The 72089-nt window shown below is 43.8% G+C and overlaps 1 protein-coding gene across 4 annotated transcripts; it reads right to left on the bottom strand.

Annotated features, from left to right (window-relative positions):
* Nucleotides 1-1332: 1332 nt before the first annotated feature.
* LOC106583567 (citron Rho-interacting kinase) lies at nt 1333-49849 on the bottom strand. 4 transcript variants are annotated; one of them, XM_014167911.2, is made up of 40 exons: nt 49467-49849; nt 46893-46984; nt 46301-46444; nt 45949-46068; nt 39443-39613; nt 39233-39286; nt 38903-38956; nt 38157-38297; nt 37905-38030; nt 37257-37352; nt 36880-36996; nt 35573-35682; nt 34151-34325; nt 33511-33708; nt 33215-33268; nt 32882-33079; nt 31293-31486; nt 30864-30999; nt 30577-30681; nt 30208-30348; nt 29770-29877; nt 29185-29383; nt 28319-28483; nt 28159-28182; nt 22051-22188; nt 20717-20897; nt 12739-12830; nt 12457-12561; nt 11971-12140; nt 11561-11605; nt 10929-11009; nt 10582-10717; nt 10163-10302; nt 9720-9921; nt 9436-9564; nt 9175-9255; nt 8965-9043; nt 8697-8867; nt 3610-4000; nt 1333-3256 (listed from the first exon to the last, which is right to left on the bottom strand). In XM_014167911.2, the coding sequence occupies exons 3-40, from the start codon at nt 46442-46444 to the stop codon at nt 3233-3235; spliced, it is 4995 nt and encodes a 1664-aa protein (XP_014023386.1). In that variant the 5' UTR covers nt 46893-46984; nt 49467-49849; the 3' UTR covers nt 1333-3232. The 4 variants fall into 4 exon arrangements, with proteins under 4 accessions (XP_014023386.1, XP_045561637.1, XP_014023389.1 ...); XM_045705681.1 differs by lacking the exon at nt 28159-28182; XM_014167914.2 differs by lacking the exon at nt 11561-11605.
* Between the last annotated feature and the right edge of the window lie 22240 nt (nt 49850-72089).

Here is a 72089-nt window from a genome sequence, read left to right on the forward strand (position 1 = left end):
GACGGAGTCTACAACCCACACAAGTGGCTCAGGTAGTGCAGCTCATCCAGGATGGCACATCAATGCGAGCTGTGGCAAGAAGGTTTGCTGTGTCTGTCAGCGTAGTGTCCAGAGCATGGTAGCGCTACCAGGAGACAGGCCAGTACATCAGGAGATGTGGAGGAGGCCGTAGGAGGGCAACAACCCAGCAGCAGGACCACTACCTCCGCCTTTGTGCAAGGAGGAGCAGGAGAAGCATTGCCAGAGCCCTGCAAAATGACCTCCAGCAGGCCACAAATGTGCATGTGTCTGCTAAAAACGGTAAGAAACAGACTCCATGAGGGTGGTATGAGGGCCCGACGTCCACAGGTGGGGGTTGTGCTTACAGCCCAACACCGTGCAGGACGTTTGGCATTTGCCAGAGAACACCAAAATTGGCAAATTCGCCACTGGCGCCCTGTGCTCTTCACAGATGAAAGCAGGTTCACACTGAGCACGTGACAGACGTGACAGAGTCTGGAGATGCCGTGGAGAATGTTCTGCTGCCTGCAACATCCTCCAGCATGACCGGTTTGGCGGTGGGTCAGTCATGGTGTGGGGTGGCATTTCTTTGGGGGGCCGCACAGCCCTCCATGTGCTCGCCAGAGGTAGCCTGACTGCCATTAGGTACCGAGATGAGATCCTCAGACCCCTTGTGAGACCATATGCTGGTACGGTTGGCCCTGGGTTCCTCCTAATGCAAGACAATGCTAGACCTCATGTGGCTGGAGTGTGTCAGCAGTTCCTGCAAGAGGAAGGTATTGATGCTATGGACTGGCCCGCCCGTTCCCCAGACCTGAATCCATTTGAGCACATCTGGGACATCATGTCTCGCTCCATCCACCAACGCCACGTTGCACCACAGACTGTCCATGAGTTGGCGGATGCTTTAGTCCAGGTCTGGGAGGAGATCCCTCAGGAGACCATCCGCCACCTCATCAGGAGCATGCCCAGGCGTTGTAGGGAGGTCATACAGAAGCTTCTAAAACTGTTTAAAGGCACAGTCTACTTAGTGTATGTAAACTTCTGTCCCACTGGAATTGTGATACAGTGAATTATAAGTGAAATAATCTCTCTGTAAACAATTGTTGGAAATATGACTTGTGTCATGCACAAAGTAGATGTCCTAACCGACTTGCCAAAACTATAGTTTGTTAACAAGAAATTTGTGAAGTGGTTGAAAAACGAGTTTTAATGACTCTGACCTAAGTGTATGTAAACTTCCAACTTCAAATGTAAGTTGATCGGAACTCCAATTTCCTCTTTAAAAAAATTGTAAAAAGAAACATCAAAACAACAGGATACGACAGTAAATAAAGACTTTGGTTATGTTTAATATTGTGTGACAAAATCTACAGGGAAAGCTAGTAAATCATTTGTAAGACATCAACATTATCATATCTAGAACAGGGCCACATGTTTCTCGTCTAAACTGAGTCCGCAAAATGCACCGATCTCACATTGGTATTCTGCCGCTCGCAAAGTTTCCAAAAAGTGAAAAAGTAGAGGGATGGACTTAGGTAGCAGATGGTAAATTGATAGGCACGTATGAAATGAAGTCAATTTACGACCTTGTACACTCCCGCCCAGATGCTGAGTAAAAGATGCATATAGAGGATGTGAGCAAAATGTTTATTATTGCACATGTAGGCTAACCTGTTCTACAAGAATTTGCTACGTGACCTTTCACTGCTACACTGAATTTTGGTCGTCATGGTTGAATATAAATCATTTGTTTGTGTGTGTGTGGGGGGGGGCTGATGTTAAGCAAATATAAAGAATAAGTACATCAAAAGTAAGTTGATATATTAAAGTATAAAGAGTAGGCTTATGTGACTAAAAATATCATATGTTCTTGCTGCGTGAGGTGTTCAGAAGTAGGAAAATGTCACCCATAAAATTTAAATTTAACGCAAACTAAAACATGTATAAATATACTTTTTTTCTATCGCTCACATGCTCCAGTGTCGATTCACCGTCATTGTTCACTGAAATGAATATGATGCTGAAGAGCATAGGATATTTCTTTTTGATTTTCATTTAAGTACATCCATGCCTTTGACAAATCAGTCAAACTAAAAATGTTTCTTCATCAATCAATCAATCATAAACAACAATTTGGGGGGTATATACAAGAGGGTAAGGGAGATTGCGGTAAAAAAATGAATATTGAAGTAGTATGTTGTAAGCGTAATGATCTCTCAAGCCGCATGTTTGTTTTTGCGTGTTTAAGTGCATTACACAAGATGGGTCCAAGGCAAAATGCTCACTTGATAAAGGACGTTTTAAAACAATAATATTCATTTGACATTTAAGAAGACACATACATGTAACAATCACTTTTCTCTTTAACAAAAATAGATGTGGCTTTTCCAGCCTTGAGGTTCCCTTTCAGTATCTATAAAAAGCATGGCTCTGTCTGAAATGGTACCCTACTCCCTATATAGAGTACTACTTTTGACCAGATCCCTGTTGGTCCTGGTCAAAAGTAGTGCAGTGTATAGGGAGTAGGGTGCCATTTTGGAAGAAACCTAAGTCTGCCTATTTACAGTGTCAATTAGCATTATGGTTATTTATAAAGGTCCTGTTGCAAGAGCCAGCTGTTGCTGGGGATTGTGGGTAGTGCGGTTTTAGTGCGTTTTAGTGTAGTCATCTAGCTCAGGGATGGACTAATCCTAGAAGGTTGCAGTGTGTGTGTGTGTGTGTGTGTGTGTAGACTTTATTCCAGATAAGCTCTAACAAAAACGTAATTACACTTGATCTAAATCAAAGACTTTGATTAGTTGATTATTTGAATGAGGCATATTAGTGCTGAGCTGTAACAAAAGCCTGCACACAGCGTGTCCCTCTGGGACTGGAGATGCCCACCACTGATCTAGCTGATATGCACAGGGGAGAGAGAAAATCCAGGAGAACGTTTAGTTGTGTTTCTAAACTCAGATTTATCTGTAACTTTCCAGGATTTAATTGAGCAGATATTCCAAGCGTTTATCTCAGTGTTTGTGACAAATGTTGTTTTTGGTCCTTGCAGACGTCAAATGTTGGATATAAAAAATTATTTGTTACTGTATATCAACATTGCATTAACCATTATTTATTCCAGTAAAATCCCATAGTTCTGACATTCAGCATTGACAGTGGGTCTTCAACCTCCTATTCCCTAACCCGGGTAAGGGGGATGTCACTCTTCTGACTGGTGTGACATTGCTGTTCCTCAAACAGATGATTGATCCCACACCTGTACAGAAAGATCAGAGACAGATCGGGTCAGGTGTTAGGGCACTAACACAGAAGTTAGGCAGAGGAATTTACATTACTTGGTATCATTAAGGCTTGATCAAAGAAGATTGATCACTGAAATAGTAAAGTCTTATAGAAAAATACATTTTCAAGTAATTCAGCATATCCAAAGAAGCTATCAAAATTTTGCCATATTGAAAAAGAGCTCTGGTCCAAAGTAGTGCACTAAATAGGGAAAAGGGTTCACAAGTCACTCAATACCACTCATGTTATGTCCTGTAAATCGGCAAGGGAAATCAGTGAATAGGGTGTTGGGGCTATTTGGGAGGCATACATGGTCTACTCTCTAACCTTGTTGACTGTGGTGAGGGGCGTGCGTCCGGAGCTGGTGTGGAGTCTCTGGCGAACTCCATGCTGCTGCTCCTCGAACCCCAGTCCCGGCGACCTCTCCCTCCTCACGTCCCGGTCCATCAACCTCCCTGGGGAGCGACCGAGGCGTAGGTCCCCCCCCAAGGCTCTCCCTGGAGACCTGGCCAGACGCGGGTCCATCATCTTCCTGCCATTGGGAGACTTTTCCCTCTCCACCGAGTGTGGCCGGCGGCCGGGTGACTTGTCGCGGCGGAACTCGGTGCGGGCCTCGCGGTAGCGGTGTGGCGTGCCCGGGTCACCGTGCAATGCGGGGCTGGCCGCCAGGCGCTTGGTGATGTGCTCGTTGTAGGAGGGCGGCCCACGCTTGTTGGGGCTGTGGATGAAGAGGAGGCATTGGAGAGACCCATTGTGGAGATGGAAAGGGCAGGGCAGGGTGCCACAGGACAAAGATCACAGGGTAAACAGCATTGCATAGTGTACTGCTGCCGTGATGTGAGGGGGAGTATCTGGATGAAGTTACTGAACAGAACCATGAAACAGCAACTAATGCATCCAGCTTAAAGAAGTGATCTTGGTACAAAGTGGTCCATTAAATATATATATTTCTATTAATGTCAATCATAACTATGGCTAGTGTAATACTCTCAATAGCTATGTAAAATTACATCAAGACAGTGGCAAGCAATGGCTTTGGATGTCGAGAAAGCAATTCTCATTGAAATCCATGAAGATTATGCAAACAGCTAATGGGTTAGCCACTGTCACAGTAGGAGACAAAACATGAGCAAGTGTACAGGACAAAAATTTGATATGGTTGATTCTGTCACTGCACATTTGTATCCATCGATGGATTGGAGAGCCAAAGACATTTTGTCATATCGTCACCATGTTCGCTCCAGAAGTAAAATGTCCCATTTTATATTACACGGAGGATAATGGAATCAATGATATGACAACTCCAGCTGGTCATTTTCCTAGCACTTTAACAAACATACATTTTTCTGTCCTAAATTGCACAGAAAGAGTACGATGTATGGATAATGGCTGAATGATGGTTGACAAATTACATTTTGGATGGCCTTCTCAAATTCTGTCTTTGTACTCTTATGTATTTATAGTAAAACATATTTTTGGTGAAGATGAGAAAAATTGCAATGAACCCTATGCTACTCTTCAACCCTCTCTTCTGGTCTGTTCTTTAAACATCATGAAACCCACAAGGTCAAAAGCACTGTATGGGAGGGTGGTTAAAAAAGCTAACTCTAAGCAAACTGTCACTGCAATATTACATTAATGCAGCTGTTTGATTGGTAGATACAGGGAGTCTTAGAAAATACAACTAGTAACCATACTTTATTTAGCATTATTTATTTTACTTATTAAATAGACAATGTCTAAGTAATGCCATGTTTAAGTAAAAGGCACAGATCCTCCTGCAAAGAAAGATATAGATGTACTATTGTAAAGTGGTTGTTCCACTGGTTGTTGTAAGGTGAATGCACCAATTTGTAAGTCGCTCTGGATAAGAGCATCTGCTAAATGACGTAAATGTAAATGTAATAAACACCAGCATTAATCCAGGTCTCAGATGTGCATGGTGTATCAGATGGAAGAATACCATTACCAGAAAGCTCACAAGTTATGTATGCCAACCTATGTCACGCGTATTCAGACAGGTGCCACCTAGTATGCCAGACTATGCCACATGTATGGCAACTTATGCTATGGAGCAATTTCAGTGGCACATTTTCTTTTATTAGGATATTGAACTTAATATTTTTGCATTTGTAATGCACAAATAAAATAATTGAATTCATAAACTGAATTTGTATTTCATGATTTGAAACTGAATTGAAATAATATTGCATTCAGTTTTCAAATTCAGATCTCTAAATCCAGATTTAAAACCAGAGACAACATCCTGGCACTTTTCCAGCTTCTGCCGGTTTCTGAAGCCAATGTGACTTGTTGACTTTATTTTCTTCCTATGAATTTATTTTCTTCCTATGAATTTGGCTTTAGCGTTTGAACCGTTTTGGCTAACCGCTATTATAACCCCATTCCTGAAAGCTACGACTATCTGGAACATGGATGTGTTCTGTTCCCCTCAATTCAGTTTTAACTCATGAAACACAAGTTCAATTTATGAATTCAATTTGTGCATTACAAATGAGAAAACATCACATTCAAATTGAATATCCTAATACAAATTCAAAATAATGGAATTCAATTTCTGTTGGCACTGAAATCGCTCCATACTATGCCACCTGAATGCCAACCAGTGCCACCAGTGAGAGGCTCCAGTCCACACCACCATCGTGCACACAGTGATTACTGGTGGAAATTAAACAATAGCTAAATGAAACCTAGAGTTAGGAGAAATCATAATGAAGTCATACTGTAACCACGACTGGCCCAATTCTGCCTCAACTAACCAGTTTAACCACTAACTAGCCCAGCCAACAGAAGGCTGAGTGACCAAGAATCCCATTGTTCCTCCAATTCCCAATTGTTCGATTGTACCACCACCAAACAAGCAATGATAGAGTGTATCTCTATGCATGCAAACCCAAGTGGTGTGTATGCGTGTGTTTCTGTGTGTGTTAGGGAGGAAGTGAGTGAGTGAGTGAGTGAGTGAGTAGTACTTTTTGTGGTTGGTTCGGTTTGATTATAAAAAAAATAATCACGGTTTTCTATTTCAATATTTTTTTTATGCACTATGCATTATGTGGGTTGAATGCTGTAACACAGAATAAAACAATGAATGAAAGCCCCATGATGGTAGTGACTGCTCATTACTCACTAATTAACCATCATTAATTCACATTACTTTAATAAAATATTTCCGTTGTGTATATTACATTTAATTCTATTTGATGACTTCATTTCATGTCATCATCTCATCTCTATAGAGCTGCTGTCTATGCTGTCTGACAAAATCACAATTTTAGTAGTTCTTCAAAGTAAATAAGGCATACTTTTATGACTGCTGAATACAAACTATCAATCATGTATTGTCAGGTACAGATACTGTACCTCGTCAAGCAACTGCTTTCTATCCCTCTTGATCACTTAGTCTTCTCTCTTGTGTCTGCCCGACACTAACCTTATGTAGCAGGTGTAAAATACACATACCGGCACACAATGGATTTAGTTAATTACCACGTTTTCTGAGCTAAACAATGTAGAATTTTGTCCTGTTGGAAACTACAACTCCTTACTACAGTGGGGAGAACAAGTATTTGATACACTGCCGATTTTGCAAGTTTTCCTACTTACAAACCATGTAGAGGTCTGTCATTTTTATCATAGGTACACTTCAACTGTGAGAGACGGAATCTAAAACAAAAATCCAGAAAAATCACATTGTATGATTTTTAAGTAATTAATTTGCATTTTATTGCATGACATAAGTATTTGATACATCAGAAAAGCAGAACTTAATATTTGGTACAGAAACCTTTGTTTGCAATTACAGAGATCATACGTTTCCTGTAGTTCTTGACCAGGATTGCACACACTGCAGCAGGGATTTTGGCCCACTCCTCCATACAGACCTTCTCCAGATCCTTCAGGTTTCGGGGCTGTTGCTGGGCAATACGGACTTTCAGCTCCCTCCAAAGATTTTCTATTGGGTTCAGGTCTGGAGACTGGCTAGGCCACTCCAGGACCTTGAGATGCTTCTTATGGAGCCACTCCTTAGTTGCCCTGGCTGTGTGTTTCGGGTCGTTGTCATGCTGGAAGACCCAGCCACGACCCATCTTCAATGCTCTTACTGAGGGAAGGAGGTTGTTGGCCAAGATCTCGCGATACATGGCCCCATCCATCCTCCCCTCAATACGGTGCAGTCGTCCTGTCCCCTTTGCAGAAAAACATCCCCAAAGAATGATGTTTCCACCTCCATGCTTCACGGTTGGGATGGTGTTCTTGGGGTTGTACTCATCCTTCTTCTGCCTCCAAACACGGCGAGTGGAGTTTAGACCAAAAAGCTCTATTTTTGTCTCATCAGACCACATTACCTTCTCCCATTCCTCCTCTGGATCATCCAGATGGTCATTGGCAAACTTCAGATGGGCCTGGACATGCGCTGGCTTGAGCAGGGGGACCTTGCGTGCGCTGCAGGATTTTAATCCATGACGGCGTAGTGTTACTAATGGTTTTCTTTGAGACTGTGGTCCCAGCTCTCTTCAGGTCATTGACCAGGTCCTGCCGTGTAGTTCTGGGCTGATCCCACACCTTCCTCATGATCATTGATTCCCCACGAGGTGAGATCTTGCATGGAGCCCCAGACCGAGGGTGATTGACCGTCATCTTGAACTTCTTCCATTTTCTAATAATTGCGCCAACAGTTGTTGCCTTCTCACCAAGCTGCTTGCTTATTGTCCTGTTGCCCATCCCAGCCTTGTGCAGGTCTACAATTTTATCCCTGATGTCCTTACACAGCTCTCTGGTCTTGGCCATTGTGGAGAGGTTGGAGTCTGTTTGATTGAGTGTGTGGACAGGTGTCTTTTATACAGGTAACGAGTTCAAACAGGTGCAGTTAATACAGGTACTGAGTGGAGAACAGGTAGGCTTCTTAAAGAAAAACGAACAGGTCTGTGAGAGCCAGAATTCTTACTGGTTGGTAGGTGATCAAATACTTATGTCATGCAATAAAATGCAAATTAATTACTTAAAAATCATACAATGTGATTTTCTGGATTTTTGTTTTAGATTCCGTCTCTCACAGTTGAAGTGTACCTATGATAAAAATTACAGACCTCTACATGCTTTGTAAGTCGGAAAACCTGCGAAAATCGGCAGTGTATCAAATACTTGTTCTCCCCACTGTACATTGCATAGTTCGGGCTTTATCTGATTTATCTCTAGAGAAACTATGCAATGTGCGCATTGAGCTCACAGAAAAAAAACAAAGGAGATGGAATTCAAATAATTTAACAAAGGTCTGTCAATTAGTTGTTTAAAAAAACAAAACATTTTTACCAACATTTCAGTTAATCGCTCAGCATTGGTGAGGAATGAGTGTAGGGTGAGTGAGTGAAAGAGAGAAATAAATACGAGCCATGTACCTGCGTCCAGAGCCATTCCTCTGCAGCTCCCCCTCCTGTCCCAGGTTCCCCTTACAGCAGATGACCCGGAGCTTGTTCTGGTAGGATGAAGCCACGTAAATGGCCCCGGAGGAGATGGCTGGGCCCAGGTAGCGCGGGTTGGGGATGTCTAGGTGAGCGTACGAGTGGGCCCTGAACAAGACACAATACCCCCATTGAAAAATCTTACAATGTTATGCCAACTCATTCAGGGTTTCAGTAAACTAAAGGATCAGGGAGGTGGTATTACCCTAGAGCAGAGTGGCCCTGGACCTCGATCACATCCAACGAGTTGAAATAGGTCACAAACAGGTAGGGTTCTCTGTAGGCTGAAATGGAGAGGAGCACTGTGTTATAAGCAGGTATGAGCCCTTATAATGTCTTATAAAACTTTTCTAAATGGCAATGCTTCAATCCTTCTGAGATGATCCTTATAGTGGTAAAACATTATTTGACTTACCAAATGAGAGAGGCAAACGGCTCCATTGGATGTCCTCACTTCGACTCCTGCGGCCGTGCTCGTCCACAAACACCCCAAACTCTGGACAGGGAATCACCACAAGCAGAAATTAGCAATCATTCTTGCAGGTAAACTGTGTGGAAATTGATAGTAGCACTTTCACTAATCATAATGACAGCAGACACTCTCCCTCTCTCACAACCAGCCGCGCACACACACACAGAAACACGGCCTATAGAATGTGAATGAAACGTGCCTGACCGTGGAAGCAGAGCAGGTACTCGTCTTTCTGCGGTGCCTGGGTGACCTGGATGATGGAGATGGGGAAACTGTGGGAGGAGGCCGCAAAGATGGCCGAGGCCAACGTCACATCATTCTTATCCAGGAACTCTGCAAGAGAGAGGTCCCCACACCAATCAATCAACCAACGATACAAAAATGTATTTTTGGACAAGTCCAGGTAGTCCCTCCCTGTTTCAGTCCGTTTAACCCGAGCTAAGGGTCTACCATTAACTTGCATCCTGTGTGAGGAGTCATTGACCTACCTTCCAGCACGTACTGCTTCATCTCGATCTCATAGAACTTGTTGGTGCCGATGATGATGCTGTAGCCTGTGAAGTGGATACAGCTGCAGGGCTCTGACGTCTCAATCTCCTTCTTGATACAGAACTTATTGAGGCTGTCGTTGTAGCGCAGTATGGTGATCTTGTTGGGCATGGCTGCACATATACACGTGCCATTCTCAATCTACACAAGGGACAAAAGCAGTCAGACAACAATCACTCCAGAGATATGGCGTAATCAGTTGTGTCTACAGTGTCAAGGAATTTAACAGACAACTTGATGCATCATCAAAAGGTTTGTGAATAATTTGCTATGCGCTATGACTATGACTGAGACTCATTATTATAACAGAAAACAATGTTTCATTCTATTTCGATAAGGTGAAAAAAATCCATGAAGAGAAACGTAAATTGGTGGCTCACACCTTGCCAGAGGAGAAGAGGTGGCATCCCTTGACCGTCTCAAAGATGTATGGGCTGAGATCTGGCTGGGCTGGCAGGTGGGACTGAGACAGAGACTGCTTCACCTTCTTAATCTCCACCAGACACAGGGCCCGCTCCTCTCCTGGACCAGACATGGTATAGACATAATCAATCATTTATTTATAAAGCCGTTTTTACATCAGCAGTTGTCACAAAGTACTTTTACAGTAAGCACAAACACCTACAGTACAAACTGCATACTCCATCCCACACACAATAACAGAGATGGGATAATAAACAGGTATTACACTGTATTAACGTTCTCTATAATCGTGGTACTAATATACTGTAACTGGTTCGGTGAACTACGCTCGCATGCTACAGCAACCTTGCCTGGACACAGTTTGTCCCCAACACTGACCAGTAATTATGAGCAGCTTGTCGTGCTCCTTGAGGATTCGGATCTGGAAAACGGAGGCCAGGCCGGGGATGTGAGTCAGGCTGTTCTTAATGACGTTCAGGGCATACAGGCCCTCCTCAGAGCCCACCAACACTATCTATGGAGAGGGAGAGAGAAGGCCACACAGTTAGAATGGGGAAATAGCAACATAACCCATCACATACATATTTTGCTGTTGAGAATTGAGCAAATAAAGCCATGTTTCTTTCACGTTCTTGTGAATGATCTATCTCGATAGCCAAGTATTATTCCATCCATGATAAAAGGTATACCTCAAGTCCGTAGCATGGTTTAGTTGCAGGTCCTACCTGGTCGGTGAGGGGCAGGGTGCAATTAATATCCAGCCGGTCGTCTCCCTCCAGCTTCAGCAGAGAATTCCCTAGAAGTTTCTGTCATCATAGGAGAGGGAAAGCAACAGGTCAGCAGGTTATCTGCACAACGGCTGTGACAAGAGGCAAGAGTGTGCCAGGACAGAGCAGGTGACAACACAGACATGACTGTGAGCTGCTGGATATGGACACTTGGGGGGGAAAAAATAAAACATCTAAATTAACAACAGACACTTGAAACAACTATAAAGACATAGCAATGGATGGTGCAACTATCAATCCCTTAACAATAGACCAAACCAATTGATCAATCAATCATTGGGCTGCATTGGTGGGGCGTAGAGTACATGACCATTAACATGGAAGTGCATGCATGAAGCCAGGGGACAAAGCTGCACAACAGTGCCATCTCACATACAGGCGCTGCATGAGAGCTGCATGTGTGGGCATGTGGCTGCCTTTCAGGGCGTGAGTGTGTGTTTGCATTTACTGTTTGCGTGATAGTGATGTGTAGTTTGTGTGCTTGGATATGTCTGTACATGTATACAGTAAGTGTGTGTACTGCATGCTCTGTCGGCCCAAGCATAAGGCAGGCTCATGCAGATCTTTACCTGGACCAATGGGGAGAGGTTCTTCTGTTTTTTAGGAACAGCTATCTACAGTGTGGTCAACAACACCCCCACATAAAGTGTAAAATATGTGTAAAATATGCATTCAAACATAAAAATCATTGACAACAAACAGACAGTAGAGGGACAACATGCAGACAAAAAGAGAGGGAAAGGGGTGGGAAGGGGAGAGAAAGAGAGACTATTGAGTGTGAATACACCTGACCCTACTCTCCAGCAAACACCAAGCAAGTCTTGCTCTTTCATGTTTGAGTGTGTTTCATTTATAAACTCTAAGGCACTAGCAGGAGAACTCAGATGGAGACATTAAAAGTTACAACAATACTTCAAATATCAACTGACTAGAGATTGAAGATGGCTCTCGAGATATGCACAGACACACACACACTCACCGCATCAGCCTCAACCTTGTCCTTGGAGCCCCTGCTGCCAGCTACAACTGACTCCAGGACAGCCACCCAGCGTTGCTTGTCTGGGAAGCTGGGAGCCATGAAGTATAGGGACTGGCCAGGCCAACAGGTGGTGTGGGGGTGAGACTCCAGCTTTAAGATGTATGGGATGTCTGCACAAAGAGTACCAACACAACAAGATTACAGATTGAAGAAACATGACTTGATCACACACCGACACCTGATTAAGCTACTTAAATGAGTAATATCTAGAGGAGTCATCTATAACTTTTGTTAGGTTTAATGTAGGGACCATTAACTTTGTTTGTTCCAGGTGGTGGATTTTTTGCAGAAAAACAAGTTGAGACAGGTGGACCTGTATCAACACAACCTGTACCAGCACTTTGAGAATTTCTTGTAAAGCCCTATTTAAACTAAACTTATTTTTCCTTCCCTACTCCTCCTTAGACAGGCGCACTGTAACTGTACCTGACTTAGCCGTGTTGATGAGCTCCGAGGCTCCCACAGCTCCATGGATAGTCACCTCTCCGTCAGGGAGACACAGTTCAAACTCCTCCTCTGGCTTCAGAGAGTCTGGAAACACACCAGGGTCATATTCATTAAACAAAACCGCAGCAAAACTTTTTGCAATGCTAAACAAATAATTAGCATTTCCTATTGGACAAGTCCCAGGAGACCATGGTCATGAAAACACTGCCAAAACAGTCTGTTGAATAAACACAAAAGGAGAGTCAAGTCAAGGAGCAGTACCTTCTCTGGGTTCAGAGTCATAGATGGACACCTTGGTCCCATCCAGCACCACATACTTCCTCTCCCAGCCTTGCTGGCCCCGCCTGGAGTTCCTGCAGACACACACACACACACTATGAACCAGAATATTCACAGGTGTTACATTTTCCCTGTAAAGCGCCATACCCAGAGCTCATGCCCAAGAAGGAGGAAGAGAAGGAGTAGGGAAGGAAAAATACGTTTAGTTTAAAAAGGGCTTTACAAGAAATTCTCAAAGTGCTCTACATAAAGCAAGGTAAGGCAGGTAAATAGAAGAATGTCCATAATAAAGTGGTTACTATTGTGACCTGGTAAGGTTGGACCCAGGTGCAGAGGAGACCAGACGAGGAATCAGTGGTTAAGGATAAACAGTACACTTGAAAAAAACAAACACTAAGTCTTGAAAACTCACTCAGGAAATAAATGCACACAGTAAACAATTTAAGCTTCTGCAAAGAGAAACAGAAAACACACCTCTTGTAAAGGGGAAATCGTAATGAGTAATAGAACACACCTGACTGTCATAATTGTCTCTAGGATGGTCTCTGCCGCCCTCTGGTGACAGGTGGAATCATGACAGTACCCCCCCCCCCCCCCCTTCTAGGAGTGGCTCCAGCTGCGGAGCCAGGGTGACCACCACGTAGTTGGTTGAAATCCCGGATCCAGGATGTCCCGGGCTGGCACCAACGCCCACTCCTCGGGGCCGTAGCCCTCCCAGTCCACCAAATACTGCAGGGTACCTCGGACCCGACGAGCCTCCAACAGGTGCCGGACAGTGTAGGCCGGATGACCATCAACAAGTCGAGGGGGCGGAGGTGCAGGGGTGGGGGGTGAGAAGGGACTGGTCCTTACCAGCTTGAGACGGGAGACATGGAAGGATTGACAGATCCTCATTGACCTGGGAAGCTGGAGACAATAGGTGACCGGGTTGATGCGACTCAGGATCTTGAATGGTCCTATGTAGAGCGGAGCGAGCTTCCATGAGTCCACCTTTAAGGGAAGATCACAGGTAGACAGCCACACCGGTTGACCCGGTCGGAGGAGCCGAAGAGGCCTTTCGTGTCGGTTTGCCTGGTGTTGGTGTCGGGTAGAGGAGCGGAGCAAGGAGGATTGCGCTCTGATCCAGGTGCGGCGACATTGTCGAATGAACGCTTCGGCTGATGGCACCCCCACTTCGGCCTCTTGTTCAGGAAAAAGGGGGGGGACGAGTGGACGAGTTCGGCAGTGTGTTGTGAGCATACTCCGCCTTGCTCCAGTTGCTGTCCTGGGTCGACACGAATCAGTGGAGGAACTTCTCCAGTTCTTGGTTGGCCCACTCCGTTTGCCCATTCGACTATGGGTGGGACTCTGAGGAGAGTCTCACCGATGCACCCAACAGGGAGAAGGCTTTTCAATACCGTGCGATGAACTGGGGCCCACGATCCGAGACAATGTCCTGGGGAAGTCCGTGTAGTCGAAGAACATGGTTAATCATGAGATCAGCGCTCTCCTTTGCTGAAGCCAACTTGGGTAAGGCAATGAAATGGGCTGCCTTGGAGAACCGATCAACAACCACCAAGATAGTGGTAACCCCTTGGGATGGAGGTAACCCTGTGACAGTGTGGTGAAGAAGGGACATCACTGGGGGTAAACTACCTGCCCTCCATGACACCTACAACAACAGATGTCACTGGAAGGCCAAAAAGATCATCAAGGACAACAACCACCCGAGGTACTGCCTGTTCACACCACTATCATCCAGAAGGCGAGGTCGATACAGGTGCATCAAAGCTGGGACCGAGAGACTGAAAAACAGCTTCTATCTCAAGGCCATCAGACTGCTAAACAGCAATCACTAACTCAGAGAGGCTGCTGCCTACATTGAGACCCAATCACTAGTCACTTCAAACAATGCCACTGTAATGTTTACATATCTTACATTACTTATATCACATGTATATACTGTATTTTATACCATTTATTGCACCTTGCCTATGCCGCTCGGCCATCGCTCATCCATATACTTATGTACATATTCTCATTCACCCCTTTAGATTTGTCTGTATTGGGTCGTTGTTGGAGAATTGTTAGATTACTTATTAGATATTACTGCACTATCAGAACTAGAGGCACAAGCATTTCACTACACTCGCATTAACATCTGCTAACCATGTGCATGTGATCAATAAAATTTGTGTTGGATGGCAGAGGTTGGAGCAACACAGCCGGTCGTTGTCGTGAGGACTTGCTTTGGGCACAGGTGGAACAGGTCGCAACAAAGGATCTCACTTCCTCAATCATGTTGGGCCACCAGAATTTCAGCCTCAGGAACTCCATTGTCCGATTAACCCCTGAATGCCCAGTTAATTTAGAGGAGTGTCCCCATTGTAATACACGGGGAACGGGCTGATCGCGGAACGTAAAGTTTGTTAGTGGGTTCCCCGCCGGGGTCAGGTTCTCGGGTCTGGGCTTGTCGGCGCGTGGTCTCAATACTCCATATCACAGAGGTTGGCTCGGAGTTCCCCCCTTGTTAGAGACATTGTGTTGGCGGGACAAGGCGTCTTCTTTCTGATTCTTGGATCCCGGGCGATAGGCGAGCGTGAAATCGAACCTGTTAACCTGTTGGGGCTAGGGGGCAGTATTTTCACGGCTGGATAAAAAAACGTACCCGATTTAATCTGGTTACTAATCCTACCCAGTAACTAGAATATGCATATACTTATTATATATGGATAGAAAACACCCTAAAGTTTCTAAAACTGTTTGAATGGTGTCTGTGAGTATAACAGAACTCATTTGGCAGGCAAAACCCTGAGACATTTTCTGACAGGAAGTGGATACCTGATGTGTTGAATTACCTTTAAGCCTATGCCATTGAAACACAGAGGGGTTGATTAATGTTTTGGCACTTCCGATTGCTTCCACTAGATGTCACCAGCCTTTACAAAGTGTTTTGAGTCTTTTACTGTGAGATCTGACCGAACAAGAGCCATGGAACGGTGATGGCCGATTAGACTCTGGCACGCGAGTTCATGTTGGGTACCCTCGTTCCAATACGTTATAAAAGAGAATGCATTCGTCCACCTTGAATATTATTCATGTTCTGGTTAAAAAAGGCACTAATGATTTATGCTATACAACGTTTGACATGTTTGAACGAACGTAAATATATTTTTTCCCCTCGTTCATGACGAAAGTCCGGCTGGCTTAGATCATGTGCTAACAACACGGAGCTTTTTGGATATAAATGATGAGCTTTTTTGAACAAAACTACATTCGTTATGGACCTGGGATTCCTGGAAGTGACATCTGATGAAGAGAATCAAAGGTAATGGATTATTTACATAGTATTTTCGATTTTAGATCTCTCCAACATGGCCGTTTGTCTGTATAGCAAAGCATATTTTTCTGGGCGCAGTGCTCAGATTATTGCAAAGTGTGATTTCCCAGTAAGGTTATTTTTAAATCTGGCAAGTTGATTGCGTTCAAGAGATGTAAATCTATAATTCTTTAAATGACAATATAATATTTTACCAATGTTTTCTAATTTTAATTATTTAATTTGTGGTGCTGACTTGACTGCCGGTTATTGGAGGGAAACGATTTCCTCAACATCAATGCCATAGTAAAACGCTGTTTTTGGATATAAATATGAACTTGATAGAACTAAAAATGCATGCATTGTCTAACATAATGTCCTAGGAGTGTCATCTGATGGAGATTGTAAAAGGTTAGTGCATCATTTTAGCTGGTTTTATGGTTTTGGTGACCCCGTCTTTGAATTGACAAAACATTACACACAGCTATTGTCAATGTACTCTCCTAACATAATCTAACTTTATGCTTTCGCCGTAAAACCTTTTTGAAATCGGACAACGTGGTTAGATTAAGGAGATGTTTATCTTTCAAAGGGTGTAAGATAGTTGTATGTTTGAAAAATTTGAATTTTGACATTTATTTGGTTTCAAATTTGCCGCTCTTGAAATGCACCTGCTGTTGATAGGGTGCACCACGGGTGGCACGCTAGCGTCCCACATAGCCCCAAGAAGTTAAGAAAACAGAGCCCACCTAACCTGGAGAGCGTTCAACCTCTTGGCTTCTTGAATGGAGACCAAGTTCTTATGGTCCATCCAGAACACGAAAGGATGAGGTGCCCCCTCCGATCAGTGTCTCCACCCCTCAAGGACCCACTTAACTGCCAAGAGCTCCCGGTTGCCTACATTGTAGTTGTGTTCCTTTGGCAAGAATTGCTTGAAGACTGCCGGTGAGTTCGATCATCCGAAGGGCATGACTAAATACTCATAGTGACCATTAGGGGTGTTAAAGGCATTTTTCCACTCTTCTCCCTCCCTGATTCTCACCAGATTGTAAGCGTAGCAGAGGTCCAGTTTGGTGAAGAATTGGGCCCCTTGGGCCAACTCCAAGGCAGCTGACATCAGGGGTAGGGGGTAACGATTCTTGAGCGTAATCTGGTTCAGCCCTCTGAAATCGATGCAAGGACGCAGGCCTCCATCCTTCTTACTCACAAAGAAGAAGCCTGTACCAGCTGGGGATGTATTGGTGTGAATGAAACATTCCTCCAGCTACTCCCGGATGTAATTGTCCCTGACTGCTGCTTCAGGGGTCGAGAGGGAGTACAAACGGCCCCGGGAGGTGTGGAGTCGGGTAGGAGTTCTATGGCACAGTCGTATGAGTCTTGGTCCCCTTGGTCCCCTTGGTCCCGTGTGGCTCAGTTGGTAGAGCATGGTGTTTGCAACGCCAGGGTTGTGGGTTCGATTCCCACGGGGGACCAGTACCGGGAAAAAAATGTATGAAATGTATGCATTCACTACTGTAAGTCGTTCTGGATAAGAGCGTCTGCTAAATGACTAAAATGTAAAAAAAAAATGTAAAATGTATGAACAAATGGGGGAGACGGGTGGTGGCTTGCATCTTACTGAAGGCCTCCCGGAGGTCGAGGTATTCGGGAGGGAGAGCAGAGAAGTCTTGGTCTTCAATGGATGCAGGAGGACATGGCGAGGCTCTTGGTGGGGGTCTTAGACATTTAGTCTGGCAGTCCTTACCCCATTCCAATAGGTGTCCCATGGACCAGGAGAATAGTGGGTTATGTAGCGCTAGCTAGGGGTACCCTAAGATAAGGGGGTTCTCGGGAACAGTGATCAAAAGAAAACTAAGAGTCTCACCCCAAATTGCAGTAGAATGGGCTTGGTCTGATATTCCACCTGACCGGAGCCAATGGGTTTCCATCGAGGCGTTGAATCTGCAGAGGGATGGGACATTTCACGCAGGGGTTTTGTAATTCTCTGGCAAAGTCCTGATCAAAGAAATTATCTGTGGCCCTGGAGTCCACGAAGGCTTGAATCTGGTGCTGACGGTTGTCCCAGTGGAGGATGCGGGTAGTGACAGACAGTGATTGGGTAGCCGGAGGTAACTGCCCAGATCAAATCAAATTTTATTGGTCACATACACATGGTTAGCAGATGTTAATGTGAGTGTAGCGAAATGCTTGTGCTTCTAGTTCCAACCATGCAGTAATATCTAACAAGTAATCTAATAATTTCACAAAAACTACCTTATTATACACACAAGGGTAAGGAATGAATAAGAATATGTACATATAAACATATGGATGAGCGATAGCCGAACGGCATAGGCAAGATGCAGTAGATGGTATGGAGTACAATATATACATATGAGAAGAGTAATATAGGGTATGTAAACATATAAAGTGGCATTGTTTAAAGTGACTAGTGATACATTTATTACATCCAATTTTTAATTATTAAAGTGGCTAGAGATTTGAGTCAGTATGTTGGCAGCAGCCACTCAATGTTAGCGATGGCTGTTTAACAGTCTGACGGCCTTGAGATAGAAGCTGTTTTTCAGTCTCTCGGTCCCAGCTTTGATGCACCTGTACTGACCCCGCCTTCTGGATGATTGCGGGGTGAACAGGCAGTGGCTCGAGTGGTTGTTGTCCTTGATGATCTTTGCCCCCGGTGAAGTGTTGTGCAGACCTCACTACCCTCTGGAGAGCCTTACGGTTGTGGCCGGAGCAGTTGCCGTACCAGGCGGTGATACAGCCCGACAGGATGCTCGCGATTGTGCATCTGTAAAAGTGTTTTTGGTGACAAGCCAAATTTCTTCAGCCTCCTGAGATTGAAGAGGCGCTGTTGCGCCTTCTTCACCACGCTGTCTGTGTGGGTGGACAATTTCAGTTTGTCCGTGATGTGTACGCCGAGGAACTGTTTTGTTGACATTGAGTGTGAGGTTATTTTCCTGGCACCACACTCCGAGGGCCCTCACGTCGTTGATGGTAATCAAGCCTACCACTGTAGTGTTGTCTGCAAACTTGATGATTGAGTTGGAGGCGTGCATGGCCACGCAGTCATGGGTGAACAGGGAGTACAGGAGAGGACTGAGAACGCACCCTTGTGGGGCCCCAGTGTTGAGGATCAACAGGGTGGAGATGTTGTTTCCTACCCTCGCACCTGGGGGCGTCCTATCAGAAAGTCCAGGACCCCGTTGCACAGGGCGGAGTCGAGACCCAGGGTCTCGAGCTTAATGACGAGTTTGGAGGGTACTCTGGTGTTAAATGCTGAGCTGTAGTCGATGAACAGCATTGGGTTGGGTTAGGGCAGTGTGCAGTGTGATTGCGATTGCGTCGTCTGTGGACCTATAAGGGTCTCCCCTTATCCTGGCGAGCCCTGGTGTTCCCGTCAGCTCTGGGCATGTAGCACGGATATGGCCGAGACCTCCGCAGTAGAGGCAGCAGCCTTCGTGCATGCACCTGTCACGCTCCTGTGGGCTCAGACTTGTGCGTCCCATCTGCATGGGTTCCTCAATGATTTGTTCGGGGGGCTTGGGGTGCTCAGGAAACCGGGATACTGGGGTGGTATCAAAAAGGCACTGTCTCACGCGTTCTCGGAGGCTGTTGTCAACCCTGATTGCCAGAGTGATCAGGGACTTGAGGTCCTCTCCCAGTTCCCGAGAGGCCAATTCATCCTTGATGGAGTTGACAAACCCTGGTGGAAAGCGGTGACCAGGGCTTCCGTATTCCACCCACTGTCGGCGGCGAGAAACTCAATGGCCAAGTCAGCCACTGGTCTGTCCCCTTGGCGGATGTTGAACAGTCGGCTGGCCGCTTCTCGTCCGCCGACTGGGTGGTCGAAGACTCGTCGCAGCTTGGCAGTGAAGGCTAATATGGAGCTGCAGGATGGTGGCTTCTGTTCCCACACCGCCGTTGCCCACGCCAGGGCCTTGCCCGAGAGTAGAGAGATGATGTAGGCGATCATGGCCCGATCGGTGTGGAATGAGGAGGATCGGTGTGGAACGAGGAGGACTGTAGCACACACAGAGAACACTGAGTGAGGAACCCCTTGCATCCTCCCGGGTGGCCGCCATACCGCTTGGCGGCTTGGATCTTGTGTTCCCGGTGCAGGTTCCCTGGAGGAACTACGGCAAAGCCTGTAGCACTGGGCAATGAGACTTGGGCATTGGCTCCTCCTGGGTTAAGGTTCGACTCTTTTTGGAAGGAGTCGGTAAGTGGGAGAGTTGTTCATGCTGCCGCCCCAGCAGTACTCCTTGGTGGGTTACAACATTCTTGATCTGGGGGATCTCTGTTGTGTCCATTTTTAGGCAGAAGCTTGCAGTGACGTGGTAAGGTTGGACCCAGGTGCAGAGAAGAGACCAGACGAGGAATCAGTGGTTAAGGATAAACATAATACTTTACTGAGAAACGGTATCCGCAGGATCACAGTACACTTGAAAAAACAACAAACACTAAGTCTCGAAAACTCACTCAGGAAACGACCGCACACGGTAAACAATTCTAGCTTCTGCAAAGAGAAACAGAAAACACCTCTTTTGAAAGGGGAAATCATAATGAGTAATAGAACACACCTGACTGTCATAATTGGCTCTAGGATGGTCTCTGCCGCCCTCTAGTGACAGGTGGAACCATCACAAATATAAGTACACAGACCTGGGTTGTTTCATCCAGCCCTCCAGGCGTACATGGCCAGCGGCCTCTTTGAGCTGCAGGGGAGGGGAGTTGGCCTTCTCCCGACAAAACACCTCTGAGAAGTGGGTAGCATACTCCGCCGGCTGGCCGCACGTGGCAGGGAGGCAGGGCGAGCACTTGGGGTGGCACAGGGTGTGGCACTCTACAGTAGACCAGGAAGAGAGAGAAGGAAAGGCATTCATTCTGTAGAATTTATTTTAGAGTTATGGTGGCTGAAAACAAGTACTCTGAGAAGTTGTGTTGTCAATCCATTTTATCTTCATACCTGTATACGAGTGTCAGGAATAATGTACAATTTTCTTTATAGAAAATAATGACCACAAGCTACAAAAGTTTGATTTCAAGAAAAAGTTGAAATAGAGTATGGGCTCGACTAACATTTTCCCCTGGTGGCACTGGTTGGTGGCACCAGCCCATAATTTGGTCCCACCAATTTTTTTGCGCAGCGTCAAACAATATGATTTTTTTTAAATATAATCTTAGAAAATCATTCACAGTGCTTTATTAAAAAGTGTTATAGAGTACTGAGGTTGTATTCAAGAAATAGGTTGTTTCATCATCTTTTCATGTTGTGATTCTAAATACTTAAATTTGGTTCCTAATCCAGTGATTGTCATCTTGGGTTGACAATTAGGCTTTTGTTATATTTTAGTGTTGCCTTTTTGATTTTGTTCAATAAAGAAGAATTTGCCTGCATGAATATCATAGGCTAATTTATTTGGGGCCAATTCATCACTCGAGTAAGTGTAAACTCAAAACACATTAGCTCGATCACTAACTCCAAATATAATACCCACTGTTAGTAGCCATGTATTAATCTAAAAGTAAATGTAATGTCCCAAAAAATGTTGCAGTTGTAGCCTACCGCCCAATGAGACCTATGCAATTGCAATGGCCAATGCACATAATAATTTTGCGCGCTCTGTATCTCGAAGCTTTATCAAATATTTCAGTTGTAAAATAGTTGCTAATCAGCACAGAAAGCTGAGAACCTCCTCTCTTCAGCTGTGAAAATATGATAGCGGTGTTTTGCCAGCAATTGGATTTCAAAATGTTATACCATCAGAACACATTTCTTTCTCCGGGAGCATTTTTGTTCCCCAAGAAAGGAGAGCGTGGCTCGGTCAAAACAGCAGCAGGCCAAAGCGAAAGAGGTATCCGGGTAGGTAGACAGTCTGGAGCCCTGGTAATGAACATAATGCAGTGGTCTGGGACATTGCTCATGAGCTCAACAGCAGTGCTACCACAACAGTGATGAGGAAGAAAGGCAGTGCAGTACAGTAGGACCTACTAACCTAGGCAGGTGGCGGCCTGGCGTCCAAAGTGCACGGTGTCCAAGCAGACGGCACACTTGGTGGCCCTCATGTTGAGTCCGAAGTTGAAACGATGGGGTATGTTGTGGTGCATCCTCTCCTTCACACGACGCCCATACTCTACAACAAGATGGAGGGAGAAAAATAGAGTGAAAATTTGTGAAAACTAGAATGAATGAGTTTGCAGTGGTCTTGCACATACAGTGCATTTGGAAAGTATTCAGGCCCCTTGACTCTTTCCACATTTTGTTACGTTGCAGCCTTATTCTAAAATGGATTCAATAGTTTTTTCCCCCCTCATCAATCTAGACAAAATACCCCATAATGTCAAACCAAAAACAGGTTTTCATGAAAAAAAATGTTTTATTCAAAAGTCAAAAACTGAAATATCACATAAGTATTCAGACCCTTTACTCAGTACAGTCTTCTTGGGTATGACGCTACTAGCTTGGCACACCTGCACTTGTGGAGTTTCTCCCATTCTTCTCTGCAGACCCTCTCAAGCTCTGTCAGGTTGAATGGGGGGCGTCGCTGCACAGCTATTTTCAGGTCTTTCCAGAGATGTTTGAATGGGTTCAAGTCCGAGCTCTGGCTGGGCCACTCAAGGACATTCAGAGACTTGTTCCAAAGCCACTCCTGCGTAGTCTTGGCTGTGTGCTTAGGGTCAATGTCCTGTTGGAAGGGAATCCTTCGCTCCAGTCTGAGGTCCTGAGCACTCTGGAGCAGGTTTTCATCAAGGATCTCTCTTTACTTTGCTCCGTTCATCTTTCCCTCAAGCCTGATTAGTCTCCCAGTCCCTGCTTCTGAAAAACATCCCCACAGCATGATGCTGCCACCACCATTCTTGTCCATATGGATGGTGCCAGGTTTCCTCCAGATGTGAAGCTTGGCATTCAGGCTGAGGACTTCAATCTTGGTTTCATCAGACCAGAGAATCTGGTTTCTCATGGTCTGAGAGTCCTTTAGGTGCCTTTTAGCAAAGTCCAAGCGGGCGGTCAAGTGCCTTCTGTTGAGGAGTGGCTTCCGTCTGGCCACTCTACCATAAAGACCTGATTGGTGCAGTATTACAGAGATGGTTGTCCTTCTGGAAGGTTCTCCCATTTCCACAGAGGAACTCTGGAGCTCTGTCAGAGTGACGTGCTCTTGGTAACCTCCCTGACCACGGAACTTCCACCCTGATTGCTCGGTTTGGCCGGGCAGCCAGCTCTAGGAAGTCTTGGTGTTTCCAAACTTCTTCCATTTAAGAATGATGGAGGCCACTGTGTTCTTGGGGAACTTCAATGCTGCAGAAAGTTTTTGGTACCCTTCCCAAGGACTGTGCCTCGACACAATCCTGTCTCGGAGCTCTACGGACAATTCCTTGGAAACTCATGGCTTGGTTTTTGCTCTGACATGCACTGTCAACTGTGGGACCTTATATAGACAGGTGTGTGCCTTTCCAAATCATGGCCAATCAATTCTATTTACCAGAGGTGGATTCCAATCAAGTTGTAGAAACATCAAGGATGATCAATGGAAACAGGATGCACCGGATTTGAATTTCGAGTCTCAAAGCAAAGGGTCTGAATACTCATGTAAATTTGGTATTTAAATTTTTTATATATAAATTATACATTTATATACATTTATAAAAACCTGTTTTCACTTTGACATTATGGGGTATTGTGTGTAGATTGATTAAATGTTTTCCTCATAAATTTTTGAATAAGTCTGTAACTTAACAAAATGTGGAAAAAGTAAAGGGGTCTGAATACTTTCCGAATGCACTTTATACCTTGCAAATTGTTCTTGTCACTTAAATGGTCCTGATATGAGAAAGCAGCAGTTTTTTGACAGCAAGACTAAGCAAGTGGTGTACGAGGCATAGTATACCCCGAAAATTCTCTGCACTTGCATGTTCTCTGTTCTAGTGACATAACCATGACTATGAGTTGGATCATGCAGATGACAATGTGTGTATGTATTTACAAAAGATGGGTAATGGTTTCAGATCTACTCAGTTTTGCAAAAAGAAAGGCTGGTTAACCCTTTACACTCATACCTGTATACAGGTTGAAAATGGCAGAGTTGGGCAGTGATAAGGACCTAAATTGGAACACATTGGCTGTATGCCAACATGCTATAAATGACGTCAGAGCTCAGCGCCTCACAGCCTTGTACGGGTTTTGACTGACAGCCTTTCGGAACTTGAGCACCACACACGACAAGAGTTTGCCCCCATCATCCCTCCCGCTAATTGGGCAACTTTTGCACATTTTTTGTTGTCTGAGTGAGGGAATTGCTCTAAATTATTTCCAAGATGAGATGTTGAGGATTATAATAAATACCGCTTTGATGTCATACAAGCAAGCCAAACAACCGTGAGTCCAAATGTGCACTTCACATTTCCAGATCATAAAGCTCATGTCATGTACAGTGTCAACGTTTATGATCACTATGTTTGATGTACAGTTACAAGATGACATGGTGTCATACCCTGGGTTGTTCTGAACAGAATGAGTCCATTTGTCTATTGTGAAGAGAATTTGCAGCGCAACATGCACCTGAATGCACACACCTGAATGCACGCTACTACTTTCTACGCGCACAAAATATATTTTCTCTGAATTGCCCTGTGAAAGCCTAACACTATAAGATTGTATTTTATAACTTAGCTAGTCATATTGGCAATAGAAAAAGCTTTGTCCACCTGACCCAGATTGCAATTTATAAAGGGATATTTTTGGATGGTGTGTGATTGGGTTCCAAACAAAACAACTACAAGTGTGCTTAGTCCAGTTCCTCAACGGCACAGCTAAGAGAGCTCAGAAAAGCATCTTATAGTTGAAGACTGTTCTGAAAGTGCATTGAAATTACTTAGAAACTGTGCACACTTTGGAGATGTGTGTGACCACTTGGAGACACCAGTTAGTCCTCTCACTCAAACACTTGTCATTTTCTTGTCTTATGTTGCACCTACCCCACATTTTCCAGTAATATTCTTATGTTACTGAATGTATCCAGAGTATTTTCAGATTTCATTATCAACAAGTGCAGCAAACTGTAATCCAGAAGTCCTGATCCTCACCCTCTTCTTTGCGTTTGAGGGCGTTTGGCACAGAATAAAATATAACTCAGTGGCAGTTACATTTGCCAAGACCCACCCACATCTTGTTGACCAACTGATGGAGCATTTCCTCAGTGGATTCTGAATCATTCTCAATTTTTGCCCACTGATACTCTAAACACTTGTTCCTTCTGCCAATAACCCTGACAGCATCACATCATGGTTTCTTTTAGGAAACTTTGGCACCGGACAATGTGACTGGAAAGATTTCAATACAGAGGACATTTGAGAAATGTACCGGACATTCATATATGCATCGGATACTTAACGCATTAGGGCGTACACCCAAGGTGCTCAAAATCACATTTAGATTCTTGAAATTCATTTTACCAGAATATAAATTAGCCTGTAAAGTTTTAATAAAATAAAGTAGAATGACGTTCTTATACCAACATGACAAGTTTTATTGAAAAGCAAAACATTTCCAATTGCATAAATGAATATAAAAAATATACACTACCGTTCAAAGGTTTGGGGTCACTTAGAAATATCCTTGTTTTTGAAAGAAAAGCTATTTTTTTTCTTTTGCAATTATGTTAGCATAGCTGAAAACTGTTGTCCTGATTAAAGAAGCAATAAACTGCCTAGAAGGCCAGCATCGCGTAGTCGCCTCTTCATTGTTGACGTTTGGACTGGTGTTTTGCGGGTACTATTTAATGAAGCTGCCAGTTGAGGACTTGTGAGGCGTTTGTTTCTCAAACTAGACACTCTAATGTACTTGTCCTCTTGCTCAGTTGTGCACCGGGGCCTCCCACTCCTCTTTCTATTCTGGTTAGAGCCAGTTTGCGCTGTTCTGTGAAGGGAGTAGTACACAGCATTGTACGAGATCTTCAGTTTCTTGGCAATTTCTCGTATGGAATAGCCTTCATTTCTCAGAACAAGAATAGACTGACGAGTTTAAGAAGAAAGGTCTTTGTTTCTGGCCATTTTGAGCCTATAATCGAACCCACAAATGCTGATGCTCCAGATACTCAACTAGTCTAAAGAAGACTAGTTTTATTGCTTCTTTAGTCAGGACAGTTTTCAGCTGTGCTAACATAATTGCAAAAGGGTTTTCTAATGATCAATTAGCTTTTTAAAATGATAAACTTGGATTAGCTAACACAATGTGCCATTGGAACACAGGAGTGATGGTGGCTGATAATGGGCCTCTGTACGCCCATGTAGATATTCCATAAAAAAAAATCTGCCGTTTCCAGCTACAATAGTCATTTACACATTAACAATCTCTACAGTGTATTTCTGATCAATTTTATGTTATTTTAATGGATAAAAAAAAATGTGCTTTTCTTTCAAAAACAAGGACATTTCTAAGTGACCCCAAACTTTTGAACGGTATTGTATATAAAATTTAAAAAACACAGTAATAAAACCCAACTTCAAAATATTATATTTATATAATATAATTTGCGAACGACGCTAAAGGCTATTTGTATGAAATTGTAATTAATAAATAAACAGGTGTTTTCAAATACAATCTAGGCCTCTCTAATTTAATTTAGATTAGTCATGAACATTTGATTTTGGCCTAATAAATAACACAATATGGTTGTCTACAAACACCTGGGCCAGCAGGTCCTGATGAGAAGGGATCCAGATTCATGTAATATTTGACTTTTTGTAGCAGGTTAGGAGAATTAATGTAGCAGACTATGATAATTAGGTTAAGGTTAGGTAAAGGGTTGGGATTAGGGTTAGCTAAAATGTACACACAAAAAAATAACTTTTGACCACCATGACCGGGTCGGCCAGTCACACTCCCGCTGCAGTTCAGCACCACAGCAGCTGAAAGAGATATTATCAAACTGATGTTGGACAATCAAATTCGATATGTAAATAAACTAAATTCGTTAAGGCTGGTTCATTGAGAGAAAGCTTATTTTACAATGCTCCTGTGAAACGAGGCCCACACCATGCCTTTCTCAAGATCAGATAATATCTCACTCTTACAGTTCTTATGGATGATGTTAATGTTATGTTTATTGTAATTTGAATTATCGCGGGTTGTGACTTGTGTAATGTGTGATATACATGGCTTATTGATAACAACTCTGTGCCTAGTGACTGCAACTCTCCGATGTGAATAGTCGTAAACGATGTATTGTTTCCAAGTGTTACTGAATAAGCTCAACTGAAGTGCACCAATTGCGCATGATACACATCCTTACTCTAGTCTATCAATCCATTCCAATCTTCATACTATTAACATGCATTGCTGGCCCAAAACCTAATATACTACATGACACAGAGGCAGCATATGTTGATCTTGCTTAGGATGGCAGTAGAACTTCTAGGATCGGGCCTGATGAACACAAGAATTTGCCTCTAATTTACTTGCGTTTGCGGCAAACGATGGCCTGCTCAAAGTGAGCTGCTGCTGTTGGGAAGTCAAAACTGTCCAACTCCTTGGAGCACCTTGCGATGCGCATCAGCCTCGTTACTTTGTCCTCAAGAAGGCGTGATCTTGAGGCAGTCTTTACTCTGTTTTGGAGAAAGAATCCCCTCACGCTAGAAACAGGGATAATCAACACAATCTTCGTCAATTTTTCCCAGTCAGGGTACACTTAGCTGAAGTCCCTTATGAGGACCTTGTGTCTTTTGCGTGAGTAAAAATAGAAACACACACCAGACACTAATTTCCAAGCAGCTTGATGATTTATTAGCCTATGAAGCATATTTGCCTTTGAAGTTGGAGCTCATCACTGGTATTTCCATCAATTAATAAACAGCATTCTTTCGCAATGGAGTTTTTTTTAGGACAATTTGGCTGGCAACAATTTTATTTATTTGCTTAAAAAAAAAATATTGGCCAAAAGACAGCATTTACCGGCTAATGGAAACCCTGCATCACATGCACCACAGATGCAGGCTAGCATTGTAAATGTGCCCCATGAACCAGTTGCAGCGAGGAGTGAACACAAGCACAATGAGGTGGAAGATGGTGATCTCTTCAAAAAACATTTTCAAACTGGGAATACACTTACTTTCAAAAGTTACTCTTCGCTTCTCTGTGAGCAGAATAAGAGGGAAAAAAAGAGTTCTAAAAGTGGCTAGGTGACAGCAGAAGATAGCAAGGAGAGCAAGAAAATTAGAGAGAGAGAGAGACAGAGAGCGACAAGAGAGAGCAGGGGCTGTAGGACTTACCCTCGGGCGTGGAGCTCTCCTTGCAGCGGGCAGAGCTGGAGGGTGCCAGTAGAATGCTGGGGTTGGGCTGGAGCTCAGGGGACTTGACAATGGCCGACATGAGTATCTGCTGACGGGCAGAGGCAGGCGTGGCCGGGGCATGCTCTGAGGCTTTGAAATGGGCCGCTGGGGGGGAAAGGGTAATACCTAATCAGTTGTACAACAATGTGTTCAGTGGAAATGTGTCTTCTGCATTTAACCCAACCCCTCTGAATCAGAGAAGTGCGGAGGGCTGCCTTAACATCCACGGCGCCCGGGGAACAGTGGGTTAGCTGCCTTGCTCAGGGGCAGAACGACAAATGTTTACCTTGTCAGCCCGGGGATATGATCCAGCAACCTTTCGGTTACGGGCCCAACGCTCCTACCCGCCCTGCTACCTGCCACCCCCAGGGAGGAAGGCAGGGGAAACGTTAGCCTTTGGGTACATATCTGGCACACCAGAAATGTTGCTTCATGTCCCCATCATCAATATACAATGACCGTGTTCAAATACTTCAAAAACGTATTCTCACTTCCCTGAATTAAGACATCTTTCCACTGGACTGCTCTCCCAAATATCATGTTAGATCAGTGAGAAGTTCAACGAAAGGACAGGATACAGTCCAGGATTTGAACCAAACACTATGACAACCATCAGGGAATATATTCACAAACAACTCACAGTAAGAGTGCTGATCTAGGATCAGTTTTGCCTTTTAGATCATAATGAATAATATTGCATGGACAGGGGGGCATCTGATCCTAGATTAGCACTCCTGCTCTGAGAGGCTTTATGAATATGAATAGATGAATAGATCCTACAATAGGTTGTTGGCGACACCACCCACTCTCTTCTCTTAGTGATCTCAACTCTATCCTCATCTTCTGCAGAGCCTCCTCCAGGTCTGAGCAGCGTGTCCTCTCCTTCTCCAGGGCCACCTTCATGTCACTGTACTGCATGGGCAGCGCCGGGTGAGCCTGGGCCCCGGATCCCCCAGCTCCATTCCCATTGGGCCCCAGCTCCTCACGACGCCGCCCAAAGATACCCTGGCAGGAGAAAGAGAGGGTTAGACGGAGCTTCAGAAAGAGTTAGCATCACTCTCACATATAGTAACATTACAATGTATTGTCTCTGTTTTCATTCTCATTGACATAACACTTACATTTTTTACATTTTAGTCATTTAGCAGTTGCTCTTATCCAGAATGACCTACGGTAGTGAGTGCATACATTTTCAGATTTGTTCCTACTGGTCCCCCATGGGAACCCACAACCCTGGCATTGCAAGTGCCATGCTCTACCAACTGAGCTACACAGGACCACGACAAATGAAAAATCTGTGTGTGTAGTGAGTGACCTCTCGAAGAAAAATAAATATCTGCTTCTATGCAGACTCTGCCATTTACCACATTTCCAGCAGTGAGTTCTCTCACCTTCTTTTTCTTGGTGGGCAGGTCCATTTTGGCCTGTAGGAAGTCAATCAGTTTGGTCTGCTGAGAAATGGTGCCCTCCATCTTGACTTTCTCATGAGAATAGACAGCCTGTGTGTGGTGGGAGAGGAGCAACATCTCAGAATCAGCCTCAATATAAGAGTACCAGCTAACATCTCAAATTGAACTAGCTGTAGCAGCTGTGTTCCAGCAACTATGGCGGATGTATGCGTAATCTGGGTCATATTCATTTGGGAACACAACAGAATACTTTTAAAAGTGTTTTGCCACAGAAAACGAAAATGAGAATTTCTTATTGGACAAGACCACGTAGTCCTTCCCTGTTTCAGTCCGTTTGGTGCCTAATGAATACCTCCCAGGCCAGGCCAGTACAGCTCAGCAGTGTAATAACAGTCTAAGTGGGAGTGTGCGTAATGTCACCTGAATGTTCTCCAGCTGGTACTCCAGGTCAGTCCTCTCAGTCTTCAGCAGGTCAGTCTGGTCCAGAGCATCCTGCAGGCCCTGGGTCAGATGGAAGATGTGGCTCTTCTGTAGGTCCATCTGCTGCTGCAGCTTTCCTTGCTGTGGTGGGCAGATCACCACACAAACACACATCATTCCAAGACAAGCTAAAAGCTATTTTGTTAACTCTTTATTTTACAGTCCTATCTCAATAGGGCTCGTCTTCACAAAAAGTTTCAGAGTAGAAGTGTTGATCTAGGATCAGCCCCCCTATGTCCATGTTACCTTATTCATTATGATTTAAAAGGCAAAACTTATCCTAGATGAGCATTGTGGGGTACTTTCTACCTCATCCATTAGCCTCTGCTTCAGCTCCCTCTCTGTCTCCAGTTTCTGCTGCAGGGTGCGGGCGTTCATCTCCAGCATGGCGTGCTTCTTCTCCAGGTCATTCAGCTGACAATAAACATACAGATTCAAAATGTGTGTAAAATAATCATAATAACATAACATGCCATTCAGCAGACATTTTTATCCAAGTGCCTTACATTGCATATTTATTTTTGTATATTTGACCCCAACAGGAATCAAACCCACAACCCTGGCGTTGCTAGTGTCACGCTCTACACAAGACTCACCGTATCAGAGAGACTCTCAGCCTTCAGTCTCTGTTCTTTCAGAGCTTGCTGCAGAGACACAATCTCCGCCTTGTGCTCCCTGACCGCTAGCTCCACTGCCTGGCGAGACTCGGTACTGCGCTGGTCTGCACGCAGCCTGAGCACACAAACATAACATTCACTGTGTGTGCACAACTGTGTGTTGGTAGGAAGCAATGTTTGTATGATTAGTCTGTGAGATGGCAGTGTGTGTTTTGTGTGCCGGCCTTTGCGAATGTCAATATGAGATGAGCACGTGTGTATGTACTATGTATGATGTGTGTATGTATGATGGTATGGGTGTGTATGACACATGTGAATTTGTGTATATATTAACGGTTGTGCGTGTGTGTATAATGCCTGCTCATGTTACGTGTGTGTATGATACCCGGCGTGCGTGTGTGTATCTGCCTGTTCTGCTTGTCGTTGGCCATCAGGCGTTGCATGTCTCGGGTCCTTCTCTCGGCCTGGTTCTTCTCGTCCTCCAGTGCTCCCCTCCAGGCCTCCCACTGTCTCTCCTTCTCCAGCAGCTCATCATTCAGACTCTCCAGCTCCACAACCTGTTCCTCCAGCATGCTGCATGTCGTCTTCAGAGTCTCAATGTTCTACAGGCACACCAGTCACTTGTTTTATTTTGTTTTTATGTAACTAGGTATGCCTTTATGTAACCAGGTAAAACATTGAGAACACAATCTCTTTTGCAATAACGACCTGATACACTTGTTGCTTCCTATGCTGAGTCTGTATACATCTCAAGGTCCAGCTAGGGTTGGGCGGTATACCTCTTATTTTCTATATACCGGTATTGATGCATGGACCGGTTTGGGTTGTTACTTTACCTTCTATAATGGTATTTGAATGTTTGGTTTGTTAAATGTGATACGTATGTAACGTCCATTTTTATAGTTTACTCCACTACTTGAGTCATCCCTCTCCGCTCTCTCTCTCTCTCCACACAGACCGAGTCCCACCCCCAGTCACCCAAGGAGCGCATTTGTTGTTGCTTGACAACGAGACACTTTCATTCAGTCTGCATGGTCAATGCAACAATGCAACAATGTTGTTTCCAATTTGATCTTATTATAAATCCACAAGCGTTCTATAATTACAATATTAGTTTGTGTTTCTTACATCTGCAAACAGCTAGTTTGCATTTTATTAGCAAGTTAAGCTAAATCGTGTTAGCCACTAATGCTAATCGCTGGCTAGCTACCTAGCCAGAGCAAACGTAGCTAGCTAATACAGCCTGATACCAGTGCTGGTGGAGCACTAATTCAGCATGTTGTTTGTGCAACAGTATCTTCTTAATCAATGAGGAATAGGCGAAGCATGGTTGGCTATATGAATAAATATTTAATGTAGCCAAAGATTATAGGGTCCCCTAGGAAACATGGAACATCACTTTGGTTCCTCAACCCTGTCACAATAACTCGTCCATGGCATTTTCATTCACTGTCATGTCAAGCAACACTGTATTCAAAGTGCCCACTATTATTTATATTCTATCTATATAATTATAATAAACATTATATTTCCATGATTCCAAAAGTTCACCCAAGTGTTTTGATCTAAATCGCAATTGCAACATTTAGTTAAAAATAAGGCCTAGTATTTTTGCCCATATCGTGGGAGTGTGGAAATGATCTCAAATGAGTGCAGGAAATGCAGAAATGGATGGAAATGCAGGGAATTATTTTAGGTTGAAGTTGAATTGAACAGTATAAAACAATCAGAATGGAGAAAGACCCATTGAAATCATTTAGAATATATGTGTTGCCACCCTAGGGTCACGCACTACTCATAAAGCAAATTTAGAACTTTTATTAATCTAAAACATAAAATACCGTAAAAAAAGTGAAAAATACCATATGATATGATATTTTGGCCTTATCTCCCAGCCCCAGGTCCAGCTGTTCTTTAGTCATTGAACGTAGTATCACAAACATTCAACAAACATTCAGGAAGTTAGAGAGAACAAATGATGAGCAAACGTCTGTCACCTGTTTCTGGTTGTTGAGGTGCATCTCTCGGTCAGCCACCTCGCGGCGGAGGCGGTCCACGTCCTGCCCCAGCTGCAGGCGGTCGTCCGTCTCGTCCGTGGCCTCATCCAGCTGCTTGGATAAGTAAAAGTTCTGTCGGTTCAGCTCGGCGTTCTCCTGGCTCAGCTGGGTCAGCTGATCCTCTAGGTCTGTGATCACCTGATGGGGGGGAAACACACACAACCGAACAGAATTCAATAAGTAGGTGTTTCATTGCTTTGCTTGAATGCACAAAAAAGTCAACATGCTATACCACCATTTCCTGCATTTGGAATTCCAACAAATTCTACTTACTGAGCAACTGTCTCTCAGGGCGTCAAACTTGCGTTGGATTTCATCTCTGTGAGCCTGAAAAAACAAAAAGGATTATGGGTTCAATTCCTGGGGCCACCCGCAACTGAAATGTACTCACACATGACTAAGTCACTTTGGATAAAAGCATCTGCTAAATGGCATATATTATTATGTATTATTATTCTTGACCTCTTGTGTGATTTACATGAGGCAGGTTGGTTGTGTATGTGCATGTATGGCTGTGCAGGCTGACTTGTCTGGTTGTTCTGCCAACATCCTCTCATATCCTCTCCTACCCTGAGGGCGGTGATCTCCTCCTCGGCCTCGGCAGTGGTGTCCTCCAGCTCTGTCTTGGCCTGCTGCAACTGGCTCTCCAGGGCATGACGTGCTGCCTGTAGCCCACTGATCTGGGACTCCCGCTCCTGCAACGACAATGTCAGCTCCGTCACCTGACGCTTGATCTCCAGCTTCTGCTCATCGTGCTCCAGGCCCATCTAGAACACCAAAGGTTAAAGGGTCAGAGGTTAAAGGGTCATCGCTTTGCTTTGGATTTTATAATACATGGGTGTGGGTCTAATCAGGTATGAATTGTTTCTTTGGAAGAGTAAAGTTGCTTGAGGTGATGTATCACTTGAAACTGCAACTGAAGTTGCATGCAAGTAGCTTTGTGTAAATGTCAGCCAAAGTCAACACTTTTAGGGCTGGTTTCCCAGACACTGATTAAGCCTGGTCCTGGCCTAGAAATCACTTTCAATGGAGATGTGCATGGTTTTTAGTCCAGGACTAGGCTTAATCAGTGTCTAGGAAACCAGCCAATAAAGTCTTATTGTTGCACCATACAAGTGGCCCCTTCTCCTTTCCTCTGGATCCTCTCCCATTTATTAAATTTCCCCTCTGGGGATCAATAAAGCTTATTCAATTAACTTCAACTCTGACCTCTCTGAGCCTGGTCTCCATCTCCAGCAGACGGCTCCTCTTGCTCTGCTCCTGCTGGTTCATCTTCTCAAGGTGCTCCTCCAGCTTGGCGTTCTGGGCTTCCAGCTTCCCCGCTTGGGACTCCAGGTAGAACTTCTGCTGCCTCAGCTCCGAGATCATCTCCTCCTGGGCTTTCCTGCCACGACAGACAGACAGACAGACAGACAGACAGACAGACAGACAGACAGACAGACAGACAGACAGACAGACAGACAGACAGACAGACAGACAGACAGACAGACAGACAGACAGACAGACAGACAGACAGACAGACAGACAGACAGACAGACAGACAGACAGACAGACAGACAGACAGACAGACAGACAGACAGACAGACAGACGAGACAGACAGACAGACAGACAGACAGACAGACAGACAGACAGACGAGACAGACAGACAGACAGACAGACAGACAGACAGACGAGACAGACAGACAGACAGACAGACAGACAGACAGACAGACAGACAGACAGACAGAACAGACAGACAGACAGACAGACAGACAGACAGACAGACAGACAGACAGACAGACGAACAGACAGACAGACAGACAGACAGACAGACAGACAGACAGACAGACAGACGAGACAGACAGACAGACAGACGAGACAGACAGACAGACAGACAGACAGACAGACAGACGAGACAGACAGACAGACGAGACAGACAGACAGACAGACAGACAGACAGACAGACAGACAGACGAGACAGACAGACAGACAGACAGACAGACAGACAGACAGACAGACAGACAGACAGACAGACAGACAGACAGACAGACAGACAGACAGACAGACAGACAGACAGACAGACAAGACAGACAGACAGACAGACAGACAGACAGACAGACAGACAGACAGACAGACAGACAGACAGACAGACAGACAGACAGACAGACAGACAGACAGACAGACAGACAGACAGACAGACAGACAGACAGACAGACAGACAGACAGACGAGACAGACAGACAGACAGACAGACAGACAGACAGACAGACAGACAGACAGACAGACAGACAGACAGACAGACAGACAGACAGACAGACAGACAGACAGACAGACAGACAGACAGACAGACAGACAGACAGACAGACAGACAGACAGACAGACAGACAGACAGACAGACAGACAGACAGACAGACAGACAGACAGACAGACAGACAGACAGACAGACAGACAGACAGACAGACACACACACACCATTGAGGTTTCAACCCAAAATGCATTGTTTGGGGGATAATAGTAAACTTATTTGATATTGTATGCAACTTTGGTTCTCTAAAGGGATGGCATGAGGTTTTAGTTGGGTGTGGAGTCCCAGTTGAAGGCCACCACAGTCACGTGATTTTTATGGATATAGATGCTACTGTTAGTACTCACAAGTTTTTCTGGGTGTAGATGCTACTGTTAGCGGCTAGCTTGTTGGCCTCGGAGAGCTCTGCGATCCGTTGTTCCAGATTCTTCATCTTGGAGTCCATAGCGTTGATAGTCTGGAAAAAAAGGAAGTGCATCACTCTTTGATGTACATATTTGAAATAATATGTGAAATAAAAAACACATTTAATGCATTTCTACTTTTCAATTTAAGGGAACATAAATTGAAAACTGTTCCAGGGCAGGTGTGAAAAATGTCACAAGGCAGCACTGTATCACAATAATTGAGACGTGGATGCAAAGTGATCCTATCTATTTATGAAGGCAAACGCTTTCATCACACACAAAAAAATCTGTTCATTGTTCATCACTTCCATCAAAACACAGCCATTTGAAACTGTTTAAGAAATGGTAGAAGATTGTAGCCAGACCCATATATTCAGACTGGGACTAAATATAAAAGCCATATAAATTAAACATATGGCTCTGATTGTAGCTACTGTATTGAAACGCTAAAATAATAGAATATATAGGCTAAAGCTACATTTAGATGCAGGCCAGAATCCCTTTCTGTCAATGTCAAATGTCGTCTGGCTCTGGTTCTGGTCCAAAAGCCTATTAGCGGGAGCTAACTCAAGTCTATCACATTAACCAGATTACAGACCTTGCAGAGTGACCCGGTGTAACAGAATACTCGGAATGATCCTAGCCTTTAACCTCCACAAGATTCACATTGACAAATTGAGCGTAGCGCCAAAGAAAACAAACAGAACTTAGCCCATAAATATGTCAGAGAATCTGTCCTCAAACAATCACAAGCTGTAGCAGAGATATCTGAGGCTCCTGCATACACGGCCCCTTTTATTCAGCTTGCTCCTGTTCTATGACATGCAGCTTATGATGCGTTTCATTCAATGTTCTCATCTCCACTTTTATCTACAGTCTCGCGACTGACCGACTTACACACAAGCGATTGAATTCACATTAATGTTCACTTTGCACAGAATTTTCCTCTCCAAAATGCAAGCACTGTTGCACTACACAGTCCTGCACCTACTGTATGGACAATCAACACAGCTTTGTGAAGAACATTTTTAAATAACTAGATTCAAAGTGCAGTCAGTTAAAAAGTGCAGAGTACGCTACTTAAAACTTTTTGAGGCAGCGCCATGTTTCATGTTAGTTTCTTAGCACTGTTTGATCACTGAATTGAACAGGAGAAATAAGGCTGGAGCAGAATTGATGAGATTGTGTTCTACTTCTTTCTCTGACAATGTATTATTTATATACATCTCTGTGAAAATGGTCCTTACTGCTTTCTGTTCACTTAGGAGCTTGCACTTCTCCCGGGCCTCTTCCTGGTGGTGGGCCCGTTTGGACTCCAAGCTCTCCTTGTCTGCCAGGTCCACCTTGATCTGGCCCTCAAGGACCTGGGTAGTGTTCAGCAGGGAGAAAAACTGAAACAGTGAAATGCGGAGGTACTACCGGACCATGTCCAATAAGAACACAGATTTATGTTTTTCAGTTGCAAACATTGTTTTGCCACGGTCTACCGTATTGAACATGACCCCTGGTTGAAGGGGATCAACAAAGCCAGGTGACCAGGTAGCTGACTTGTCCACACTTTTGAATATAGAAAGACAGCCTGCTCATCATGCAGGTCGCAAGGATGACTGAAAGTCCACTCTACCTTAATTTTGTCCTCGTAGAGCTTCTCCTTCTGCACCAGGTGAGCCTCCATCCGCTGGGCTGTGGACTGGGTCTCCCTCAGGTTCTCCTCCAGCTCCTGTACCAGCAAACACACACAGCCATGAATATCCACAATGTACACAATGTAACAAGAAGAAACTACAAAATGAACATGAAAGGAAACACAGTATGGATGATGAAAGCACTATCCACACTGTCACTAAGTCCATGACAGAGAAACTCGCTTGGAAGAGCTGTTTGTCCATGACACAGTGGTAGCGGTGGCCTTTCGTGCTGGAGTGCAGCCCAGCCGGTGTGAATGTGTAAGGAAAGACTTCCCCTGTGTGAGCGGCAGATCTGTTGTGGCTCGTGACAGCAGGTGGGACATCCCAAGAGAAAGAAATGTGTGTGTGTGCATACCATGGGGCAGCAAGAAGGGTATTCCCTGTGTGTGTGTGTGTGTGTGTGTGTGTGTGTGTGTGTGTGTGTGTGTGTGTGTGTGTGTGTATTCGACTGTGCATATGTATTCGACTGTGTGTGTATGTGCCCACTCTACCCTGTGTTCTGGGATAAGGGGGTAAGGAAGAGAGAGATAGAGGAGTGGAGGGGAGTCAGCGTATTAAGAGGAGCCTTATCCCTTATCTCTCACCAGGATCTTATCAGCCATCTGCTGGATCTGCTGGGATTTGGTCTGGATATCGTCCTTCAGCTTGTTCTCCCTCCGCTCCACCATCTCCAGACGCTTCACCTGGTTCTCCAGGGTCTTCTTACCCTCCTGCAGGACACACGACATTCAAGTTCATAATAATACCCACAGGACAGTCAACGACACTGAAATACATGGATATTACAATACAAACAATAAAACAAACAATCACAAATATGACTGTCTAGTCTGTACCTCGGTCTCTCTGAGACGTCGTCGGAGGGTGTCGCTGGGGTCGGCCTTGCATCGCAGGCGCTCCAGCTCCCGCTCCAGACGTTCTTTAGCCTGCCGGATGTTCTGCAACAGCTCTGTGGCTTCTGTGCTGGCTTTCACCGCCTGGGGGTCAAGGGTCAAATGAAACAGTGTGTGGAGACAACAATGCCCCTTAGGCTTCATTAATTTTCAATGCCAAGTTTTCCAACACAGAGGGAGCAAAGGGCATGACACAATGCAAATAAATGGCTTTTTATTTATGGGTTTAATCTTTATTTAACTAGGCAAGTCAGTTAAGAAACAAATCTTATTTTACCATGACGGCCTACCCCGGCCAAACCCTCTCCTAACCCGGACAACGCTGGGCCAAATGTGTGCCACCCTATGGGACACCCAATCACGGCCGTTTGTGATACAGCCCGGGATCGAACCAGGGTCTGTAGGGACGCCTCTAGCACTGAGATGCAGTGCCACTCGGGAGCATTTAGCCAATAAATTTTTTTTCTCACCACTGTCAATTGTGAATGTCAATGACTCATTACATCAAAACTATTCAGCGCTATGTACCTATTGGACAACAGTGATGACAGCTGATGACTAACTATTCATTTGGGTCCATTAAAGGGATAGGTCAACCTTTTTTGGCAAATATCTAACAACATTTCTAATTATCAGTTCAAGCAATTCCCATAGTGTGTCTCGTCAGAAGAAAACAATAGAAAATGTACCTTGGAAAGTTTGTCTTGGAGTTCCTGGATTTTCACTTGCTGTTCAGCATTGGTCTGAAAAACAGTATGAAAGATTAGCTGACTGTAATGTCAATGTGTGAAATTGATCTATTAATAATGGGACCCAATCTCTGCATGCTGAAGAAGGCGGAGGCCAAAACGCATCAGTGCAAGGAAATACATACATTTTTGATATTATCCATTTCATTCCCTATGGACTTTACAAAACGAAGATTCAGAACCTAACCAGTTTGAAGAGTATAGGTGAGCACCTTGTCTATTATCTCCTCAGCAATACAGTTCATCCATGGACAGGACATTAGGACATACCTTCTCCAGTTTGCAAAGAAGCTCCTCTACCTCGGCTTTCCCTTGCTCCTTCGCCTTGAGGAGACATGCAGACATGTTAGCATTCACAGTTCACAACAACTGTAGATTACTTTCAGTGGCAACACAGGAAAAACCTCCTCTCCTGGCCTACTCAGTTTAACAAACAAACAAACAAACATGCACGCACTCACACACACACCACACACCTACCTTCTGGATTCTCTGCTGGTAGTCCACAGCCTTCCTCTTGAGTTCCTCGCTAGTGTTCCGGGAGTCTCGAAGCTCTGACTCGTATAGGTCACTACGGCGTCGGGCGGCCGACAGGTCCTCTTCCAGCTGTCTAATAGTGACCTGCATTTCCTCCAGCTGGGCATGGTACTCCTGGAGCAGATGGCAAAAGAAGAGACTAATAATATACAGTGTTATGTTCGAGACCACCTAAAGCAAGACCTATTCAAGACCGGAGCGAATCGAGTATAGACCAAGACTGGAGAGGGGGGTGAGACCGAGTCAAGACCGAGACCGGGAGGGAGACGAGAGGTCCGAGACCAGAAAATGTTGAGTCCAATTCAAGACCATGACTAATTTTGTCAAATCATCACCACAATAAGAGTTCAAAATGTGCAGTACTTCTGTGTTCATATTTCAGAAAAAACATATGGATCTTTAAAAAAAATGCATGCTGAGGGCAAATAGAGCCACTCTACAAATGTTTACTAACCCAAACACAGTGGGGAACAATAAGAGTCTTCTACGCGTTCATAGAAATTCTAAGGATTAATAATATCACTATTTTCAATTATGTTCTGTTTTAATCTGTTCAGTTTTTGTTAGAAATCAAAGGGTAACGCTGAAGAGAAAACAAGATCCAATCAGGATTTTTCATTTGTGGTCTCTGGGGAGATACATTTAGCTACCTAGCTAGCTAAGTCAGCCATTGCCAAGCAGGCCATCAGAAGCTTGATAGAATGCATCTGCCATTCAAATGTATTAGGGCAACATTTTGGAGTGACAGAAGAATCAACCAATCACACTGACTTGTAATGGTGGGACTGTTTTTACAAAAATGAATGCAAACTTCTGCCTTCTTAAAGGCCAACCGGTCACTGTCCGATAGTGAGCAGCAGTTTTCCAAAGTTCTAGCTAGCTAGCTTTTGTTGTAGGTTAGTTTGCAGTGGCTGCAGCAGGTGTTATGGACGAGGATGTTGTTGCTAGTTTGTTAGCTTCTCCCTTTTCAAGAATAACTTTCAACAAGAAGTTAAGTTTCAAATTATCATCATCTGGTGAGTGGAACTGTGGTTTTTATTGCAGCACGCGTGCTGTTGTTAGCCATCTTTTTGAAAATAACTTGTGTGAAACATTGCTGCATTTAAACCTTAGATCAGTGGTTACTTTGTGTGTTAAACATGAAATGTTTTTTTTGCAATGCGTTGTAATAGTGGTACATTTCGATTGGGAAATGCTTTGCCTAATGGTTGTTTTTGTATTCTTATGATTGGGACCTATTGGCTTATTATGTCCGAGTGAATGGACTGCTGTCTTTCGAATCGGCCCTATGCCGTGGTGTAGTGGTGTCTGGAGAAGTGGGTCCTGTGTGTGAAATTCTATATTTTTCTTTAGATTTTTCAGATCTTCACACTGATGTCCACAACGATGTTTAATAAACCACATCAGGAGACCATTTTTGAGGTCTGGGAAAAATCGAAAAAAAATTGGAGGGTGTAGTTGCCTTTTAATTAAATTGAGCAAAACAAATGCCCTCCCCATTGACATGAGTCAGCATTATATCATTCTGTCAGGTAGGCCTACATTGCAGTCAACATTTAATTGGGAAGGTTTTTGCGGAAAGCCTTTAGAAATGTTCATGCAATCAGTCATGATGACTGAATTGCACGTTGGAAATAGCCTACTAAACAAGACTAAGAACCAAACTTGTTCAATACCTGGTTTGCATACCCATTGTTGCCTTAGTTAGCATTTACACTATATTATACAAAAGTATCTACCAGTATATGGACACCCCTTCAAATGAGTGGTTTCTGCTATTTCAGTCACACCTGTTGCTGACAGATGTATAAAATTGAGCACACAGCCATGCCATAGACAAACATTGGCAGTAGAATGGTCTTACTGAAGATCTCAGTGACTTTCAATGTGGCACCGTCATAGGATGCCACCTTTCCAACAAGTCAGTTAGTCAAATTTCTACCCTGCTCCAGCTGCCCCGGTCAACTGTAGGTGCTGTTATTGTGAAGTGGAAATGTCTAGGAGCAGCAATGGCTCAGCTGCGAAGTGGTAGGGCACACAAGCTCACAGAACGGGACCGCCGAGTGCTGAAGCATGTAAAAATCGTCTGTCCTCGGTTGCAACACTCACTTCCGAGTTCCAAACTGCCTCTGGAAGCAACGTCAGCACAATAACCGTTTGTCGGAAGCTTTATGAAATGGGTTTCCATGGCTGAGTAGCCGCACACAAGCCTAAGATCACCATTCACAATGCCAAGCATCGCCTGGAGTGGTGTAAAGCTCACCGCCATTGGACTCTGGAGCAGTGGAAATGCATTCTCTGGAGTGATGAATCACGCTTCAAAATCTGGCGGTCTGACGTCAAATCTGGGTTTGGCGGATGCCAGAAGAATGCTACCTGCCCAAATGCGTAGTGCCAGCTGTAAAGTTTGGTGGGGGAGGAATAATTGTATGGGGCTGTTTTTCACGGTTTGGGCTAGACCCCTTAGTTCCAGTGAAGGGAAATCGTAACGCTACAGCATACAATGACATTCTAGACGATTCTGTGCTTCTAACTTTGTGGCAACAGTTTGGGGAAGGCCCTTTCCTCTTTCAGCATGACAATGCCCCCGTGCACAAAGCAAGGTCCATATAGAAATGGTTTGTCAAGATCGGTGTGGAAGAACTTGACTGGCGTGCACAGAGCCCTGACCTCAACCCCATGGGATGAATTGGAACGCCGACTGCGAGCCAGGCCTAATCGCCCAACATCAGTGCCCGACCTCACTAATGCTCTTGTGGCTGAATGGAAGCAAGTCTCCACAACAATGTTCCAACATCTAGTGGAAGCTGTTATAGCAGTAAAGAGGGGACCAACTCCATATTAATGCCCGTGATTTTGGAATGAGATGTTCGTCAAGCAGGTGTCCACATACTTTTGATCGCTACTTTGTGCATGATTTCGCTATTGTACTACATCATTAATATGTAGTATACCTCCACTACACTACTTTTATACACAACAGAAGGGATTAAGAAGTGAGTATACGCAATGCCCACTGAAAAAGAAAGCGGGTATGGGGCAAATACCTGTGTATACCCTCCACTGGCCCTTTCATGTTTTACAAAAAGTGCACTCTCCTACATGATTGCTGGTATTACGGTTGCTGTCCTTTTATCATCAAGAGCCGGTCACACACTGAAGGCCTATGTTCGCCACTGCGCTAACGTCTATAATAGATCTAAAGACCTATGTAACAATTTCCACGTCTCCCCTTACTAATAGTGAGCACGCAACTTTCCAACAATTTCCCCCACTATTCCCTATCAGCAAGTCAAGTAAATTCAGACAAAGTTTGAGGATATTTTTCAATGAAAGTAAAAGACAGTAATGTTACCAGTAAAGTATGAATCCCAGGTTTCAATAGGTGAAAAGATATACATTTTTCAAGAAAGGAGTGTATATATTTGGCCTTGCAACGCGCTTGTCTGCGCTGACTGAATGGAAGCTGATAATTATGAGTTCTTTACTCCGCTGGTCTGGTTACGAGTCCTCACTGTCCGAGACCAAAAAGAAATGTATCTGACACGAGAGACTCAATATGTGGTCTCAGGATCGGACGTCTCGAGTACTACAACACTTAATACAGTGCATTTGGAAAGTATTCAGACCCCTTTACTTTTTCCTAATTTTGTTACACGACAGCCTTATTCTAAAATGTATTAAATACCTTTTTAAAAAACTCAGCAATCTACACACACACAATACCCCATAATGACAAAGTGGCTAATTTATAAAAATAAAAAAAAACGTATTTTCATAAATATTCAGACCCTTTGCTATGAGACTTGAAATTCAGCTCGGGTGCGTCCTGTTTCCATTGATCATCCATGAGACATTTCTACAACTTGATTGGAGTCCACCTGTGGTAAATTCAATTGATTGGACATTATTTGGAAAGGCACACACCTGTCTATATAAGGTCCCACAGTTGACGGTGCATGTCAGATAAAAAAACCAAGCCATGAGGTTGAAGGAATTGTCCATAGAGCTCCGATTTAGGATTGTGTCGAGGCACAGATCTGGGGAAGGGTACCAAAACTTTCCACAGCATTGAAGGTCCAAGTACTCAGTGGCCTCCATCATTCTTTAACGGAAGAAGTTTGGAACCACCAAGACTCTTCCTCGAGCTGGCTGCCTGGCCAAACTGAGCAATCGGGGGAGAAGTGCCTTGGTCAGGGAGGTGACCAAGAACCCTATGGTCATTCTGACAGAGCTCTAGAGTTCCTCTGTGGAGATGGGAGAACCTTCCAGAAGGACAACCATCTCTGCAGCACTCCACCAATCAGGCCTTCATTGTAGAGCGGAAGCCACTCCTCAGTAAAAGGCACATGACAGCCCGCTTGGAGTTTGCCAAAAGGCACCTAAAGACTCTCAAACAATGAGAAACCAGATTCTCTGGTCTGATGAAACCAAGATTGAAGTCTTTGGCCTGAATGCCAAGTGTCATCTGGAGGAAACCTGGCACCATCCATACGGTGAAGCATGGTGTTTGCAGCATCATGCTGTGGGGATGTTTTTCAGTGGCAGGGACTGGGAGACTAGCCAGGATCGAGGGAAAGATGAACAGAGCAAAGTACAGAGATCCTTGATGAAATCCTTCTCCAGTGCACTCAGGACCTCAGACTGGGGCGAATGTTCACTTTCCAACAGGACAATGACCCTAAGCACACAGCCAAGACAATGCAGGAGTGGCTTCGGGACAAGTCTCTGAATGTCTTTGAGTGGCCCAGCCAGAGCCTGGACTTGAACACGATCGAATGTCTCTGGAGAAACCTGAAAATAGCTGTGCAGTGACGCATGAGAGCTAATTTTAAATTATGAAACATTGCAAGCTACTCATACATTTTACCCTAGCTTTCAAAAGGCTCTCTTTGTATTTTTCTGAATTCTGTTTTTCCTGGTTTTGGGATTTTTTTTCAGTTTTTCACTCTCAAAACTACAATTATTCATAGAGAAACAATACAATTGGATGTTCTGAGTCCATGTCCATGCTTAAATCACAAACGGAAAACTATTTTAAAGGGCTGGGAAAAACAATTCTCTCTCTCTACTGGCTATACGAAGTGAATGAGACAAATACAGGGGCAACGTTGCTGGAAATTATTTGGGAGACATTGTGTTACCTTTTTAAGCCTAACCTGGGGTGGGATAATGCCAATGTGGATTTGACTGGATAGTAGCCGGGAGCTTGAGGTGTCTTCTACTTGTGATATTTGTTGATTATATTTTGCGATGGAACACATGAAAAATACATATACTTTCAGAATTGTTTGGTGAGCAACTCATAGGTGGGCTGTGATTGACCTGCTGGAGACCCCTGCTATAATGACATCCAGCCTTCAGGATGGCAAACCGCTTCCTTTTCATTATAATGTCAAAATAAATAGTACTCTTTTCCATTTATGATTCACAAACCCATTTCTAATTGATAATATCCGACCAGGGCTAGTTTGTTGTACTAACAGCAGTAGAATGAGCCTCTCATTGAGACGGTGGGATTAAACGACTTGTTGTACTAACAGCCGTAGAATGAGCCTTTTTGCTGCTGGACAGTATATGATGATGAATCACAGACAAAGAGAGGCTTGCTAAGCCTGATCCCTATGGTGGGTGTGGAACTCTCCCTCTCTCATACTGCTGCCTGCCACAGAGGGCATAATCCACTGGCTCCTAGATGTCCTACCACAGACATTCACCCAGAGATTTACACCAGACCAAAGAGTTAGACTGCAGAGCTACGCCAGGCTAGTTTCTACAAAGGATAGACACACACAATGTTTGAAGGGTCACAGAATTGAGTTATAATAAAGAGAGAAATACTGTAGTGAGAGGAATTGGTAATGAGTGCAATATACTGCATTAAAGTGTATATGCATTGCAAATGTGAAAGAGTTTCCTGTATGATGGATGTTCCAATGATGACTGTATAATGCAGATATGAGGCAGAGATGGAAGAGCAGAACAGTAACACTGGACTGGCTAGGCCTGGGCTACACAATGAACTAAAATGGTTCTCACCGACCATTCAGTGATTTCAGGAGTCCTGATCATAGATATACATCATTGGTTCTTACTAGAGTGCATTTTATCTGTTGTAGATTTTGGGAAAGTCTACAAAATGGTGTTTCCTTTAGAAGAACATCTAACAAGGGGAAATGTCTTGAGTTTGGGACACAGCCTTAGTTTGTGTTACAACTCAAAGGCAGAGGGTTAGTTAGTAGGTTTGGTGCCGTATGTATCAAGTGTCTCAGAGTAGGTGCTGATTTTACGATCCGTTTAGCCTTTTACGTCATACGGATAGGCTAAGATGGATGGACAGGGGGGCCTGATCCTAGATCAGAACTCATACTCTGAGATGCTTGATGCATACAACCCCTGGTGTGAGTTTAGTATGCATGATGTTCACCGGTAAGGGAGTATAATTCTACCTGTTCCTTGATCTCCTGCATCTTGTTGCTCTGCTCTCTGATGTCATGCAGCAGCTGCAGAGCCTTGTCATCCTCCTGAGACACCTCCACACGGGCTGCCTCCAGGCTGCGCTTTAAGCTCTGTTGAAACACATATATCACACACACACACACACACGCATGCACAAAAATTACTTTGTAATTGAATCACAATGCATTAAAATACATCACTGCAACATGGATGTAACAGTATACACACTATAAGGTAGTCACACTGAACTGAACTCTGATGTAGTTACTGTATGTATAGATGTAGATAAGAAACCAACACACTGACATATTTTGAGATCATGCACTATAATAATGCACTCACGCTGCACTCTGTGATGTATGTGGCCAGGTCCTGCTCCAGGATGGTCCTCTGGGTCTCAGAGGCCTTAAGCTCCACATCCTTTTGGTGCAGAACTGACTCCAGGTCAGTCATCTTGCGCTGAAACCTAGAGATCTCCTGCTCCATCTAGGGCGTAAGCCACAAGAGACACCGAAACGGAATATTGCACTGTTACTCAAAGGTTTCTCAGAGTTGTATACAATTTTATCAAAGGAGAAGCAATATTGTCACTCAAAAGGTGCTTATATTTAAAGTTTGCCCTATATCACTGTAAATGTCACAAGATAGGGCAGGAGATAAATGGTAATCAATACATAATTAATGAACTGTTATTGATTGGTTTAAAAGCTGATTCTAGATAAGACTATATTGGTTATAGTTGCACTGAAATCAATACCCAGCTAGAGAGTCTGTCATGTATGCTATGCTGCACATCATCCACATTCTAACTCCACTACAATCTCCTAATTTCTCCGTGATTTTCAATTAGTTATTAAAATAAAGATAAAATACTCATTAACATGTGGCCCATTTCCAGGGGAAAAAGCTAAAAAAAACAAAAGCTGCACATTACCTTGTAACATTTGTCTTGAGTTTCAACTAGTTCTTAGCTTTTTCTCCATGGAGTTGGTTTTGGCAGGAGAGTTGAGACCTGAAGCCACTGGCCTAGGACAAGACATAGGGGAGAAAACATTTAATACACCATTCTTTGGCAAAAATAAATACATTTAGAATTGAACGCAAAGGCATATGCTCCTTGAGTTTGACGAATGTGTAATTCTTATTGGCACTCAATAGCTTATTTCATGACTGCCATTCAAGCTCAACTATAATGCATTTATAATACCATTTCATTTAGCTTTGCTTCAAAGCAGCTAGGCCTATTTCTCCTCTCAATATAATTTGGTATAGCGCCCATCTATTCTAGACTATGTTGAGTCAATCTGAAAAGTCAAGACAGTCGGCAGACATTGAATTTGAAGTGAAACCTCTAATGCTTAGAAGGTTAATTTGTGGTAATTAGATGACTAATTGAGAGGATTAAAGATATTAAAGGGAAGGTACAATACATCGGCCGCTTGATGTTGGAGGACGGAACTATCGACTTAAAATAAGAGACTTTCTTCACTTGTTTTTTATCATAGGCTTCATTGTTTTGGGGCTTATGTTTTTGTTGCCATAGCTCTAGACATCATTTGTTTACTCCTAACTCTGAAAAAATGAAGACTTATCTTGCTGTCATTCCTTAACCACTACAGATCACAGTATATCATATAGCACTTCATTTCTGTGTAAATGTAAATCTCACAGGGATCCATTTAGTTTTCTGGCCAGCTCTGATGGAAAACATGTTTTTATAGATTCAATCAAAAAGGATTATGTTTGAACCATATTGTATTTTCCCTGACTACTATAAAAAGATGTGAATGACATTAATGAATATTTGCATATGCATGCAATATAGATTCCAGTTTCACCAATATCTATCACAGAGAATCTTGTTTACATAACGACAAATGGTCTGTCAAATTATGAACATACAAACCATGAGAAAATTGTCAAAAACCAAACTATAGAAATCTGCTATGTAAACACAACACATTTCCTAGAGTGATCAGGACCACCAACACATGAATACAGATTGAAACTGACTGATACATTGAAATGACAGATGGGTACATGCATCCACCAAAATCAGCACCAGTTTTCCTTGAGGGCGTACTGAGCGAGATATATCCTTCATCTCAATGCCCCTGGGAGAGACGGAGGCTGGCGAACAGCGAACACACGATGGGTATTGCTGCCGGCATCACACTGTGCAGAGGTAATGGATGGATGGTCAGTGCTGGCTACATTGTCTAAGATAGACAGGACTGATGGCTGGGCAGGTTCTGTGTGGTTACATGTTTGCACAGGTCAGCTACAGGAGATCCCATCTGCTCCTAGTCTGCTAAACAGATGCTATTTGCATTTTGCCTGGATTGATCTGCATTTTCCCCTCATTGGGCATAATGAGCATTTTAATCAATTCTGCATAGGTAACACAAACTTCTGTCTTGATTGAGCTGCTTGTTTGTTATCATTAAAAGCAGAGCGAAAAAGAAACCCCAAAACAGATCACTGTTTGTTAGAGATCTACAGCACCGTGGGAGAGAAGCAAAAATATGTGAATGTAAAAACAGGGAAGAGAGCGGGGGAGAGAGAGAAAGAAAGGGAGAACAATGGGGGTGGGGACAAATAACATCCTGGTTTCCATAGAAATACATTATCTTCACCAATCTGCATCCCTCCTTTCTCTGACTAGCCCAATCTTGCTTTTTGTTGAATATTTTTTGTCCTCCTGCTCCTCTGTATCTAGCAGCTTCTGCAATTAACCTGCTGCAGGGAACAGTCAGTGCTAGAAATGCAGCTGGGGCATTATTAGGGAATTAGCATTTAGCAAACCACTAACTAGTTGAGTCAATTACCAACCAAGCCACCCCGCTGTTAAACTGGCAAAGCCGTTATACATCACAGGGCAATAACAAAGACAGAGCCCCTTAACATGCACACAACTGGCGAGAAGAGGGAGAGTCTCCTCTACCTCACAGCAGTGCACGACATCGACACACTCACCGGAATACCAACCAGCTCTGTGAAGGTTCAGTAATAGAAGCAAGCTACATTCTCCTACCACACAGCTCTGATCGGTCTGATCTCCACAGCAGTCGAAGAGGTAGACAGATGCCAACAAACCACTGGCACTCCTCTCATTCTCAATCCCAACATTAATTTCTCAATCAGACAGCTGTGTTTCAATGGTAAAAACCGTCAGTTAGAATGCATGAAATAGGGGCTTGTCTCCAAGGAAAAAGGAGAGAGGGGGGGAATCCCCTCATTCTGTCTGACAGCACATCGCCACCAAGCCATTATAAAGCCACCATCCAAGCACTGGCACTGCAGGATGAGAAAAAAACAGCCAATAGACCCAGGCAGCATATAGAAAGACATGGTTGGAGGATACCTGAAGAGTGTTGCTGTGAAGTTGCTGTGGCAATGCTCAATTTCAACCCACAAGGCAAACCAGCCACCACCTGTGACTGACACTTTATCTAGGGGAGAGGAGAGGGGTTCGACTGACTGATGCAGCTCAAGGTACAGTACTTACTCAGACTTGGCCAGTGCTGTCAACGCCCTGCTGAAGAACCAGCCTAGAAAGGGCAGGTCCTGGCCCTGGAAGCTCGGCCGCACGGGATCTCGCTAGGCATCCACTCGCCAGGGCCGAGGCTTCTCCGGAGGCTCCTCAAAATTGGAGGTATCATCTTCGGCGCGGAGCGTCTGCACGAAGGGAGGGAGGGCTGCGGGAGGAGGGAAGGGAGAAAAGAACGAATGAGGAAGAGAGTGAGCGAGAGAGAGAGGTAAGCCGTGAAAGCGGCAACAGATTTAAAACAAATGGGGGAGTGATAGAAGAGTGAGGCAGGAGAGGGGATGTAGCGCAGCAACTGGCGTGCACACACAATCTCCTCTGTCTCCCTCTCTCTCTCCCATTAATACATACACTGTAGTGTCTCCCTCTCTCTCTTTCACTGCAGCAGCTCGGGCTAATCAGCTGGAGCCCTATAGCCTAGCGCTCTATCTGCTCTGCTCTGCACTCACTCAATTGTCAACAAACACAGCCCCACAACACACAAACACAAACCAATCACACAAACCCACACACAATTCTGCATTTCAGACACACAGCAATCACACCATCTTATGATGATCTTTAACAGCATTTTATCCCTATGAAGTATTTGGATTCACTAACGTTCCTTAGATTATAGCATATTTGACAAATAGCCCATTTAATCTGGGCGGGTGAACAGCCACCCAGGCCACATCTGATATGATAGACAATTAATAGAACATGTCAATTAAACAAAGGATCCTAATACAGTAGCTCTATGGTCACGTGCCTGGACAGGCGACACTCGCAACTGAATTTAGCTACAATTTTCTTTCCATCAGGGTCAACACATCATAGTTCTTTCATGGAAGGAAAGACATTCCAGTAGATCCTCTTATAAAAATAGAATTGCTCACAGTAATTCTAATTTCACAGGTTCGTCTATTTACGCTGACAACAATTGTAAATGGTGACCATCAATGAGGAAATTTGCCATATCTGGTCAATTACTTCTATGGGCTAGGTGGGACGTGACCGTCCCACCTGCGGGACACACTATTCAACAGCCAGCGAAATAGCATGGCGCGAAATACAAAACAGCAAAAATCTTATTTCATTTTCTCAAACAATCAACTATTTTACACCATTTTAAAGAAACTTCTCGTTAATCTAACCACATTGTCCGTTTTCAAAAAGGCTTTACGGCGAAAGCATAAAATTAGATTATGTTAGGACATAAACTTCAAGAAAAACCACACAGACATTTTCCAAGCAAGGACATCACAAAAACCAAAAATACAGCAAAAATATTCACTAACCTTTGATCTTCATCAGATGGCACTCATAGGACTTCATACACAATACATGTATGCTTTGCTCGATAAAGTTCATATTTATATACAAAAACCCCATTTTACGTTGGCGCGTGATGTTCAGAAAATATTTTGCCTCCAAAACTGCTGCTGAATCAGCACAACAATTTACAAAAATACTCATCATAAACGTTGATAAACTGTTATTCAAAGAATTATAGATAAACATCTCCTTATTGCAACCGCTGTGACAGATTTCAAAAAAGTTTGACGGGGAAAGCACACTTTGCAATAATCTGAGTACGGCGCTCAGAAAAATACATCAGGCAATACAGATACCCGCCATTTTGGAGTCATCTAAAATCATAAAAAGCATTATAAATGTTCACTTACCTTTGATCTTCATCAGAAGGCACTTCCAGAAATCCCAGGTCCACAATAAATGTTGTTTTGTTCGATAAAGTCCATAATTTATGTCCAAATACATCCTTGTTGTTTGCGCGTTCAGTAAGCTACTCCAAATGTAGGAAGCACGTTGAAAATTTCATGACGAAAAGTCAAAAAAAGTTATATTTACGTTTGTTGAAACATGTCAAACGTTGTATAGCATCAATCTTTAGGGCCTTTTTAACATAAAACTTCAATAATATTCCAACCGGACGATTCCAATGTCTTGAAAAACATTATGGAACACAGCTACCTCATCACGTGAATGCGTGCCAATGAACTCATGTCATTTTCTGAGTCACCAACTTCCCGGCCTTCTTGTTCGCTCTCTGTTCACTGCAAAAGCCTGAAACTAGGTTCTAAAGACTGTTGACATCTAGTGGAAGCCTTGAAGTGCAAAATGAACCCTAAGTCATTGTGTGTTAGATAGGCAATGACTTGAAAAGACTACAAGCATCAGATTTCCCACTTCCTGGTTGGATTTTTTTCTCAGGTTTTTGCCTGCCATATGAGTTCTGTTATACTCACAGACATCATTCAAACAGTTTTAGAAACGTCAGAGTGTTTCCTATCCAAATCTACTAATAATATGCAAATATTGGACTCTGGGCCCGAGTATTAGGCCGTTTACTCTGGGCACGCTTTTCATCCGAAATCGAAAATACTGCCCCCTATACCTTAAGTTATTTAAAGGCTCTTGCCATCTTCTAATCCCATCTTAGTGCTATTCAGTGATTCTGAACTCTAACACTCAAGCTTTTCTCTCATGAATGTTACCTCATCCTAGTGTAATGAATAAGCTCTACATTGTGTGTGTGTGTGTGTGCACACCTGAGGATCCCACACACAGCGATCTGTCATCAACACCCCCCCCACTACAGTGAATCCTACTACTACTACTACTACTACTGTGCGCGTGTGTGTGTGTGGATTTCGCTGTGTACAATATCTTTTCTTTATTCGGAAGCACAGTGAGTGGTGGGTCTGTCTATAGTCAAAACACATTTTCTCATGCTCTCTGTAGCAGACATAGTGAGCAATATGTTTGTAACATCAAATCACAACAAAACCTTAGTATCGAATCATATAGAATTGTGGGAATACATATTGTGTTGGCACCTAAGTATCGTGATAATATCGAATTGTGAGGTCCCTGGCAATTCAAGCCCTAGTGTATATTGGAAAAGGGATCTACCTGGAAGTTCATGATATTGTGGGAGGTCTTGGTGGCGGTGCCATCAGTGAAGGGAGACTTGATGTAGATGATCTCGTAGGCAATGGCCCCAGTCACACTCCAGGCCGTAGCTACACTGGGACACCCCCTTTCATAGCTCTCAACACCTCAGAGGACAGGTAGTACTGCGTCCCAACAGGTACCCTGGGGGTTACCACCTGCAAAATGGACATCAGAGTTACTGTCACCTTAGTCATCATCTCCACATTTAATCAAAGTTATTATATGAAAGTTATAACTGCTATTATATTTACGCATTAAGGACCAAGGAGGTGTGGTATATTGGCCAATATACCACGCCTAAGGGCTGTTCTTATGCACAATGCATAGTGGAGTACCTGCATACAGCCCTTAGTAGTGGCAATTTGGCCATATATCATAAACCCCAGGAGGTGCCTTATTGCTATTATAAACCAGTTACCAACATAAATATAACAGTCAACAGGTAGTTTTAATGTCACGTGCACAAGTTCAGTGAAAGGCCTTTCTTGCAAGCTCCAAACCCAACAATGCAGTAATCAATATCAATGTAGCACTACAAATAACATATAAGGTAGAACAAAAACACTCCAGAAATAAGAACATGAGAAAGTAAGAATATATATATATATATATATATATATATACAATACAGGGTCAGTTCCAATTAGGGCTGTGGCGTTCACGAAATTTCGTAAGCTGGTGATTGTCAAGCAAATAACTGCTGGTCTCATGGTAATGGACCATTTTTACTTAAACACATTTAGCATCTCCTGGCTTCCACTGGTGCAAACCTTTGGAACATCTACATTTTAGAAAGTCTAAGAAATCCATATAATATAGCTTACACCTTCCCAATAAATCCATTATTTATTTTAGACAGGTCTAAAGAAACATGATATGAAGAAAATGTTGTCTATTTCAGAAGAATAGAATCGCATACTCAGAGTTATCCTCATGTTTGGTCCTTATCTGGCTATGCCATATGGCTGTGGTCTGCACTAGTTCATTTAGCAGACAAGATTTTCTTAGAATTCCATTGCATTATTTTATAGTATGAAGAATAAAATTGAACAAAGCTGAATAAAAGCAGTTAACAAAGAAACAGGTACTCCTATATGCTTCATGTAGAGTTATTTATGTAACTTTAGTTGTGATACAAATGTTGGGCTATATGTTTAGATTTATATTACATTCTAAGGCTGCATTGTCACACCCTAATCTGTTTCACCTGTCTTTGTGCTTGTCTCCACCCCCTTCCAGGTGTCACCCATCTGCCCCATTATCCCCTGTGTATTTATACCTGTGTTCTCTGTTTGTCTGTTGCCAGTTCGTCTTGTTCAGCCTACCAGCGGTTTTGCCATACTCCTGTTTTCTCTCTAGTCCCTGTTTTCCAGGTTTTGACCATTCTGCCTGCCCTGACCCTGCCGTTCTGTACCTTGTGACAGTGCCCTGGATTACTGACCTCTGCCTGCCCTTGACCTGTCGTTTGCCTGCCCCCTGTTTTTGTAATAAACTTTTGTTACTTCGAACTGTCTGCATCCTGGTCTTATCCTGAGGTCTGATAGCATGATGTGCCTCTAATGATGATTTTGAAAAAAGTTGCAAGAAAGGCATGAGCTGGCTGCACACACGTCATCAATCTCTCACTCACAATTTGACAAGGACTTGATAATGCCTTGAATTTCCCAGCAGCATCAATTTGTGTGGCCGTAATGCCCCCTAAAAGAATCCATGCCTTTTGCGGCCAGAGGCCGTTATGCCCTTGGGCTGAGTATAATAACTATAATTCCCTTCTCCCTGCATGCTGTGTGCACCGAAACACCTCTCACTCACATGACTCTCCATCACGTGATCGGGTCTTTCTCACAGGCTACAAGTGAAGACAGACACATCGGGGACGCAACTGCGCACATCCTTTTCCAATTCTGAAGCGCATATTGGAAGAACTGTCCACATTTAATTTTTGTCAGCCAGCAAGATGAGTAGGCCTAAGAAACAGCAAAAGCACTAGCCTATGTCAATCTACTATCCCCATAGTACAAAAGTTGATGTATTCTGTTGTGCGAGCAATAAATATTCCAAACATGGTCTGGGACAGATTTGATTTGAAAGTTGTGGGATGTGATAGATCCCAAATTAATACAACCACTAGCATCAAAAGACTGTTTTATGCAATAAGGCTAACGCAACAGCTCAGAACATTTAGCTTAAAATGTTGATTAACTATTAGGCTATTTCTTCACATTAAAAATGCAGCAATGCACACACCATAGTACGCTATAAGCTAAATGTTCCACTTAGCGGGAAAACACCATCAAAAGGGACCGCAAATGTGATTATGCATGTAATGCTTTTATTATCAAAGGTGCATTTTTATGGTGAAAATTATCATCCCCAAACCTGAAACTCATGTACTGCATACAGTTGAAGTTGGAAGTTTACATACACATTAGCCAAATACATTTAAACTCAGTTTTTCACAATCCCTGACATTTAATCCTAGTAAAAACACCCTGTTTTAGGTCAGTTAGGATCCCCACTTTATTTTAAGAATGTAAAATGCCAGAATAATAGTAGAGTGATTTATTTCAGCTTTTATTTCTTTCATCACATTCCCAGTGGGTCAGAAGTTTACATACACTCAATTAGTATTTGGTAGCATTGCCTTTAAATTGTTTAACTTGGGTCAAACGTTTTGGGTAGCCTTCCACAAGCTTCCCACAATAAGCTTTTTGTGAATTTTGGCCCATTCCTACTGACAGAGCTGGTGTAACTGAGTCAGGTTTGTAGGCATTCCTGCTCGCACCCGCTTTTTCAGTTCTGCCCACAACTTTTCTATGGGATTGAGGTCAGGGCTTTGTGATGACCACTAAAATACCTTGACTTTTGTCACGAATTATGTCGTGGTGTTGCAGGGAAGACCAAAATGCAGTGGGTATATGGATACTCATTCAAATAATTCACAAAAAAAGAGTAAGGCATCCAGAGAAAAAACAAAACAATAAATGATACTCACACCTAACAGTGTGGCAGGCTCAACAAGCAGTGCTCACAAACAATCTCCCACAAAAGACAAACATAAACACACCCTACTATATGGGACTCTCAATCAAAGGCAAATAGACAACACCTGCCTTCAATTGAGAGTCCCAACCCCAATTAACCAAACATAGACATACAACCAGCTAGATCAACATAGAAATACATAAACAAGGAACAGTGCCCAAAAACCGCGGAATACATAAATCAAATCCCCTACAACAAACACACCACCCCGAACCACATAAACCAAATACCCTCTGCCACGTCCTGACCAAACTACAATGACAATTAACCCTTATACTGGCCAGGACGTGACAACTTTGTTGTCCTTAAGCCATTTTGCCACAACTTTGGAAGTATGCTTGGGGTCATTGTCCATTTGGAAGACCCATTTGTGACCAAGCTTTAACTTCCTGACTGATGTCTTGAGATGTTGCTTCAATATATCCACATAAGGTTCCTTTCTCATGATGCCATCTATTTTGTGAAGTGCACCAGTCCTTCCTGCAGCAAAGCACCTGCACAACATGATGCTGCCACGGTTGGGATGATGTTCTTCGGCTTGCAACCCTTCCCCTTTTTCCTCCAAACATAACGATGGTCATTATGGCCAAACAGGTCTATTTTTGTTTCATCAGACCAGAGGACATTTCTCCAAAAAGTATGATCTTCGTCCCCATGTGCAGTTACAAACCGTAGTCTGGCTTTTTTATGGCAGTTTTGGAGCAGTGGCTTCTTCCTTGCTGAGCGGCCTTTCAGGTTATGTCGATATAGGACTCGTTTTACTGTGGATATAATTTTGTACCTGTTATCTCCAGGATCTTCACAAGGTCCTTTGCTGTTGTTCTGGGATTGATTTGCACTTTTCGCACCAAAGTACGTTCATCTCTAGGCGACAGAATGCGTCTCCTTCCTGAGTGGTATGACGGCTGCGTGGTCCCATGGTGTTTATACTTGCATACTATTGTTTGTACAGATGAACGTGACACCTTCAGGTGTTTGGAAATTGCTCCCAAGGATTAGCCAGATTGTGGAGGTCTACAATTTTTTTCTGAGGTCTTGGCTGATTTTTTTTATTTTTCCCATGATGTCAAGCAAAGAGGCACTGCATTTGAAGGTATGCCTTGAAATACATCCACAGGTACACCTCCAAATGACTCAAATGATGTCAATTAGCCTATCAGAAGCTTCTAAAGCCATGACATAATTTTCAGGATTTTTCCAAGCTGTTTAAAGGCACAGTCAATTTAGTGTATGTAAACTTCTGACCCACTGGAATTGTGATACAGTGAAATAATCTGTCTGTAAACAAGTGTTTGAAAAATTACTTGTCATGCACAAAGTAGATGTCCTAACCAACTTGCCAAAACTATAGTTTGTTAACAAGAAATGTATGGAGTGGTTGAAAAATGAGTTTTAATGACTCCAACCTAAGTGTATGTAAACTTCCGACTTGAACTGGTATGTATGCCAGTTAGCCTCTACACCCATTGTTAAGCGGATTAATGTGCTCAATTTAAAAAAGTTATTTGGCCACTTTAGTTGTGATACAAACCTTATCAATGCATATAGGCCTATGGGCTAGGCTATGATTGATTTGAAAAAAGTCGCAAAAAAAGGCATGCTTTGTTTCTTGCCTTATGCTGGGCATCAGTGATAATATATAGTTGAAGTTATAATATTAGCCTATCACCCATCAGACTTTTCTTGATTTAATCTTGTCTTCACGTATAATATTTAGTATATGTGTGAAATTTGTTTTGATTTAGACTGGACCATTATCATGCACCTGTCTCGAAACCAGGGCAGCGGAAGAAAATAGATGTTATCTATGCACTTAAGTAGCGATTGGAGGATTATTTTCCTGTGGTTCATTTTCATGCCAGCCAGGTAGGTTATACTCCTGTTGTAAAGAGAAGCAATGTGCTTAATATTATCAAAGTTGAGAAATAAATATTGTAGGCCTAGCCTATAGAAAGCTGATGGGTTCCTCTATTCAATAGAGACCATCACTGTTTTCTCACGCAATTGCATAGCCTATAGAAATGATACGCAACATGAGCTCATGGGCTCTTATGAAGTGTTTGATTAGAATTTCGATTACATTTCGATTGATGTCAGAGTGATTAGAGGGACAATAGAGTGCTGAGTACCAGGCAGTTAGCAAGTTTGGTAGACTTCTATGACCATCAGCGGCATCAGAGCCTTATTACCGTGACTAAACAGTTACGTGGAATTTGACTGCCTTCATGACCGCCAGTGTGGCGGTAATACGGTCACCACAACAGCCCTAGTTCCAATACCATATTTACAATGTGCAGGGATACTATGTATAAAGGTAGATATGTATAGGGGTAAGGTGACTAGGCATCAGGATATATGATAAACAGAGTAGCAGCAGCATAAATGATGATTGTATTTGAGTGTGTGTGTGTGTGTGTGTGTGGAGTCAGTATAAATGTGTGTGCATGTTGGAGTGTCAGTGTGCAGTGAGTGTGTTGAGTCCTGTGAGTGGGCATAGAGATGGTACAAAAAGCAGTACAAGGTAAACTCAGATCGTCCCTGTAGCCATTCTGTTAGCTATTTTGCAGTCTTATGGCTTGGGGATAGAAGCTGATCAGGAGCCTGTTGATGTCAGTATTGCTTGCCATTTGGAAGCAGAGAGAACAGTCTATGGCTTGGGTAGCTGGAGTCGTTAACGATTTTCCATTGCATTCCATTTGTGTTTAATTTTTTTTGCGGAACCTTCTCCACACATTCAAAATGAAAAATAAGGAATCATCTTCAGTATATTCATTACCTTTGGTATTTACAATTGTGTCACTGTCTGATGTGTGATCATTCAAAATAAAGCTTTTAACTTTTTATTAGCAGTGAGCTTGGCAGCTGAACCAAAGTCTACTAACTTGTTGTGTCCCATGCGATCAATGAGAACATTCTCTGATTTTACATCTCTGCAACAGGAAAGAGGTAAGGATGTGAGAGAATGCAGGAGAAAGCAAATGGGAATGGAAGGACAGGGAGGAGCCGAGACCAGAACAAACAATTTGACAACCCAGGTGAGAGATCTAACAAAAAGAGACTATTATTTGGCTCTTATACTTGTAGTAACCTTATTTGAACCTTGACTCTACCAGTCACAATGCTATTCTGGGATTCACATAAGCAGTACACAGGTGTGCAGCACATTTGAGCGTATTAAAAAACCCATCTGATGCACAGCGTGGAATGGCGGCCCACTAATTCGATCAGGTAAAACTGGGCCATGGCCTCATCAAACTGCTCCTCATATCTGTTCATCAGAGCCATCAGGTCTCTACCCGAAAGTACTCAATCGCCTATCAACACATACACGGAAATTAAACACAAATACGCATAGTACCGTGACAAACATCTCGGTGCGGCAGGTAGCCTAGTGGTTGCTGGATCGACTCTCTGAGCTGTCCTTCTGCCCCTGAACAAGGCAGTTAACCCACTGTTCCCCCGGTAGGTCGTCATTGTAAATAAGAATTTGTTCTTAACTGATTTGCCTAGTTAAATAAAGGTAAAAAATGTCATATGTTATCAGACAAACTGGAGCCTTGTGTGACCAAATGGCTTGGTCTATTTTGTGTTTATTTCAAACCAAGCAAAAAGACAAGCATTACCACCACACCCAGAACATACAGTTTCTATGGTCATTGGTCATATATTAAACCACCAAGAGCTCCAAAATGTATCTGTAAAGCAACAATGTCTCTTGTATTCCAGCAGTGCTGCTGTTGGTCCATGCATTCTAAATATAAACAGGAAGCAATGAAGGCAGCAGCTACTAGTCGGGATGTTAATAAAAGTTCTGCGACGAGAGGCATACAGCAACGCATGAATGGTCAGGAAGTCTGAATGAACAGCAGCATTCTAAAGACGTTACCTAGCAACAAGGTACTGAGAGACACTTTGGAGCAGTCTGACACTTGGATAGAGATGGATTCTTTGTATTTTCACTGGGCTCAGTATGGAAGTGTGGGCAGAGCAGAGCTGGGGGTGGGGGCTGACTGAGCTGAAGGAGACATAGAAATACATTATTTTCCAATTTGAACCGCTCAGCTCCCTGATAATATCTATTAGGCTGTAGTTCCGAGCAGCAATGCATTGCTCATTTGGCATTTGTATGGATATTTTACTCCCACTAAATTCCCAGGAACAATCGGATAGAGCGATCCAGTCACAAACGGAGTACAGAGAGGAAAACGCACAATAGTAGTGATGAGGTCAAGTGGGAAAAAACATGTAAACTGCCAATTTGAAGGGCCACATTTGGGCTTTATAAATTGAATGACAGTCCATAACCTTTTAAGAGTAGGCCTAACGTGGAAGGTTTTTCTATTTATGTTGATACACATGAAAATCTACATGTGACTGCAATGCTTTGTCGATTTTCTATTACTGTGCAAAAAGGGAGAATTGCCCCAATTTTAAAGATGGCTTTTTCACAATGTTCAGCCCTGTGGCTCAAAAAAGGCTGTGAAGGAACGAAAATTAAACCAATGAACAGTGCTTGGACAAAACAAACTTTACTCTGGTCTATAGATGCTATTAATGCATTCATTCTGTTTATATACTTGCTTTTGTTATCAAAAGGAAGGCCTGGCAGCATGCATACCCTGCAAACATTATTCATAAATAACATGTTTTGAAAATCAATAGTACTATTCTGTACTGTGTATCTTTGGGAATCAGCCTGAAACAGATGGTACATGGCGCCATCTATTGGATATATAGTGTATTACAATAGAATGCAGAGATGGGCAAATTGCATCGAAACCCGGATTCTCTGGACTGACAAAGCTCGATGCATAAAATGTACTCTTTATAAGAGGTGCTGGGCCAGATTAAAGTATAAAACAGGCTAGCTAAGGCCAACGTTTGCCTACATCTATAGAGATCCCTAAAATATCTGGAAAATAAATTTGTTCCCAGCCAAATTGCCTGGGCCCGAAATTAATAAAGCATCTTTTTATTTCACCTTTATTTAACCAGGTAGGCCAGTTGAGAACAAGTTCTCATTTACAACAGCGACCTGGCCAAGATAAAGCAAAGCAGTGCGACAAAAACAACACAGAGTTAAACATAAACAAAAGTACAGTCAATAACACAATAGAAAAATCTATGTACAGTGTGTGCAAATGTAGAAGATTATGGAGGTAAGGCAAAAATAGGCCATAGAGGGGAAATAATTACAATTTAGTATTAACACTGGAGTGATAGATGTGCAGATGATGGTGTGCAAGTAGAGATACTGGGGTACAAAAGAGCAAGAGGATAAATAACAATATGGGGATGAGGTAGTTGGGTGTGCTATTTACAGATTGGCTGTGTACAGGTACAGTGATCGGTAAGCTGCTCTGACAGCTGATGCTTAAAGTTAGAGAGGGATAAGACTCCAGCTTCAGTAATTTTTGCAATTCGTTCCAGTCATTGGCAGCAGAGAACTGGAAGGAAAGGCGGCCAAAAGAAGTGTTGGCTTTGGGGATGACCAGTGAAACATACCTGCTGGAGAGCGTGCTACGGGTGGGTATTGCTATGGTGACCAGTGAGCTGAGATAAGGTGGAGACTTATAGATAACTTATAAATGATCTGGAGCCAGTGGGTTTGGCGACAAATATGTAGTGAGGGCCAGCCAATGAGAGCATATAGGTTGCAGTGGTGGATAGTATATTGGGCTTTGGTGACAGAATGGATGGCACTGTGATAGACTACATCCAGTTTGCTGAGTAGAGTGTTGGAGGCTATTTGGTAAATTACATCGCCGAAGTCAAGGATCGGTAGGGTAGTGAAGTTTACGAGGGTATGTTTGGAAGCATGAGTGAAGGAGGCTTTGTTGCGAAATAGGAAGCCGATTCTAGATTTAATTTTGGATTAGAGATGCTTAATGTGAGACTGGAAGGAGAGTTTACAGTCTAACCAGACACCTAGGTATTTGTAGGGTTCCAGAACCGTCAAGAGTAGTGATGCTAGTCTGGCGGGCGGGTGTGGGCAACAATCGGTTGAAGAGCATGCATTTAGTTTTACTACCATTTAAAAGCAGTTGGAGGCCACGGAAGGAGTTGTATGGCATTGAAGCTCGTTTGGAGGTTTGTTAAGTGTCCACAGAAAGGCCAGATGTATACAGAATGGTGTCGTCTGTGTAGAGGTGGATCAAAAAATAACCAGCAGCAAGATCAACATCATTGATATATACAGAGAAAAGAGTCGGCCCGAGATTTGAACCCTGAGGCACCCCCATAGAGACTGCCAAAGGTCCGGACAACAGGCCCTCCGATTTCACACACTGAACTCTACAGTTGAAGTCGGAGGTTTACATACACCTTAGCCAAATACATTTAAACAAAATTTTTCACAATTCCTGGCATTTAATCCTAGTAAAAATTCCCTGTCTTAGATCAGTTAGGATCACCACTTTTATTTCTTTCATCACATTCCCAGTGGGTCAGAAGTTTACATACACTCAATTAGTATTTGGTAGCATTGCCTTTAAATTGTTTAACTTGGGTCAAATGTTTTGGGTAGCCTTCCACAAGCTTCCCACAATAAGTTGGCTGAATTTTGGCCCATTCCTCCAGACAGAGCTGGTGTAACTGAGTCAGGCTTGTAGGTCTCCTTGCTCGCACCTGCTTTTTCAGTTCTGCCCACAAATTTTCTATAGGATTGAGGTCAGGGTTTGTGATGGCCACTCCAAATACCTTGACTTTGCTGTCCTTAAGCCATTGTGCCACAACTTTGGAAGTATGCTTTGGGTCATTGTCCATTTGGAAGACCCATTTGCGACCAAGCTTTAACTTCCTGACTGATGTCTTGATGTTGCTTCAATATATCCACATAATGTTACTTCCTCATGATGCCATCTATTTTGTGAAGTGCACCAGTCCCTCCTGCAGCAAAGCACCCACACAACATGATGCTGCCACCACCGTGCTTCACGGTTGGGATGGTGTTCTTCGGCTTGCAGGCATCCCCCTTTTTCCTCCAAACATAATGATGGTCATTATGGCCAAACAGGTCTATTTTTGTTTCATCAGACCAGAGGACATTTCTCCAAAAAGAATAATCTTTAGTCTGGCTTTTTTTATGGCAGTTTTGGAGCAGTGGATTCTTTCTTGCTGAACGGCCTTTCAGGTTAAGTCGATATAGGATTTGTTTAACTGTGGATATAGATACTTTTGTACCTGTTTCCTCCAGCATCTTCCCAAGGTCCTTTGCTGTTGTTCTGGGATTGAATTGCACTTTTCGCACCAAAGTACATTCATCTCTAGCAGACAGAACGCCTCTCCTTCCTGAGCGTTATGATGGTTGCGTGGTCCCTTGGTTTTTATACTTGTGTGCTATTGTTTGTACAGATGAATGTGGTACCTTCAGGCATTTGGAAATTACTCCCAAGGATGAACCAGACTTGTGGAGGTCTACAGTATTTTTTTTCTGAGGTCTTGGCTGATTTCTTTTGATTTTCCTATGATGTCAAGCAAAGAGGCACTGAGTTTGAAAGTAGGCCTTGAAATATACTGCTCAAAAAAATAAAGGGAACACTTAAACAACACAATGTAACTCCAAGTCAATCACACTTCTGTGAAGTCAAACTGTCCACTTAGGAAGCAACACTGATTGACAATAAATTTCACATGCTGTTGTGCAAATGGAATAGACAACAGGTAGAAATTATAGGCAATTAGCAAGACACCCCCAATAAAGGAGTGGTTCTGCAGGTGGTGCCACAGACCACTTCTCAGTTCCTATGCTTCCTGGCTGATGTTTTGGTCACTTTTGAATGCTGGCGGTGCTTTCACTCTAGTGGTAGCATGAGACGGAGTCTACAACCCACACAAGTGGCTCAGGTAGTGCAGCTCATCCAGGATGGCACATCAATGCGAGCTGTGGCAAGAAGGTTTGCTTTGTCTGTCAGCGTAGTGTCCAGAGCATGTAGGCGCTACCAGGAGACAGGCCAGTACATCAGGAGACGTGGAGGAGGCCGTAGGAGGGCAACAACCCAGCAGCAGGACCGCTACCTCCGCCTTTGTGCAAGGAGGAGCAGGAGGAGCACTGCCAGAGCAAAATGACCTCCAGCAGGCCACAAATGTGCATGTGTCTGCTCAGACACACAATTCCAGAAGTATGTTGACTTTGCTTTGCCCAGCGCTGTATCCTTGCTGAAGCCATGGGCAGAATGCATCTTGATTCACTAAAAAGGCTCATCAGTAGTTTGTGGTCAGTGCATATGGTGAAATGACGACCATAGAGGTACTGATGGAAGCGTTTCACAGCAAAAACTATGGCCAGACCTTCCTTGTCTAACTGTGAACAACCCTTCACAGCACTCGTCAGTGTACGTAATGCGAATCCAATGGGTTTCTCTGACCCGTTCTCCATCTGATGAGAGAGTACTGCCCCGACGCCATAGGGCGAGGCGTCTTATGACAGGATGATCACTTTGTCTTGGTCAAAATGAACCAGAAGTTGTGCTGATTGTAGTAGTGCTTTCACTTCCTTGAAAGATTTCTCTTGTGCTGGCCCCCACTTCCATTTACAGTCTTTGTGGAGCAGCTGATAAAGTGGAGCCAACACTGTTGACAGCTCAGGGAGGAACCTACCATAGTAGTTCACCATGCCCAGGAACGACCTGAGCTCTGACCCATTCTTGGGGTTTGGAGAATCCTTGATTGCCCTGACTTTGTCCTCCACAGGACACAGACCCTGCGCTGTGATCTTGTGACCTAGGTATGTCACACTCTGTGCTTGGAATGTGCACTTGCTACGCTTCAGGCGCAGGCCTGCCTCAGAGAATCTCTTTAACACCTGGTCCAGATGATGGAGGTGCTCCTCCTCTGTCTCCCCTGTAACCAGGATGTCATCCAGGTACACTGCTACATGAGGGATCCCCTGCAGCAGATTGTCCATTGTCCTCTGGAAAATGGCTGGGCTGGACGCCACTCCAAAAACCAAGCGGTTGTACCTGAACAAGCCTTTGTGCGTGTTGACTGTGACCTACTCTTTTGAGTCCTCGTCCAGGAGGAGCTGTTGGTAGGCGTGACTCATGTCAAGCTTTGAGAACGTCTTGCCTCCTGCCAGTGTCGCGAACAAGTCCTCCACCCGCAGCAGCGGGTAAGCGTCTAGCTTAGAGGCCCTGTTGATGGTGAGTTTGTAGTCCCCACATATACGCACCGTGCCGTCACTTTTCAGAACAGGAACGATAGGAGCTGCCCAGCGGGAGAACTGAATGGGAGTAATGACGTTTGCTTCCTGCAGCCGCTCCAACTCATCTTCCACTTTCTTTTTCATGGCGTAAGGCACTGTCCTGGGCTTGAAAAAGCGAGGCTCGGCCTGAGGATCCATGAACAGCTTAACTGCAGTGCCCTGCAGTGTGCCCAGTTCATCTTTGAAAATCTCTGGGTACTTTTGAATGACATCCTCAGTCACTCGGGTGTGTTTTTATCTCACCCCAGTTCAGTTGTATTTTGTTAAGCCAGTCACGCCCTAGTAAACTAGGCCCATTCCCTTGCACCACCAGGAGCCGTGCTCTCGCTTCCTGGCTGTTGTATGCAATGTCCACCTCTAGAGCCCCCAGCAATGGTATGGTCTCACCGGTGTATGTACGCAGTCTGATCCCTGCCGGTGTGAGGGCAGAAGCCTGTCTTGAGCCCCAGATTTGTTTGTAGGTCTCCTCACTTACGACAGAGGCAGAGGCCCCCGTGTCAGCCTCCATCCTCATCTGCTTTCCATCTACCTCCACTGTAGCATAGATAGGCTCTGCGCGCGGCTCACTCACATTAAACATGTTGTAGGAACAATGCTCTTCCTCCTCTGTGCTCTCTAGGTGGTGCGCTGCTGACTGAGGCTTTGGTGCTGTGAACTTGCCCAGCCCAGTCCGCCCACCCTCTGGCTTGCTCCTAAGACCCCTACATTTTTTTAGCTAAATGTCCCATTTTGTTGCAATTGTGACAGACAGTCTCCATGAACTTACAGTTGTTACCATAATGTGTTCCTCCACATCTGAAACATTCCACTGCTTTCCCCCTTTTTCCTGACACCTCTTTTGTCACCTGATGCACTGCACAACTTCCACTGTTGGCCTTTTGAATATTTTCCACATTACTAGCGGCCATCTCCATCCCTTGAGATAGTTCCAATGCTCTCTTGAAAGTCAGTGTGGCTTCCCCCAGCAACCGGCGCTGTGTGCTGTCCTCATTAATGCCACAGACTAATCTGTCACGGAGCATGTCCTCTAACATAGCCCCAAACTCACAATGTTCAGAGAGTTCACGTAATTCAGCAACAAAGTTAGCAACAGACTGACCTGTTTTCCGAAAATGGCAGTTAAACTTGAACCTCTGGACAATCACTGAAGGCTTTGGATTGTGGTGAGTCTGAACGAGAGCAACTAGATCCCCAAAAGGAATTTCTCCCGGTCTCCGTGGTGTAGCCAAATTCCTCATTAGCTTGTAGGTTTTAGCCCCACACACACTCAAGAGAATAGAGCGCTGTTGACGACATCCGATCCTCGTTTAAGTCAAACGGTACCGCTGGTCCTGCTCACGTTGCCCTACCCTATGCTTTGACCTCTTTCTCCCCTCTCTCTCCAGATGAAATCTTGCAACTTGTGACGGCCGGCCGCCCAACAACCTGCCCGCTTGACCCTATCCCCTCCTCTCTTCTCCTGACCATTTCCGGAGACCTTTTCCCTTACCTCACCTCGCTCATCAACTCATCCTTGACCGCTGGCTACGTCCCTTCCGTCTTCAAGAGAGCGAGAGTTGCACCCCTTCTCAAAAAACCTACACTCGATCCCTCCGATGTCAACAACTACAGACCAGCATCCCTTAATTATTTTCTCTCCAAAACACTTGAGCGTGCCGTCCTTGGCCAGCTCTCTTGCTATCTCTCTCAGAATGACCTTCTTGATCCAAATCAGTCAGGTTTCAAGACTGGTCATTCAACTGAGACTGCTCTTCTCTGTGTCACGGAGGCTCTCCGCACTGCTAAAGCTAACTCTCTCTCCTCTGCTCTCATCCTTCTAGACCTATCTGCTGCCTTTGATACTGTGAACCATCAGATCCTCCTCTCCACCCTCTGCGAGTTGGGCATCTCCGGCGCGGCTCACTCTTGGATTGCGTCCTACCTGACAGGTCGCTCCTACCAGGTGGCGTGGCGAGAATCTGTCTCCGCACCATGTGCTCTCACCACTGGTGTCCCCCAGGGCTCAGTTCTAGGCCCTCTCCTATTCTCGCTTTACACCAAGTCACTTGGCTCTGTCATATCCTCACATGGTCCCTCCTATCATTGCTACGCAGACGACACACAATTAATCTTCTCCTTTCCCCCTTCTGATAACCAGGTGGCGAATCGCATCTCTGCACGTCTGGCAGACATATCAGTGTGGATGACGGATCACCACCTCAAGCTGAACCTCGGCAAGACGAAGCTGCTCTTCCTCCTGGGGAAGGACTGCCCGTTCCATGATCTCGCCATCACGGTTGACAACTCCATTGTGTCCTCCTCCCAGAGTGCTAAGAGCCTTGGCATGACCCTGGACAACACCCTGTCATTCTCCGCTAACATCAAGGCGGTGACCCGATCCTGTAGGTTCATGCTCTACAACATCCGCAGAGTACGACCCTGCCTTACACAGGAAGCAGCACAGGTCCTAATCCAGGCACTTGTCATCTCCCGTTTGGATTACTGCAACTCGCTGTTGGCTGGGCTCCCTGCCTGTGCCATTAAATCCCTACAACTCATCCAGAACGCCGCAGCCCGTCTGGTGTTCAACCTTCCCAAGTTCTCTCACGTCACCCCGCTCCTCCGCACACTCCACTGGCTTCCAGTTGAAGCTCGCATCTGCTACAAGACCATGGTGCTTGCCTACGGAGCTGTGAGGGGAATGGCACCTCCATACCTTCAGACTCTGATCAGTCCCTACACCCAAAGAAGTGCACTGCGTTCATCCACCTCTGGCCTACTCGCCTCCCTACCTCTGCGGAAGCACATTTCCCGCTCAGCCCAGTCAAAACGGTTCGCTGCTCTGGCACCCCAATGGTGGAACAAGCTCCCTCACGACGCCAGGACAGCGGAGTCAATCACCACCTTCCGGAGACACCTGAAACCCCACCTCTTTAAGGAATACCTGAGATAGGATAAAGTAACCCTTCTAACCCCCCCCCCAAAAAAAAAAATATAGATGTACTATTGTAAAGTGGTTGTTCCACTGGATATCATAAGGTGAATGCACCAATTTGTAAGTCGCTCTGGATAAGAGCATCTGCTAAATGACGTAAATGTAAATGTAGCCTCATCTGTGATTCCATTTGCCAAGAAAAAGTGTCCCAACCTTTCCACATATTCCGTCCAGTCCTCGTTCTCTTCCATAAACTCAGTGATAGTCCCAAACATTGCCATTATAACGCCAACTTGTCCTTGATCCTCGTTAGCGATTTTCACTTGTTGCTGATTGTCCCCATCTGCGTTTCCGTCCAGTGGCACCTGCTCTCCGTCACTCATTAACCTAGCTAGCTAACTGACTACCTACACTGTTTCTTAGCTCGCTAGCACCTCGCTCTGTACAAGTTGATAAAGTTTTATCCTCGTCGCCAAAAAGATGTAGTAACTTGACAAGGAATGCCCACACGCATTCCAATATTACTTTCCTTTACTTTCAACCCAATAACTAAAAGGTGTACAGCCAGGTACAAATGGTACAAAAATAGCAGAACTATATAGCCCACTCAACCGGTGGTAGAATCACATTGCACAGATCTGACTCTTAGTGATGACATCATCAAAGGGGAAAGGTCACGGTCAATGCCAATAATAACCATGTAATTATTTATATAGTGTCCACACTATAACAAACCCGATCGAACATCTCTGGAGAAACCTGAAAATAGCCGTGCAGCACCCAAGAAGCCTCAAGGCTGTAATCGCTACCAAAGGTGCTTCAACAAAGTACTGAGTAAAGGGTCTGCATACTTACATGTATGTAAATGTGATATTTCATTTTTTTTAATATTTTTTTTACATTTGCAAAAATGTCAACCTGTTTTTGCTTTGTCATTATGGGGTATTGTGTGTAGATTGATGAGGAAAGAGAACTATTTAATCAATTTTAGAATAAGGCTGTAACGTAACAAAATGTGGAAAAAGTCAAGGGGTCTGAATATTTTCTGAATGCACTTTAGGCATCTATTTGGTGCTGCTGTGCTGTTTGTTGAGATGCAAGACACATTTCCCGAAAGGGACACACAATAAATCATTATTATCAATAACAAAGGCTACACTGAAATCTAACAATACAGCTCCAACTATCATCTTATTATCCATTTATTTTAACCAATCATCAGTCATCTAAGTCAGTGCAGTACAAGTTGAGTGCCCTTCTCTATATGCATGCTGAAAGTCAGTAGTTGACTTAAATTCAGTAGTCAAATACAATTCTCTCCATCAGTTTACTAACAGGCAACAAACTGATGGGGGGCTGTTAGAGCCAGCAAAGGTTGCTTTACTATTTTTAGGCAGTGGAATTACATTAGCTTCTTTCCACGCATGTGGACACACACACACTCTTTTAGGCTTTGGTTACAGATATAGCAAATAGGAGTGGCAATACATTCTGCTACCATTCTCAAGAGTTTCCCATCGAGGTTGTCTATACCTCGTGACTTATACTTATTGATGGATAACAATAGTTTTTCCACGTCTCCCAAACTGACTTGACCAAATTTAAAACAGTAATCCTTCTCTTTCATTATTAGAGGGGGTTATGTTCAGGGCATCTTCATAGCTTTTAGCTAGCTTCCACAAATTTGGAGGAAAGGGTTACATTGGCTGGTTAGCTAGCTATTATTAGCTTCAATTTAAATGGTGGTGTCATCAATAAAGCTAGCCAGTTAGCAAACAAAGCAACACAAGTATAATTTTACATTTGAAAAATAATCTGTGAACAGGCATTTCATGAAGCACATTCGCAGTACCCTTTGATGTTTTTCAAATCCCAGATTGCCCCTTTACAGTTGTTTTTAAATGTGCATCAAACTATTAAGGCTACTTAAACCAGGCCTACATAGTGTGAGAACAAAGCAATGTTCTGAATGATGCAAAGGGCCTCCTGGGGTTTGCTGTGACAGTGGATGGATCTTCTCTGTGTGTTGTTCTCATGGGAACAGAGAGGGACGTGTAGTGCTGCTGCGTGCTGGCTACCCTACGCCTCTGTGCTTCTGTAAATAGTGAAGCATTTGTGGCCTTGTCAATGAACCCACCGTAACTCCTTATGTCATCGCCTGTCTCTCAGCCCCTGAGTTAGCCTATATTGCCCATTATCATCGCACTTTGCTCAGTTTTATGCTCTAAGTAGACACTTTCCATAACCATACAGATCTAGGATCATGTACCGGCCTATCCCCTACCTTATCCTCATCATCAGGAAGGTATAAAGAATATCTGTCCCTGTGTCAGTCAGTGGTTAGGGGTCACTTGTTAGTTTCACTCCTCCTTGGTGACTGACTGCTGCTCCCTCTCCCTTCCACCACAGGGCTGTGCTGTCTGTTGAGGTCCAAACACACAGTGTAAAATCCCTCCTTTTCTCCACATTCACTCTTCGGCTATTGTGATGCCATAGTTTTAATTCCCAACTCATCCATAATGATTTGTAACATTATAGAGGGCGACCAGCTGGATTCGATTTCTAAGTTTTATTTCAGTACAGTAAACACATAAGTTAGTCTCCATAAATACAAATAATAAGTACTGGGGTATTGCGAATGTGTAGGCCGTCATTGTAAATAAGAATTTGTTATTAACTGACTTGCCTAGTTAAATTAAGGCCAAATAAATGTTTTTAAATTAGAGCTAGGTGAGTAGTTGTCTCGCGTTGCCATACCTCCAAAATCACGTCGTTGTCACGCTCCCTTGGAGGTCTATATTGCAAAAAATGGAACTATAACATTGATAAGATTCCTACAAAATGATGTGCTTTTCATAGACAAGTATTCTTAGCATGGTCGTTTAATATATAAACAATTTTTCCCTGCATAGGTATTTCATTTGGAACAATAAGGATATTTTGTATAGAAACAAGTCTTCATTTTTAAGAACTGGTTTAATAATCATATCCTGCTGGTGAGTCAACTCTTTTATGTAGAAGGTTTGTTACTCAATTATGAGGATTTTTTTATCGCGTTACAATATCTCTGTTACACCTAGAGAGTTCGCCTGTAACGGCTGTCTGAAGAGAGAGTGGACCAAAACACAGCGGAGTTAGTGTTCATCATATTTATTTAAATCGCCACACTTGATTCACTAAACTTTTACCGTACCCTGTAGGTTTGACACGCCAAAATGTCTATTTTCTTTTGTAGAGTGTTCAAGCAGAGTTGTAATGCCTTCATCGACTAAATGTTGTGTGTAGAGCACATTTCTGGCAAAACAGAATAACGTTTTTCCTCCATTTTCTGCAATGTTGCAAACTGGCTGGCATACGGAACAACTTTCTACAAAATGTGTCCTACCTGGTCGGAAAACAGTGACGAACATAACACGTACCACCCCCTTCAACCGGTGTGGGGGGAGGGTTCTTGAAATGTAACATCCAATCAAAATCTTGCCGCTGGGAGCCAGCGGACCATTCAAACCATTTTTGCAATACTATAACAATAATAATAATTATAATTATAATTTTTTATTTATTTGTTTTTTTTGCAGAAAAAACAGTATACTTACAAGAAGTATCAAATCAAATCAACGTTTATTTGTCATGTGCACCGAATACAATATGCCTAGTCGACTGCTGTCTCAGCTAGTTCTTATTGTTTTATTTTACTGTAGAGTCCTCAGTCCCGCTCAACTTGCCTTAGGTAGCGCTTTTGTCCCACCCCCCACACATGCGGAGACCTCACCTGGCTTAACTGGTGCCTCCAGAGACAAAACGTCTCTCATCGTCACTCAATGCCTAGGTTTACCTCCAATGTACTCACATCCTACCATACCCTTGTCTGTACATTATGCCCTGAAACTATTCTACAACACCCAGAAATCTGCTCCTTTTATTCTCTGTTCCCAACGCACTAAACAACCACTTCTTATAGCTTTTAGCCGTAACCTTATCCTACTCCAAGTCTGATCCTCTGGTGATGTAGAAGTTAACCCAGACCCTGTAGCCCCCAGCATCACACCTATTCCCCAGGAGCTATCATTTGTTGACTTTTGTAACCATAAAAGCCTTGGTTGCATGCATGTTAACATCAGAAGCCTCCTCCCCAAGTTTGTTTTATTCACTGCTTTAGCACACTCTGCCAACCCTGATGTCCTAGACATGTCTGAATCCTGGCTTAGGAAGGCCACCAAAATTTCAGAATTTTCCATCCCCAACTACAACATAGAACTGCCAAAGGGGACATGTTGAAAATGGGACATGGGACATGTTGAAAATGTCACTGAAGACACCTGCCAGTTGCTCAACACATGCTCGGAGCATACGTCCTGGTAATCCGTCTGGCCCCGTGGCCTTGTGAATGTTAACCTGTTTAAAGGTCTTACTCACTGGATTTAGGGGGGGGGGGGGCTTGGGCAAGTTGTTGCGGGGGGTGCAG

Source organism: Salmo salar, chromosome ssa22 (assembly GCF_905237065.1).
Source record: "Salmo salar chromosome ssa22, Ssal_v3.1, whole genome shotgun sequence".
NCBI classification, from domain to species: Eukaryota; Metazoa; Chordata; class Actinopteri; order Salmoniformes; family Salmonidae; genus Salmo; species Salmo salar.

Bases quoted from the DNA above. Each gene is read 5' to 3' on its own strand.
- LOC106583567 (XM_014167911.2), bottom strand. From the start codon at position 46,444: ATGGAGCAGGAGATCTCTAGGTTTCAGCGCAAGATGACTGACCTGGAG. The intron at 31,487-32,881 runs GTGACAGACGTT...GTGTGCCTGTAG, and splicing joins ACCTCAACAACCAGAAACAG to AACATTGAGACTCTGAAGAC. The intron at 28,183-28,318 runs GTAAGTCCTACA...TTCTGCTCACAG, and splicing joins GGAGAGCTCCACGCCCGAGG to AGAAGCGAAGAGTAACTTTT.